Source organism: Callospermophilus lateralis, chromosome X, assembly GCF_048772815.1.
Source record: "Callospermophilus lateralis isolate mCalLat2 chromosome X, mCalLat2.hap1, whole genome shotgun sequence".
Classification (NCBI taxonomy): Eukaryota; Metazoa; Chordata; class Mammalia; order Rodentia; family Sciuridae; genus Callospermophilus; species Callospermophilus lateralis.
In genome coordinates this window covers 59,407,883-59,479,971 of record NC_135325.1, presented here as the reverse complement: position 1 = coordinate 59,479,971, position 72,089 = coordinate 59,407,883, and the positions used below count along the sequence as shown (strand labels likewise).

Genomic DNA, 72,089 nt, shown 5'->3' with positions numbered 1-72,089 from the left:
ATAAAAAATACATACAAATGAGTGAAAGTAAAAACAAAACATACCTAAAACCATGGTATGCAGTAAAAATAGTATTCAGGGGGAACTTGAACCAAGAAGAAAGTTACCAAATCAATGCCCTAACTTTGTACCTTGACGAAATAGAATATGAAGAAAAAAATTAATTTGAAGCTAGCAGAAAGAAGAAAATAAAAAATATTTTAAAAATATAATTAGCTGAGCGTAGTGGCCCAAGTATATAATCCCAGCGCCTCCGGAGGCTGAGGCAAAAGGATTATGAGTTCAAAGCCAGCCTCAGCAACAGCAAGGTGCTAAGCAATTCAGTGAGACCCTGCTTCCAAATAAAATACAAAAAAGGGCTGGGGATGGGGCTCAGTGGTTGAGTGCCCCTGAGTTCAATTCTTGGTTCCCACCAAAAAATTAAATACAGAATAGAAAACCAACAGAAGGAATGATCAAGGGAATCAAATGTTGGTTCATTGCAGCATTAGTCACAACATCCAAAATGTGGAAACAGTCTAAGTATCCACTGGCAGATAGATGAATTAAAAAAATGTGGTGTATGTATATGTTTGTGTATGTGTGCATATAGTGGAATATTATTCAACCGTAAAAATAGGAAATCCTATTATATGTAATAACATTGATGAACTTGAAAAAATAATGATATGTAAAATAAGCCAGACACAGAAAGACAAATACTACATGATCTCACATATATAAAATTTTAAAAAACAGAAATCATAGAAGTGGAGAATGGAGCAATAGTTATCAGACACCGATAACTATTGGTTAATGGATATGAAGAAACACTAGTCAAAGAGTACAAGCTTTCAGTTATAAAATAAACCAGTATGGAATCTAACATACAGCATGTTAAGTAATTTGATTGAAGTAATCATTAAACAATATATACCTATATTAAATTATTATAATACTAGCATGTCTATCCAGCAGCATATTAAAAGGATTATATAACATAAATAAATTGAATTTATCCCAGAAATGTAAAAATGGTTAATTATTCCTCTCCTTGGTCTATACCCAAAGGACTTAAAAACAGCATACTACAGGGACACAATCACAACACAATACAAAATAGCTAAACAGTAGAACCAACCTAGATGCCCTTCAGTAGATGAATGGATAAAAAATGTGGCATGTATACACAATGGACTATTACTCAGCAATAAAAGAGAATAAAATCATGGGATTTGCAGGTAAATGGATGACATTGGAGAAGATAGTGCTAAGTGAAGTTAGCCAATCCCAAAAAACAAATGCCGAATGTTTTCTCTGATATAAGGAGGCTGACTCATAGTGGGGTAGGGAGGGGGAGCATGGGAGGCATAGATGAATTCTAGATGGGGCAGAGGGGTGGGAGGGAAAGGAGGGGGCAGGGGATTAGCAAGGATGGTGGCATGTGATGGACATCATTATCCAAAGTACATGTATGAAGACATGAATTTGTATACAAACAGAGATATGAAAAATTGTGCTCTATATGTGTAATATGAATTGTAATGCATTCTGCAGTCATATATAAAAATCAATATAAATTTAAAAAATGGTTAAACATATGAAAATCCATTGGTGTAAACACCATATTAATAGAATGAAGCCACAAAACCACATGATAATCTCAATTGATGCAGAAAAATATTTGACAAAGTCCAGCACCTTTTCATGATGAAAAAAAATCAGAAAACTATAAATAGAAGGGAATTTCCTCCACATCATAATGAATATTTATTTAAAATCCATAGAAAACATCATATACAGTGGTCAAAGACTGAAAGGTTTCCCCTCTGTGACAAGTCAGGGATACCAAAAAAATCAATTAAAAGTTATGAGTTAATAAGCAAGTTTGCCAAAGTTGCAATGTATAAGATCAATACACAGAAATCCATTGTGTTTCTTCACACCAACAATGAGTGATCTGCAGGAGAAATTAAGAAATCAATTCTATTTATAATACATCTAATAAATGTTTTTAAAAACTAGAAATGAATTCAACTAAGGATTACCTTAACTTAAACTCTTGAAGATTTAAACACAGAAAACTGCAAAACATTGCTGAAAGAAATTAAAACTAGGGAATGAAATTAACCAAATTATATTGTTCTACTGTTTGCTTGTATGAGTATATAGCAATGGATAATACTATTATAATTATAATACACCAATAAAAAGGATTTGGCTTGATCTAAATAAAGACCTAAATAAATGACATGATATTCCCTGCTCATGAACACTACCCAAAGAAATATACAAATTCTATATAATCCCTATCAAAATTCTAATGACCCTTTTTGGAGAAATGGAAAGGCCAGTCCTAAAATTCATATAAAATTGAAAGGAGACCTAAATAGCTAAAAAAAGAATGTTTTTTAACTTTAAAACAAGAACAAAGTTAGAGGACTATCACTTCTAGATTTCAAAACTTACTAAAAAACCATGGTAATCAAAAGAGTATGGTACTGTCATATAGCCCAATGAAATAGAACCGAGAACCCAGAAATATCTACAGCCAACTGATTTTCAAAAAGATGCGAAGACCATTCAATATGTAAGAGGAGTTTTCTTAACAAATTGCACTGAAACAAAAGGATATCCATATCCAAAAGAACAAAGGTAGAACCTGTGACACACCAGATACAATTATTAATTCAGATGAGATTTAAGACATAAATAGCTAAAATCATAGAGGTCTTAGAAGAAAGCATATGGGTTATTTTTCATTAACTTGGTTTCAGGAATGGATTTTTAGATATGACATCAGAAGCATGAGAAACAAAAGAAAAAATAATTTTGGGACACCACAGAAATTTAAATTTGGGACACCACATCAAAGGACATTCTCAAGAAAGTGAAAAACCACTGATACAATGGAAGAAAACACTTGCAAGTCATATATGTGATAAGAGTTTAATATCTAAAATTCTAAAGAACTCTTATAACAGGAAAAGAACTAATAGCACAATTTCTAAAATTGAAAAGTAACTTGAATAGACATTTCTTCAAAGAAGATAAAAAATAGCCAACAAATACATGAAAAGATGCTCAACAACATTAAATAGGGAAATGCAAATCAAAACCACAATGAGTTACTGCTTTATACCCACTGAGAGGGCTATATTTAAAAAAAAAATAATAAATATTTGAGGGGATATAGATAATCTGGAACCCTTGTATGCTGTTATTGGGAATGCAAAGTAGTTCTGCTGCTGTGGAAAACAGTAAATCATAGAATTACCACATGACCCAGCAATTCTATCCCTACATATGTAACCAAAATAATTGAAAAGAGATATTACACAGGTAATGAAAACGGATAATGCACACACATTTTATAGTACTTCTAGTCATAATAACCAAAAGGTAAAAACACTTTTAACTTTCTTTTTCCAGAAGGGCCCATACTTAACTCTCTGTCAGCAACAACCTTGAGAAAGGGGCAGATAATAATTCTTTCTCTAAAATCTAATATCCCTTTGGGGAGTAGTAATGTTACCATGAAATTCCTCTCAACCTGAGGGAAAGGGAAAACAAATCCAATGCCCTATCAAACAGCTCATTAACACTTAGAAAACCAATAGGTTTCTTTCAGAGCCTTGGCTGCCTCACCTATAGAAAGTTTACTCATTAACTTCCTATTTCAACATGTTGCGATTCTGCTCTCTGACCTAAAAATTTCTGTTTTTTATACACACTTTTCATAGTCCCTTCTCTCCAATTTCTCCTTTTCAATGCCAAAGAAACAGGTTCTAGAATTCAATAGGACACCTCTGATTTATAAGTCAAAAACTATTTAACTTCTCTGACTTTATAACTCAGTAGCCCAAAGGACCATAAATAGATGAACAGTTAATCAAACTGTGGCATATACATACAATTTAAATTAATTTTGCCATAAAAGAGAAGGAAGTTCAAACAAAAGTTATATTATGGATGAACTTTGAAAACATTATGCTAAGTGAAAGAAGTTAGACAGAAAAGGTCACATACTGTATGTTTCCAATTATATGAAATATGGAGAATAGATAAATCCATAAAGGCAAAAATAAGGCTGGTTTTTGCCAAAAACAGAGGGTTGAGGGAAGATGGAGAAACTGTATAATGAGTAAGAAGTTTTACTTTGGAATAATGGAAATGTTTGAGAACCAAATAAGGATGGTAGTTATCCAACAGTGTGAATATACTAAATGTTACATAATTGCTCACTTTCAAATGGTTAATTTTGTGTTGAATGAATTTCCACATAAGAAATTATTTCAAAAAAGAGAGACAAAATAATATTTAGATTATTATAAAATTGATGTTTCAAAAGAGATGGAGTATCCAATCCATAGTTCTGAGACAATGGCTATTTAAAAAATACAATAAAACTTGATCATTACTTCTCATCTTACACAAAATGAAACTCTAGCCAGAGCAATTAAAGAGAAGAAAGAAATTAAAAGGATAACAATAGGAAAAGAACTCAAACAATCAATGACATGGTCCTATATTTAGAAGATCCAAAAATTCCACCAGAAAACTTCTAAAACTAATAAATTAATTCAGCAAAGTAGCAGGATATAAAACAACACCCATAAATCAAATGCATTCCTATACATAAGTGATTAATCTACTGAAAGAGAAATTAGGAAAACTACCCCATTCACAATAACCCGCCCCCCCAAAAAAAACAAATAAAATACTTGGGAATCAATCTAACAAAGGAGGTGAAAGACCTCTAAAATGAAAACTACAGAACACTAAAGAAAGAAATTGAAGAAGACCTTAGAAGATAGAAAGATCTTCCATGTTCTTGGATAGGTAGAATTAACATTGTCAAAATGGCCAAAGTACCAAAACTATTTTACAGATTTAATGCAATTCCTGTTAAAATCCCAATGACATTCTTCATAGAAGTAGAAAAAGCAATTATAAAATTTATTTGGAAAAATAAGAGAACTAGAATACCCAAAACCATCCTTAGCAACAAGAGTAAAACAGGAAGCATCACAATATCAGATCTGAAATTACACTACAGAGCCATAGTAACAAAAATGGCATGATATTGGCACAAAAACAGACATGTAGACCAATGGTACAGAATAGAAGACAGAGAGACAAACCTACATAAATATAGTTTTCTCATACTAGAAAAAGGCACCAAAAACATCCACTGGAGAAAAGATAGCCTATTCAACAAATGGTGCTGGAAACAGTGGAAATCAATATGTAACAAAATGAAATTAAACCCCTATCTCTCACCATGCACGAAACTCAACTCAAAGTGGATCAAAGACTTAGACACTAGAACAGAGACCCTACACCTAATAGAACAAAAAGTAGCCCCAAATCTTCACCATGTTGGCTTAGGACCGGTCTTCCTTAACAAGACTCTTAAAGTGCAAGAAATAAAATCATGAATTAATAAATGAGATGGATTCAAACTATAAAGCTTCTTCTCAGCAAAGGAAACAATAATGTAAAGAGAGAGCCTACAGAATGGGAGAAAATCTTTTTTTAAAAACTACTTTTATTTCATTTTTTTTACGTTATTTTTTTTTAAAGAGAGAGAGAATTTTTTTCTACCTTTCCTATCCTCTACTATCCCCCCTTCCCTCCCCTCCCCTCCCATCTGAGAGAGAATTTTTTAATATTTATTTTTTTAGTTTTCGGCAGACACAACATCTTTGTATGTGGTGCTGAGGATCGAACCCGGGCCACACACATGCCAGGCGAGTGCGCTACCGCTTGAGCCACATCCCCAGCCCGGGAGAAAATCTTTATCACAGGCACCTCAGAGCATTAATCTCCAGATTATAAGAACTAAAATAATAATAATACCAAAAAAAGAATAAATGGGTTAGGGAATTGAACAGACACTTCCAGAATCAACAAATATATAAAAAAATTAACATCTAGCAATTAGAGAAATGCAAATCAAAACTACTCTAAGATTTCATCTCATTCCTCTCAGAATGATAATTATCAAGAATACAAGCAATAATAAATGTTGGCAAGGATGTGGGGGAAAAGGTACACTCATACATCACTGGTGGGACTGTAAATTGTTACAACAATTATAGAAAGTAGTATGGAGATCCCTCAGAAAACTTGGAATAGAACCACCATTTGACCCAGCTATCCTACTCCCCAATTCATACCCAAAGGACTTAAAAATCAGCATACTACAGGAAAACAGCAACATCATATTGATAGCAACTCAACTCACAATAGCTAATCTATGGAACCAACCTAGGTGCCCTTCAACAGATGAATGGATAAAGAAACTGTGGTATGTATATATACACAAGGGAGGTTAATCAGCCTTAAAGAAGAATGAAATTATGGCATTTGCTGGTAAATGGATGGAGGTAGAGAATATCATGCTAAGTGAAATAAGCCAGTCCTAAAGAACTAAATGTTGAATGTCTTCTCTGATATTCAGATGATAATTCACAATGGGAGTGGTGCTGGAGAAGAATACAGTTACTTTGGATTAAGTAGTGAAGAGAGGGGAGGGGTGTGGGGATAGGAAGGATAGTAGAATGAATCGGACATTATTACCCTATGTACATATATAACTACATGACTGGTATGATTCTACATCATGTACAACCAGAAGAATGAGAAATTATTCTCCATTTATGCATGATGTGTCAAAGTGCATTCTACTGTTTGCATAACTAATTAGAACAAATAAAAAAAACCGAAAAATTAAAAAATGTCTATATTGATATCAGATAAAATACACTGAAGAGCAAAGGAAATTATTAGAGACAAAGAACACTTCATAGTGATAAAAATATAAGTCCTCCAGGAAAAATAATGAGCCTATACACACACACACACACACACACACATACACACACACACACGCACACACACCAGAGAACCACAGGATACATAAAGCGAAAGCTAATAGAGGTGAACAAAAAATAGGAAAATCTACTATTATAGTTAACTTTAACATATCCTCTGACTATTTGCACTACAAGGCAGAAAATTAGAAAACATCAAGATCTGAAAAATATAATCAACTAACAGGATAGAACTGGTATTAAAGAACACACCATCTAACAATGGTAGAAAACACAGGCTTTTCAACAGTACATGGAATATTCACCAAGAAAACCCACATCTCAAATCATGAAACAAGCCTTACCAAACCTAAGATATTGTAACAGTACTGTTCTTGGATCATAATGGTTTCAAATGAGAAATCAATAATAGAAAGACAACTGGAAAATCTCTTAATACTTACAAATTAAACAACACAATATAAATAATCAATGGGCCTAAATGGAAGTCTGAAATGCAATAAAATCTTTCATATCTGACTGTATCAATGTCAATAACTTGACTGTCATATCATGCTATAGTTTCGTAAAATGTTATCATTGGGAGAAATTTTGTAAAGGGTACACTCTGCATTATTCCTTACAGTGATGTATGAATCTACAATTTGAAATCGCAAATTTTAGTGAAAAGAATTCAAGACAGAGAGAATATATTTAATAGTAAAGGAAGAAAATCACAATATATTGTTAAATAAAATATCAGGTTAGAAAACAATATGTATAAGGTAATTCCATTTTGCTCATTATGTGCATGTATATATGTAAAGAAAGAAGAATAAAAGACTCTGCATAAATGTTAAGAGTGTGTTCATTCAGCATTGTAGGATCATGGATGCTTTTATTAATTTTATTTTATTTTTCTGAGTGATATTTTATAATTTCATATAACTGAAATGAAGTCATGTTAAAAAAATGAACAATTTAAATTTATTTATACTAAAGCATTAATGGCTTCTCAGATCTACTTTGACTAGTTGAAATCTTAGCATAAGAATAAAATCACTAGTTATGACAATAAGACTTGAGTTTGTGTTGAGACAAATGTCTACCTTTTGAATATTAAACATGGTAATTATGAAGCATATCATGCACAGAACAAAATAAAGCAATACTGTGGACTAGATTTTGAAAAATTATAATTCCCTGCTATTTTAGCAGCATCTTCTAGGTAGAAGTGGCACAATAATTAAAAAAAAAAAGAGGAAAACATGAGACTTTTTTAGTATCACTTTATTGCTTATAGTGAAATGTTTAAAATGTCAATATTTAAAATTAATAGTTCAAAGTATATTTTATTTATGTAGGATACATTTAAATTCTAACAATGTATAGAAAATAAAATCTAAGATAACTACTATAAAACAGAAATAGTCTCTCAGTTACATGTACAGTTAATATAACTAAATAGGCAGCTGTACTTTTAGCTTTATATTACTTAAATTTTCTTGTAAATTAAAAAAAAAACTCTTCATGATTGCCTTTAATTCTTTTTTATTTGCTTTTAGGAATTTAAAGTCCCAAAGCGATCAATAGTTATAGAAGAACATAAAAGATAAGATTACATTTTAAAGGAATGGGCACAGTATATGTTCTAGAAACATTAACTGCAATGAACATTTAAATAATATTACAGGGATAAAATACAGTATTAATTTTTCTAAGGAAAATAAATTGCATACATTGAAGTTAATGACTGCATTCATTGGTATACCAAAATAAGTTTTCTAATAAAAAGTAAAAATTATACTTGAACAGTGTGGTTAATCAATTAAAATTATTGGGGAAATCTTTTTCACCTCTATGTGTATAAAGCAAGTATTAAAAGCAATGTTCTAGTAAATATTTCTTGATGAAAGAGACAAAAAAGAAAAGAATAGAAGCACTAGATGTCTGGACAGCAGAAGAAATAAAAGAGAGGAAAAGTTAGCCCTCTAAATAAGAGAAGTCAAGAAAGACTCATTTCATTTATTCCCTAATTTTCCTTAGGGCTAACCCTGTTGGACTGACAACTTTAGACACATTTGGCCTACAACCATTACTCCAGGAAGACATATTCAGAGTGGAAGAGATATTTCTAGCCCCTTTTCTTTTCTATTTAATACCATCCTACTGTCTCTCCTAAGGACCTAAATGGAACAGGACTAAGGCACTCTTCAAAGTCCTAAAGGAGGCAATAGTTATGCAAAGTGGATTTATTATTTACATAGAATGTTATCAGCATTTCCTGCTTAAAACAGGAAGGAAGAGAAGGACAGACAGTTAAGAACCCAAAATGAGTAAAAGGAGAAGGCCTTTTTATATCAGAAACAAGAGGACAGACTTTTACAGCTACCATTTTGACTACTATTCATCACTGCAGCCGGTTAGTTTGTTTAAGTTATTTTGTACTGGAGATTGAGTTGTTATCAGATGCAAGAATGTGTTTCACTTAGAGATAAAAGTGGGCATTAGTACCACTTGAGAGGAGAGAGGATGCCCATAAGATCTTGGTGCAAAAGAGCAAGTTCACCATTACTTAAGGACATTCCCTAGCCAACACCAAACTGGCAACAAATAATAATCTCTGAATTTTAAAATGCATTCCTATTTTCAAAGTGCTTTCACAAATCTCTGTTGATTAACAGTGAGAAATAGAAAAATAATAGTTCAGGCGTTATGTTAAGAGATGTAGCAAAAGTAATCAGTTTAGGTACACGCACACCAGATTACACCTTCACTCCTTGTCTTCTTAAATGTTCTTTATTTTCCTTTTTCCTAGTTCTTTTATTTCTATGAGAAAAACGTTCAACCAACAAGTAACCACTTGTTTGCCCCTGAAAACACACACACACACACACACACACACACGCACACGCACACACTTTGGCCCATGTTTTTTCCTGTGTGGATGGGAAATAAATTGTAAATTGTTAGGTACAACTTTGTGTAACCAAACAAAATCAATCTGCAAACTAATGAAATAGATTTAGGATTGAACCACAGATGTATGTCCCAAATAAGAAATGATGAAACTAAACAAGCTGAGCCCCTTATTCCATAACCATACCTATTTTACTTTCAGGGATCCAACCTAGACTCATTAGTCACTTACAATCCTTTGTGATCTATAAAATCCAGAGGAAAAAAACTTCATTTATTTTTGTTTTAATCCAGTTGAAAGCTTCAATCAGCCAATACAGGTACTACCAACTGCTCAGTGGTAAGAGGCCTCTAGACAGGAATGCACATTAGGAAATAATCAACCAAGAAAAGCATTTCTGATCATCTGTAAGCAAAAAATGAAAAGTCACCAAAAAGTATAGAGTGGAAAGGCTATGAAAATATCATCTAAAAAAATCAAATTCCTGTTTTGAGTTCAAATTTGTACCCAATATTGCCTGAGGGCTCACTTGTATAAATCACCAATTCAGCAGAGCTAAGATGTGGGAAAGTTCTTAATGCTCTAAACCAAAAGTCATTCTTTGGAATGGTGTCTAATTCCAGGCTTGTAACTTTAAGAGCCATAATGTGACTAAAAGAAAGCTACATCTATTGTGAATATAATTTGTATCAGGAATCATTACATTTAAAGCGTATAATGACCCCCTAAGGTAGTGAAGTTATTGGCCCCATTTTAAGGACCAGGAATCTAAGGAGCCAAGAGGCTGAATATCTTGTCCAAGATCTCAACTAGTAAATGGTGAAACAAAGATTTAGCCTAAATCTACCTCCAGATCTTTAGCTGTTAACAATCCATTAGTTGATACAACGTCTCAGAATACAGTTTCTCTTGCTACCCCCTCCAGGAGAGCAGATGCTAAAAAGTGTAAAGAAAAAGGGTCTTTGAAAACATGTTATATTTGCTTCAAAATTTGTGTGCAATGATTGTTTTGTTTGTAGTTTTTGAAAGTTAGAATGTTTCACCAAGAAAGGTGAAGCTAGGTTAAGGCCTAGGCCACAAAAATCAAATATTTAAATCAATATCCCTTCTTGACTAGAGAGTTAACTGGTCTCTGCTAAGATAAGGAAGTAGGCCAAAGATAATTTCTAAGCACATCCGGGGGTTTGGGGGACTTCCCCTGCTACTAGGAAATGACAACGAGGTTGTTTTTACAGCTATTTACAATCCACAGCACTTTCACATGCATTAGCTCCATGCTAATTCCCAGTGAAGCAACAGGGTGGATACCATTATTCCCGTAGTCTTATTAATTACAAATGGAAAGCCTGAAGCTCAGAAAATTTAAGTGACGTGCTCTGTCCCAAGCCATACCAAAAATGATGGAGCTATGATAGGTCTTAGGACTTCAATTTCAAATAAAATGAATGTATTCATGTCACTCTCAGAGAGTTTCAGTGGCTAAGGTAGTTATACAAGTAATGGTTCAATTGAAGTCTTAGGACTTCAATTTCAAATAAAATGAATGTATTCATTTCACTCTCAGAGTTTCAGTGGCTAAGGTAGTTATACAAGTAATGCTTCAACAGCCCCTAAGCCTCATTTTTAAACCACTCCCACACAGGCACACTCACACAGAAAAAAACAAACACACACACACTTGCCATTGTGGCAAACTCTTTTTTCTGATATAAAAGTAGGCCTTTGTTGGAGACTATAACAAAAGAAGAAGGGGATAAGTAGAGGAGAGAGTGAAGGGTAAGAGAGGGTAATGGGAAAAGTATAATCAAAGTATGTTGTATACATGTACAAATATGCTGCAATGAAATAACTTTTTGTATAACTAATACTGTACTAATAAAAAGCCTTTTTTAAAAGTTCATCTTTGCAACTAGATCCTCAATGGCAATAATCCCCTGCCCTGAGAGTATAATACTCTACAAGATCCCAAATTAGTTATCCAGATTTCTCTCTCAAAATAAATTTTATTTATAAGAAATCATGTTGGGCTGGAGTTGTAGCTCATGGTAGAGCACTTGCCTAGCACTTGTGAAGCACTGGGTTTCATCCTCAGCACCATATAAAAATAAATAAATAAAAGTATTTTTAAAATCATGTTGAAAAAAAGAATTATTATAGTATTTTTGGTGAAAGAAGGCACTAGGTAGGAGAATAAAAAATAGACAATGAAATAGTTGTATGTTCAAGATATATTATACTTTATAAGGCTTTTTCTTGGCTCTTATTTTATTTGATTTTTTAAATTCTGTGAATCAGGCAGGCAGAAGGCAGAACTAATATTATATTATCATTTTTCTAATAAGAACACTAAGACTCTGAAGTCTTCAGGAAGTCATCTTGAAAATCTTCTCCAGATTGTTTCTTCATGTGTAATATGAGAGGGTTGGACTAGATTGATTTATGCAGCAAATAAAATTAACACTACAGCTGATTTGTATCATAAATTTGCTCACATGTACAATAAGAACATATGGACACTTTCTATGGCTCCCTCCACTCTATGGGGTAGAATCTGAATGACTCTAGAACTCATCTGGAGTCACAAAGCAAGCTGAAACTGGATCCAGGCTCTATGACTCCTAAACCTATTTGGTGAATGGGAGTTGTAAAGTTCTCTTATATTGTCAGCATCCCTTCACATGCCCACCTGCCCAGGAGGTTAAAGTCATCATTACTCCAAACCCTTTATTGTATAATCCAAAGTGTGCTTTTCACATTTAATTGTCCCCATCTACAGTGGATAAGCTTTCCTATGAGAAGTCAGTCTTTAGGCCATAAACTATATTTGAAAGCATTCCAAGCTAACACTTCACTAGAAATTTATTGTGCAAAAATTTCTCAAAACATTCACTGACAGTTTGTGCTTTATTACTGATTCTCTTTTGGAACAAAAGCAGAGATGAGAGCAAATTCCTACATTTGGATGCTATTAGCAGGTTTCCTGACCACACACACCCAACAGACTCCCTCTCACCTCAGCTGCCAAAATGACCAGCCCACTTCCCTACCCACACCCATCTCCAGTTGAACTCAGGGGCAAACACTAAATAGGGGGAAGTAAGGCTGGAGTTTATTATAATCAATGCACTTTCTGTTATTTTTATAACTTTTTCTATGTACTTTTATGTATATTTATTTTTGGTCCTGTTAGGGAAGAAAGGTAAGAGCTATACAAATCCATTCAAAAGACGTCCCTCATTCACGCTAACCAGATGCTCTTCTCCCCCAGGCCCCCAAACACTTCAAAGCCCACACATAGAGTCACACACACTCAGTGTGCCTCAATGATGCTAACAGATACACACTGACATAGAAATAAATACATATGGGGTGGAAATAAATCTGTTTACTCTTGATTGGAAGTCCAGAAACCTGAGTTATTTTCCAAACTTTGGTACTTAATTATATGACCTTATACTAGTGATACCCTCTACCCCAAATTAGTGTTTTTTAATGAAGAAGGTAGACACAATAGCTTTATTTTATTTGTTTATTTATTTTTATATGGTGCTGAGGATTGAACTCAGTGTTTCATGTGTACTAGGAAAGTGCTATGCTACTGAGTTACAACCCCAGCCCCAGGTATTAGTTTTAACATCCATTCTAAAGCTATTATGTTCAATGCAATAGTCATATCCACATGTGGCTATGCTACTGAGCACCTATTATAAAAGGCAGAAATTTTTATTTTATTATTTACCTTTAAGTTTCAATAACCACACATGGCTAGTGATACTACCATATGGTATAGCACAAAACATGTATGGAACATTGACTTAGATGATCTGTATCATCTCTTCTAGGTGGTCTGTGCTATTGTGTTCTACAGGATTCATCAAACTCACCCACTCCAAGTCTCAGAGTGTTCCTGCCTAACTAGAAATGATGATCCGGAATTGCTTTATACACATGGGGTAGGCCCTGGGACAGGAAGAAAAAAAAAATGGTGAGGGTCAAATTTCTACAGCCAGACTAATTATTTTATTGTCCTCAGTTTTCTATAAGCTGGTACCAAAAGATGAATTATGGCTGTCCCAGTCTCTGTGAGTGAGTATATTTGTATGTGTATGTGTATAACTACACTATGAGTATAGTAACACTCTTTATCCATCATCCTAAAGTAAATTAGTATTAACTTGAGGAACAATTTCAGTGCTGGAGAAAAAAGCTGACTTTTGATTTTGTGGTAAAATCAATACATCTTGAAATGGCCTCTTTTTCTCTGGACTAATTTCTCATCTGTAATATGAGACAGTTGGACTAGAAATATTTATTCAACAAACCAAACAAAGCAATGAGTTAACAGCTGAGGACACAATGAGAAATCAGACATGTCATGCCCTCAAGAATTAAATTTACTATAAAGTCTAAACAAGATGATCTTTCAAGACCCCTCTCAGCTTTGAGTCAAAGTAAACTATGGATCCTTTGGCTCATAGTTACTATGTAAATACTATATGGCTAAAAATTCCTTAAGTTTCTACCTAAGTCCTACATTATTAAGGCAGATTCCCCATCCAGCTACCTATTATCCCCTTTCTTCCTCTTTGGTCTTCTCCACTCCAATAAGTAATTAAGAACTGAAAGATTCTAGGAAAATGAAAAGACAACATGAGATGGCAGCAGAGAAGTATCTGTCTGTGCACTTCACCATTTCCTGAAATGATAGAAAATATGAGTATAGGTTTATGATGAAAATGGGGAGAGATAAAAATAAAGGGAGATAATAAACCTATGACCTATTATAGCAAATGTGGTATAATTGATGCAGCTGTACAAGGCAAAGACTCATTTTAAGATGGGTAGAATATAGCCTTTAAAATCATTCAAGGACAAAGAACCAACCAGTTAAGGAAGGATAAAAGTAGAGGAGCACATAGAAGTGACAGAGAGCAACCCCCTCTCTGCCACATATATAGTGGTGCCATCTTGAATCTCAAGGATCTACCTGCTTTCTCTTTCCTTCAGTACATCAACTATGAATTGCCCTTCCACCATAATTCAAAACAACTGTAACATTTCAATTGGAGGGGAAGTAATAATTACCCTCTGCCTCTTTTATAAACTTTCCTACAGATCTCTGGGGATCCAAACCCAGTTGAAGAAATATTAGTTAGAATGCCAGTTTGGTTAATAAAACTCCCATGACAGGTAAAGTTTAGTCTTGAATCCAAATGTTATCTCCACCTTTAATGTGGGTAGACGGTCTTTTTCCCCAACCTTCATCACTACTACAATAATCAAGGATTCTATGAAAGGACATATAGATTTCAGGGGCCTTGGAGTCCAGGCTCTAGGCTGGCTATAAAGTAAGGTTGGTACCTAAAGAGGTAAAACTTGAGTAAATGATGTTTTCCCAAAGCAGGTAGTAGTCCAGAAGGCCGGACTTATATTTTACAAGTCCATGAAGCCATGTTTATAAAATGCTAAAACGAGAGGAAACTTTTTAGTTTGAGTCCATCCCATTTATTGATTCTTGGTTTTAATTCTTGTACTATAGGAATCTTATTAATTAATTTGGGGCCTAATCCCACATGATGAATATTAGGGCCTACTTTTTCTTCTAATAGATGCAGAGTCTCTGGTTTAATTCCTAGGTCCTTGATTCACTTTGAGTTGAGTTTTGTGCATGGTGAGAGATAGGGGTTTAATTTCATTTTGTTGCATATGAATTTCCAGTTTTCCCAGCACCATTTGTTGAAGAGGCTATCTTTTTGTCCAATGCATGTTTTGGCACCTTGTCTAATATAATTGTAATTTTGTGGGTTAGTCTCGGTGTCCTCTATTCTGTACCATTGGTCTACCAGTCTGTTTTGGTTCCAATACCATGCTGTTTTTGTTACTATTGCTCTGTAGTATAGTTTAAGTTCTGGTATAGTGATGCCACCTGCTTTACTCTTCCTGCTAAGGATTGGTTTAGCTATTCTGGGTCTCTTATTTTTCCAGATGAATTTCATGATTGCTTTTTCTATTTCTATGAGGAATGCCATTGGGATTTTGATCAGAATTGCATTGCCTGTATAGTGCCTTTGGTGGAGATTCCTTGGAAAACTGGGAATGGAAGTACCATGTGACCCAGTTATTCCTCTCCTCAGTCTCTACCCAAAGGACTTAAAAACAGCATATTACAGGGACACAGCCACATCAATGTTTATAGCAGCACAATTCACAATAGCTAAACTGTGGAACCAACCTAGATGCCCTTAAGTGGATGAATGGATTAAAAAATGTGATATATATATATATATGCAATGGAATATTACTCAGCAATAAAAGCAAATAAAACCATGGCATTTGCAGGTAAATGGATGGGAGTTAGAGAAGATAAAGCTAAGTGAAGTCAGACAATCCCAAAAAAACAAATGCTGAATGTTTTCTCTGATATAATGTGTCTGACTCATAGTGGGGTAGGGAGGAGGAGTATGGGAGGAATAGACAAACTCTAGATAGGGCAGAGGGGTGGGAAGGGAAAGAAAGGGGCAGGAGGTTAGCAAAGATGGTGGAATGTGATGGATATCATTATCCAGAGTACATGTATGAAGACATGAATTGGTGTGAACATACTTTATATACAAACAGAGATATGAAAAATTGTGCTCCATATGTGTAATAAGAATTGTAATGTATTCTGCTGTCATGTAGTTAAAAATTAAAATCAATTTAAAACTAACTAAATAAATATAGCTTAAATGCTAAAATGAACATATTTAAGCTCACCCCCATATAGAACCTTCTTCTTCTTTTTTAATCTGATAATATTTTGTGATTTTTTTGGTCATACATGGCTGTAGTTTGGATTTCTTTTTTTAACTCTTTTTTAAAAATTATTTATTTTTTCTAATTTGTTATACATGATGGCAGAATGCAATCCATTTCATATTACACATATAGAGCACAATTTTTCAATTGTACACAAAGTATTTTCACACTATTCATGTCTTACATACATGTACTTAGGGTAATGATGTCTAACTCATTCCGCCATCATTCCTACCCCCTTGCCCCCTTCCTTCCCCTCCCTCCCTTTTGCCCTATCTAATGTTCCTCTATTCCTCCCATGCCCCCCCCCCACATTGCCATTATGAGTCAGCACCCTCATATCAAAGAAAACATTCAACCTTTGGGGTTTTTGCAATTGGCTTGCTTCACTTAGCATTATATTCTTCGACTTCAACCATTTACCTCAAATGTCATGATTTTATTCTCTTTTAATAGGGAGTAGTGTTCCATTGTGTATATATACCAAAATTTCCCTATCCATTCATCTATCGAAGGGCATCTGGGAATTGTGCTGCTATAAACATTGATATGGCTGTGTCCCTGTAGTATGCTGTTGTTAAGTCCTTTGGGTATAAACTGAGGACTTGGATAGCTGGGTCAAATGGTGGTTCCATTCCAAGTTTAGAACCTTCTTAATGTAACTCAACATAATTCATGTAACAAACTTAAATCATAATCTTACCCATTCAGTTTGCAACATCAAGGTTCCACCCTGAACTCCAATCAAGATACTAGGTTGATACATCTCCACTCTCCAAACGCCAGAATTAGCATCCCACAGCTCCAATATCTCAGAGCTCAACCAAAGACCAAGAGCACTTATCTGGTCCCTAAATTCCTAACACAGAACCACTGACAGCAAGCCCAGTAATTTCAAACCATCTCAGTGGGATGGGAGAAACTACTTTTAATCCAATGGAGGCAATTTATTATTGTGAAGATTTTAGGAAACAGCTCAAACTAAGGTACTCAATTTTTCCAAAACATAAGACAGAAAGGGAATGGTTTTTCTGAATTTGGATAGAGCTCCAAGTGCCAAGTGTCATAAAGAAGGGAGTGGAGAGAGAGCAAGAGTGCACGCAACTGAGGAGATAAAATTTATCTTGCTTAAGATCAAGTTTCACTTAATGCCAGTTATATTAGCATATACTGATAGGATTATCTTACCCCGCCTACAAGTAGTCTAATCACCCTCCAGACATAAAAATGAGAGAGAATTGAACTAAGCAGAACACACTTACTTCTCCCTGCAGCTTCCCATCTCAGAGCAGCTGCATGATTTCCTGAGCATTTTATTGCTGGAGCTAGGGATAAAAGCTCATTTATATATACAAACAGCAATTCTCCAGTTTCTATTTTTCCTCCTTGTCTGTTCATTCTCCTCCCCCAATTTGCATCAGAGAAGCCAAACTCTGGCATACTTTAAACAGTTTGAAGACTAATCTGAAAGAGGAAGAAGACTCTGTATATATTGGCTAGCAGATGTGCCCTGCCCCGCCCTCTCCCCTCTTGAAAATAGCAGCGATCCATCTTTGCAAAGAAGCTTGCCTAGAGAGCAAGCACATATAAAAATCTCCAAGGTATCCTGATTTGCTCGGCAGCTCACCAATGAAGGTTAGCTCTCCAAGGGACTCATAGATACATTTACTGAAGACCTGGAGCCTGTTTCTGAGAGCTAATGCAAAAGGATCCTAAACTGTGAACCTTGAAGACAGCAGGTAAGATTTGATATTTAAACACTAGTTTCAAAAGAGTATGTAGTAAAATTCAGCTGATGACAGATTTTAGCAAATTCCCTAGAGTTTTGGGATAACCAGTTTTCCCTGCCTGCTTTAAATTAAACTGTTAATATGAATTCTTTCTACTTAATTTCTTGGTCAGATATTTGATAATGTAATTAGTCTGTCAATGATTATGGCTCACGGCTTCTGCTAGGGGTTCAATGTGATAAAATATGAAGCAGGCACTCCCCAAGCCTCTAGCACCTTTGTGATCAAGCCACATATGTAAAACTTATCTTTAAATCCTATTTAAAGGGCTCAGGGAAGTGTCTCTAATGTTGAGGCAGTTTCCTTCACTGTAGAAAGATAATACATAGTGATTGCTGAAGGTAAACCAAACAGTGAAGAGTAACCTGGCATTTTCATAAGGTATTTTCACACTCGTTATCTCACTTGGACCTCTCAACATCCTATAATTAAAATAGGGTTCATGTTGCTCTTGCTCTATCAGTTTGAAAAATGAGGAAAGAAACTGAAGGAGGTTAAGAAATTTTCTTGAAACATACTACACAACTAGAAACAGGCAAGGGCTGACTAGAAATTGCAAAAAGAAATTTCTCTCAACTGAAAACAAATATAAGAAAATGATATGACATATTTCGTAACTTAAAAGTATCTGACATAGACCAGGTTAATACAGAACCAAAAATTTATGCATTTTATAAAATTTGTGGAAAGGAGCATTTTTTTCCCTTAGCAGCAAATAAGTTATTTTCAAGGGTGAACAAATGAATGAACTTGTGGGATCTACTTCTTTGAATTTAGTGGGGTTCTGACATCTAGTTTTCTGAAATTGCTTTGAAATCTAGAGAGAGGCCACACACAAACATTTAGCAAATGATTATTTAAAAGGAAAATGTAACTAAACATAGATTTCTTTGTATATTATTTTCAATATAATTATATTTTTTAGAATGTAGTATAGAATATAATGAATGCCATTGTATTTTAAACATAGTAGTTAAATTTGTTTCCAGACAATTTTAAGCTTACCATATCTATTGCAACAAGTTTTTAAAAAATATTTTTTTAGTTATACATGGGCCCAATATCTTTATTTTGTTTATTTATTTTTATGTGGTGCTGAGGATCAAACCCAGGGTCTCACACGTGTGAGGTGAGCGCTCTACCACTGAGCCACAACCCCAGCCCTATTGCAACAAGTTTTAATCATTCAAAAATATTTTTCTGTCATTGTTTTATTATTAATAACCCAATTAAAACTAAAAGCTACCTATGTCTATACAGTAAATAACCACAAATGTTATATTTAATTCCATCTCTTTAACAAAAAAAAAGTGCTCCTCAGCTTCCCTAAATATAGACTAGGACAGCCAAACACTTCCTGCAAATAAAGTAAGTCAGCCTGGGAACCAGTGAGCCCATACAAAATGGTAGGTTAAGGAAAGTTTGCAGATTGAGCCAAGGCTGAAACTCACATATCAATGTCTTCCCAATCCAGAATCATCAATTTTTACTTTTCCCTACCTTCTCCCTTTTGTCTTTAATCAAAATTTCAAGGCATTTATGAGCTATTTATCTGGGATAAAAGCAAGATTCTTCCATGCTTCAGAAAATCGTAAATTTGCAGTTGCAGTGTTATTAACCAATGAGGGATTCTAAAGGGAAAGCACTGATTCTTAAGGTACATAGTCGACCTTGTAGGTTTGATACCAAGAAGAGTAACTATCCAATCTAGCCATTAGCATAACTCTGTGTGAACTTCTATTTTGATCCATTTTGATATTTCTCAAGTTCTTATTGAACATCATTTTTCTCAAGTTTGATGTAGTCCAGTTAAACAAGTGTTGATGAAGCTCAATACAATTAATGGCATAAAGTAAATTATAAGACATGGTTCCTGCCCTTGGGGAACTTAAAGTGTTGGTAGGACCTATAAAAGATAAAAACAGAAAAGAGTAAACCAATGTCATTTTAATGGCAAAGGAGTTCAGAGAAGAAGATAGTTTGCATAGAGAAGGCTTCAGAGAGGAAACAAAAATAAGATAGTCCTAAAAGAATATCTAGGATTTGGAACCATGGTGTGAAAATCTTCTGTGTACATTGTATGTGGCCAAAATAGGTTGTTCGAATTCAATGCTGATCACAGAAATGATGTCAGAAATAAACTGTGCCAAGATGAGTTTAACAGAGAAAGACATGGTAGAAGGACCTGTAATTCCAGAAACATGGAAAGCTGAAACAGGAGGATCACAAATTTAAGGACAGCCCAGAGAACTTAGTAAGATATTGTCTCACAGATCTACAAGAATATAATAAGGGCTAGGGAAGTAGCTCAGTGATGGAGCAACTTTTATTTGAATACCCAGGACCAGGATAGAGCATAGACCAAAGAACCTGATCTGGACTGAGTAAAGAGATTTGGGTTAGAGAATAACAGAAAATAAATTTGAATAGAAATTTATGGGTGAATTATTAGATACTGAATCTCCAGCACTTTCTAATGGGAAATTATCAGTAAACTTTGAATATATAAAGACTTATTAGAAAAACATTGTGAGTAAATGAATGCAGCAGAATTACATCAGTTTCACTATATTTGGTGAAAACTAGAAAATAAACTTAGAAGTTAATGAGGCTCTAGGTTATATTGGTGACAGTGGCAATGGAATGAGAGGGACTCAAGAGGCATTTAAAAGGTAAAATAAATGAAACTTGATGAGTGAGTACATGCAATCATCATAGGAAAGGAATACATCAGATATTGCATTCAGATATGTCTGAAGTTTTAAGCCTGTGAAATCTGGGCAATGGTATCACTGCTATTCACAGAAATAGGTAACTTGGGGATAGAAACAGGAATGCAGGACATGATGAGTTCTGGGTTTGATCTATTGAGTTTGAGGCGATGAAAAGAATTCAAGGAGAAATATCTGATGGGTGATGAGAAAAATAAAGGCCCTAAATATGAGAGATGGATAAAAGATGGAGGCAAAGTTAAATCTGGAGAATGTGGTAGCCAAGACTATAAAATAAATCAAAATTTGTTTAGAGAAAACATATCAAAGAGATGACCATGGACATAAATGGACAGTGTCTACCTCTTCAGAAAAGAGAAAGTGGACCTATAGAAATAAGAACTACAGAAATATAATTCTTATTTTTCTCCAAAAATGCCAAGAGTCTTGAGGGAAGGTCAGGTTATTTATTTATTTTTTTAAATTTCCCCCACCCAACAATAACTATCATGGTGCCTCATACACACCATAGTCCCCAAATAAATGTCGAGTTATTCTAACATAACAATACTGGGAATTTTTGCTTCAAGGTATCTCATAACTTAACAGTGGCTATTCTAAACTATCTTGTTACACAGGTCTCAGTGGGAAGGATTCTGGGCCTGGAGAACTGGGATTTCATCCTCACTTTGATATTTAATCAGCTGTGTGCTAACAAGTTACTTAACATCTCTATTTTTTAATTTCTTCATGCATCAAATGGGTATTTTCCAAATCTATTAAAGTGATAAATATGAAAGCAACTGAAAATTCACACCATTCAAAGGGTTTTGTTTAAATTCCATCCATTCCAGGACGATAAAAACACACAACATAACCAATTGCATGTCGACGGAGTAGAGCCAGTTACTTTCTACACCTTATATGACACTTCTTGGTCAGGGGCTTCACTCTTTGTCTTAGCAGTCTCCTCCTACTCCTGGTCCTATTAATAGGATCCAGCCTTCTGGTTGCCATTAGCCCTGCAAAAATTCTGCACATTTCAATGTGAAGAAAATATTCTAGTATTTAAGAAGTATTTCTGTAAACACATTATCTTTTTTTCATTAGCTATTATTTCCATGAAGCCCATTGATTCTTAAGATTAAAAGCTAAGGATAAAAATAATGTTGTACAACATGTTATGAATGCAATGTTAATATTTGACTATTCTGTCTTTAAGCCATTTGTACAGCCAGAGATTTGGTTGTAATACAAATCATGTTCCAAGAATATATAGGTATATATACTGCATGTGTCTCTCCATAAAATTCAAAGACTTAAAACCACTTTTATACCTTACTTCAGTATTGTTTGCATTTCTGTCTAACATGGACATCTGTGTGATATGATTTCAAGGCCAGTGAGGAAAGCTTTCTCAGGCATGAGCAAATTCCTGAGGAATATTTCTACTAATCAACATCACAAAAGAAATGGATTCATAAGTCAGAATGCCAATTTGTTGTTTTGCAGTGAGGAAATACAACTGCCAAGAAGTCTGATAGACTAATAACAAGTAGTAGCATATGCTCATTTCTACAAAAAAAAAAAAAAAAGCAATAAAGGAAGTCGTTTAGTCCAATTAGATAAATACAGACATCTTAAGTCCATTAATGCATGTTACAATCTTGGTGCTAAAACACCCTCAAATGACAAATATTTTAGCCCTTCATTAAAGATTCTTCATAGATTAGTAGAAAAGGCCATTGTTTAAATGTAAATCGCATTCCACAAAACTCTTCTATCCTGCTTATTCATTCTATCCCATCTCACTCCATCCCGTCATGATTTCTCCCTTCCTTGAGCTCCACCAGTTCTTCTTCTGGATTGGGAGGGATGTAAGTATATATAGGAGAAAAGAGAAGGAAAAATCTTTAAGATCATTGAGATTTTTTAAATTAAATTATTTATTTATTCTAATTTGTTATACATGATGGCAGAATGCAATTCATTTCATATTACACATATAGAGCACAATTTTTCAAGTCATTGATTTACACAAAGTATTTTCACACCATTCATGTCATACATACATGTACTTAGGGTAATGATGTCTAACTCATTCCACCATCATTCCTACCCCCTTGCCCCCTCCTTTCCCCTCCCTCCCCTTTGCCCTATCTAATGTTCCTCTATTCCTCCCATGCTCGCCACCCCCTTGCCATTATGAGTCAGCATCCTCATATCAAAGAAAACATTCAGCCTTTGGGTTTTTGCAATTGGCTTACTTCACTTAGCATTATATTCTCGACTTCATCTTTTTACCTGCAAATGTCATGATTTTATTATCTTTTAATGTAGAGTAATGTTCCATTGTGTATATACCAAAGTTTCCCTATCCATTCATCTACTGAAGGGATCTAAGTTGGTTCCATAATTTAGCTATTGTGAATTGTGTTGCTATAAACATTGATATGGCTGTGTCCCTGTAGTATGCTGTTTTTAAGTCCTTTGGGTATAAACTGAGGAGAGGGATAGCTGGGTCAAATGACAGTTCTATTCCAAGTTTTCCAAGGAATCTCCATACTGCTTTCTAGATTTTTAAAGAAGTTAAGGAAAGCACTCATAGAAATAAGGGGAAAAGGACAAAACAGAAGAGTAAACATGGGCCATTGGATATTTAAATACATAGCTGGTTTTCCTGGAAATAAACAAGGAAACTTTATTTTATTTTAGTGCTTATGAAATTAATAAATCACACTCATTTGAGCCCCTTCTCAAATTTAACTGATGGAAAAGTAAAAAGATTTGAGATCTGTGCTTAAGAGTCCCCTGGCACATTCTGATTTTCTCTTCTTTTTCCTCAATCTCCTTTTCCTAAAAAGGAAAGAAAAATCCAGTTTCAAATCACATGAGATATCTAAAATATAGAACTATTATTCTCATCTACTGGATTAATAACCTTACTTTTACATAGGTTTGTCTTTGTGTCATCATGAATTCAACAGGCTAAGCGGAATTGAGCTAACAATAACAACATGAAATATCTCTGACATATTTATTCCAAAGTTCCTAAGAAGTCTCCAGACATTAAAAGCTTTTCATTCCAGATTGGATAACTTTTATGCTTAATCTGAGTTTGAGTTCTTATTTAAGACAAAAGGCCCTCAATACAAAGCTATTTCCTGGAAAACAATTATCTTGCTTCCATGTTCCCAGCATCTAAATGCCAAGAAGTTAGGCGCAGGCCTCATATTCATCTGTAAACAATGGTTTTAGAACTTCAGAGATTCCAAGTTTCTGATAATTAATTAGAGACTTAAGTATACAGGTATCCTTGAAAGAAGGCAGACCCTCTGGTTAGACCTTACAAAATGTTCAAAAGTATGCAGGTTTTCTGAAACATATTTCTATCTCACCTATCTTTCTACCCTGCACTTACACTCATTAAAATCTCTACTGTCTTTTTATGACGAGCTTTTCCCTTCAGTCCCAGTCTTATACATCAATTTAATCTTATTACTGTTTATGACACAATACTAAGAGGACACACTGTACCATTAGCTCTGAAGGCCACAACCAGGGTCCTTTGGGGTTTGACAGTGTTGAATGTTTAGATCCCAACCATCTGACAACAGAGTTGCTTGATTTGATGAGAATGATATTCTTGCCTTAAGGAAAATAAGCTACTGCAGAAAAAACATCTGACAGCTGTCAGTAATGTGGCATCAGTACCCCTGTAGTTTTTAATACTAGTGAGAATGCTGCTAAGCATTTCTCTGGAAACAATAAGTAAGAAAGCTATTTGTTGTAATGATAGAACTACAAATGATAACAGCAGAATCTTTCTGCCTCCTGTCCCAATATCTTTTATTACCATAGAGAAAAGGCACTGGGATTAGTACAAGCCTGATTGTGTATAGATATAAGTCAACATGGAGGATGGGTAGCTTTGCACTAACCAGGAAACAATCACTTAATAAATATTTATTGTGTATTTTTCTATGTGCAAAACACTGTGATAGGTTAGACTTTGAGGTTACAATGCTTAAGAAAAAAATGACTGAATTTTTTTTATTTCCAAGGAGAGTTCACAATCTACCCACAGAAACAAGATCCCAACATGTTAAAAATAATATGAGGTAGTAGAATACTGATTATTGGTACAAATAATAAACATAACACAAGTTCAAAGGGAGAGGGGCATATGGGATGAGATAGACAAAGTGGTGTCAGGTAGTAAGATCTGAACTGAGCTTAGTATGATTTTGGAAAAAATAATAAAAGTTTACATTTGTATAGAGCTTTACAGTATACAAAACACTCAGATTTGTTGACTGTTCTGTTCCTTTATACAACCACCCAACAAACATTAGCAAGCAACTAGTGTATCAAAAGATTAATACAACATACTTAATTAATTAATTAATACAACTTCCCTGATCTCAGACTTGTAGGATGAACAATGCAACTTTTTTTTTTTTCATTTGACAGTAATCGGCTATATGGAGAAGAAGAAAGAGGGAATCGGGGACTTGAGTAAATAAGACTGGAGCTCCACTGAGCTGCACCCTCATGAAATCTAAGTTTCCTAAGTCGTGCCACTGCTCAGCAGAAGTGGAGGAAGTATCTGCCTTAGGGGGCTGAACCCTGAGTCCCAGTCTCTTCCACTTCCTCTTCTGCTTTAATGCTACCCTTGTCACCCCACCCCTGTTGGCAGTCCTCCAACACACATAGACCATCCAGTACATGCTAGTATTTTTTAGAAAGGTAAAGGAAGTCTTGGGGAATTTTTCAAATTAGTAGAATCAGAAAATCATAGTCAGATACTGATTTAATCTTTCAACCTCTTCTGTTAGTTCACTTCAAAGAAACCCCACATCATTAGTCCCACCTAGGCTCCATGGTCAAACACATCCTGTGTCTGGATTCTCATCAGTCTCTGACCTAGGCCAGTTTTGAACTCTCCTCCAGTCCCACTGGTTTACTTATTCCTTCTTTTTTTAAGCTTTTTACCTTCCCTTCCTGCCTAAATGTGTGCATTAAGTCTGTCCTATCACCTTTCCTTTCTTCTTCTATAATTTGAAAAGTGTCCACCCATGAGTCCTGGTCCTCTGCACCCTTTTTGAAATTTCAGGTTTCTTTTTAATAGACTCTACCCTCCTAGAAGTGTCCACATTTCACTTCCACTTTACACAATTATTTAGATTCCTGTATGAGATAGCACTTATGTTTGTACACCAAAGTATGCTCCTCCATCTACACCCTAGACATCAACCCTGGAGAAATAAGTACTCTATTACACAAAATCACTTAAAACCATACAGATGCTTTTGTGAAGTTGCCCAATTAGGAAAAGAGGACAAAAAAGGATAATGCACATTCACTGCCATTAATGGGTTCACTATCTGCCTAAATGATAGACATGTAAAGCCTAAAAGAGCAATTATAGCACTGTAATAAGTTAGCATGTTAACATTCATAGGAAATGACAACTTCAACCTGAATCTTGAAATTTCTCAGGTTCACTTATTTGGCTATGCAAGGGTGAAAGGGATACACACAGTTTAAGCATCTTCAAATAGCATTATGAGATAGGATCCTGAACATTGTTTGTAAAAGGAAGAGGTTCAGAAGGTATTACAAAATGAGAATGAACAGAATTTAATGAAGGATAAGATAAGGGTGGGGTGGAGTCAAAGATAGGCCTATGATTGTTTTGAAACTATTAATTACACACACCCAAAAAAAACCAGAAAAATCAGTTTGAGAAGTAAATTTGGTACTGAAGGATGTTGAAATTAAGAAAAAAGTCAAGCAATTCAAGTAGAGCAAATTGGCAGGCAAAAATGAGATACTCGAGTTCAGGTGAATATTTGTGGCTAAGATAAAGAATAGAGGGCTGGGGATGTGGCTCAAGAGGTAGCGCGCTCACCTGGCATGCGCAGGGAGCTGGGTTCGATCCTCAGCACCACATAAAAATAAAATAAAGATATTGTGTTCACTGAAAACTAAAAAATAAATATTATAAAATTCTCTCTCTCTCAAAAAAAAAAGAATAGAGTTACCCACATGCAAGTTGATAAATACTTCAAGAAAGACAGAAACAAAGAACTGAGAAAAATATTGGCATTTCACAGATCGGTGATGTACTAATGACCTCAATTGACTATCTAAAATTACATCATTGATGAAGGGAGATTAAAAGGAAGAGTGAAGATAGGGGTAGCAGTGAGGTAGCAGAACTAGTCTGATCGTCATGCTTTCTCACTAGTTATGTACTCCTTTTTGTTTCTATTAGTGCATTATAGTTAAACATAAAATTGGGGCTCATTTTGACATAATCATCCATGAATGAAATGTGATTTTTCTCCACCTCAGTTCCCAGAACTTCCTCTAGTTATGTATTCTTTTTTTTTAAATATTTTTTTAGTTGTTGACAAACCTTTATTTTTTTTATTTATATGTGGTGTTGAGACTTGAACCCAGTGCCTCACACATGCTAGGCAAATGCGCTACCCCTGAGCCACAGCCCCAGTCCTAGTTATGTATTCTTGAACAAGTCATCACCACCCTACTTTCATCCCCAGGTTTCAGTTTTTTCACATGTAAAAATTCATTGGAACAGGATCTCAAAGAATACATTCTACTGACATGATCCAATAATATAATTTTTTTAAAAAAAATGAAGTAGAATCTCACCAGCCATACATTGTATTCCTGCTGTATATGCAAAGTACTTTGCTAACCACTCTAGAGGGAAAATGGGGAAGTAAAATAGTTGAAGGAGAATATGTGAAGATATAATCCTGCTTTCAAGGAACTTGCAATCTAGTTGAACCTACTGACCTCACTTTAAAATGAGCCACAGTAAATTCTATTTCATCTGTGACTCTCATGTAAAATTTTTGTTGGATGAGGAACAAAGTTGTGTTTATTAATTTTTGCTTTGGTAGAATGTTCTGGTTAAAGAATCCTTGTTACTTTTTCAAGAGTTACACTAAAGAAAAATAATAAAGTAACATAACTAATGAATTTTAAACCTAGTGTACCTCAATAAAGCAAACTTTAAATGAGTTAGTCTGATTCAACACATTTTTGGGCACCAATGTAATAATACTTGCTAGGTTATGCAGAAACTATACATATTGTTAGATCTGCATCTATAATTTAGTAGTAAAAATTAGGCAGATATACAAATTACTAAAAGAAAAAAGTAAAAAGAAGAAAAAAGAGACAAAAGTAAGTAGAAACAGAAAGCTGAAATCTGTGACTGAACCATGCAACCTTTCTGAGCAACCATTCTCCAAGGTCTGAACATCCCCCAAATACCATTTTTCCTCCTTTCTATCTGTTCCTTCCACATCTGATCTTTCTAACAAATGTTTCCTCATTATGCCCTCTGGAATTCCTTGTCCATTTTAAATAAGTTCTCCAAATCCTAAAACACCACAAAGAATTGTCCCACTACTCCTTGCCTTAAGTAAAACTTGATCCTTGCCATTAAAAATAAGTTGCTCATTTTTCTACCCCCCACTCCATGTACTATGAAAGCAAGAGAGTGTATTTGCTATCTCCTGACACCCTTGTGCCACATCTAAACCAGGACTCATCTACCATAATGCTAAAAGCTATTCATCTGTCACCCTCTAATCATCCTTACTGATATCATTGTCTGTTGATCTCCCAGTTAAATTTTTTTCCTAATTTACTGAATGTTTTAGAATTTGACTCTTTCAGTCCTCCTTTCACAACAGACAACATCGTCTCCTACTTCATCAAGAAAATTGTTTCTCAGGAATGGACAATCTCTATTTTGGGAGCTGCAGTTCTTTTTTTCCTTGTGTCTGTATTCTTTTCTCACTCTGCATCCTCCAGGAATTCCCCACTCCCTAACAGATGAACTCAGATTCTTTTTATTTATTTATTTTTTTATTTATGTGGTACTAGAAATTGAACCTAGATGCACTTTACCAATGAGCCACATCACTAGCTCTTTCTAGTCTTTATTGTGAGTCAAGGCCTTGCCAAGTTGCTGAGGCTAGCCTTGAATGTGCAATACTCCTACCTTAGACTGCTCAGGACTTGGGGTTATAGGTATGCACCACATGTTCAGCATAAACTCAAAATCTTTAGAATGGCATGTAACACCTTTGATGGCCTAGTTTCTGCATTTCTTCCCAACCTAATTTGTCACTTTAAACCTCATAATTCAATCACACACACACACACACACACACACACACACACACACATGCATACAACCTTCATCTTACATTTCACCCATATTAAATTATTAGATGCTCCCTAAATATGCCAGGCTATTTCACACCTTCACAACTTGCACATTCTATTTTCTCCCCTACCCCCAGCCCCACTAGAATGCTCCTCTACAGTCAGGTGCAGTAATGCTTGCCTGTAATCCCAGAGACTTGGGAGGCAGATGCAGGAGAATCACAAGTTCAAAGCCAGCCTCAGCAACTTAGCAAGGCCCTAAGCAACTTTGGGAGACCCTGTCTCAAAATTAAAAATAAAAAGCCTGGAGATGTGGCTCAGTGGTTTAGCATTCCTGGGTTCAATCCTCAGTACCAAAAAGAAAAAAGAATATTCCAAATGTACATAAAGCCTTAATTTAGATTTTCATTGTTTTAGAATAATCACTGCCTTAATGTTCAAACATCTATTTAAGTTGTGCTGATAAAGGATAAATGTACGTTTGTTTATGCCTTTTTTGTAAATACAGATGCTGTGATCTATGGCTTCTGTTTGTAACAATGTTTGTTAATATAGCCAATAGAGTTATTTACAAAAAATGGAGCATGTAATTGTTCTTCATATACAAGAACTGCTCCCTTCTTAGTTACCTGGATTGTCCTAAGATCATTTGTAAAAATTGAAATTTGGTTATTAAAAAGCAACTAGAATTCTCCAGAAAAAAAATGAATGTTCCTCTCCATCTGCCCTCTTCTATCCTTTATGAAGCTTTTTATAACATCCATAAACTATTTACTATTTCTATTCTCTGTGTCTTTATGTACTTATAGCGCAGCTGCTATAATGATACAGTGCATTAATTTGTTAACATAACTGTGTCTCCCTCTAGTATAATGTAAACACTTTAAGGGTAGGGCCTATGACTTATTTTCCAAATGTCTAACACAAAACTGGCACATATTAAGTGGCTAATAACAACCCTTTTAATACAATTATTATATTACGGTAACTAAAAGAACAGGAACCTTTTTATGGAGGAATTGAGGTAAGTGATTGTCTGAAAGATGATTAGAATTACATCTGATTGTGATGAGGAAAGAGGGTATTTCACAGTTGGCAATATGACCTGAGCAAAGGAAAAAAAAAAAAAAATGAGAAACAGAGCTGGTCATAAGGTCATATTTATCTAATGGACACATAGTAAACAACAGGAAAGTGACTCTATATAGTTAGAATGGAATACTAGTATAGTCTTGAGTAGTTCTTTGAGTTTAATCAATTGGTCACTGGAGACTTTTGAGAGGAAAGTGATATGAATTGAATTGCATTTTAAGAAGAATAATTCAGTATAAGTCATAAGGACAGAAAAAAAACTGAAAAGAAAGTTGCAATTTCTAATATACTATAAACAGTATTTCCATATTATAACAAAAAAGAAAAGAAAAATGGGTCAATTCTTGGTGTGCAGTCTTCTGCACAACTGCTCAACCACCACAATTTGCACCAGCGTATGAATTTGTGTTATGTGTCAGTGTTTCATGAAAGGCTTTTTGGAATCTGAAACCTAACCGACCATGTGGTGTAGTGAAAATAGCACTGGACTGAGTCAGGCATCCAGGCTCTGTCACTAATTTGGTGTGTTACTTTCAGCAATCATTTTATCCTTCTGGGTCATGAAGGGAGTAGGGTTGGATTAGATGTTCTCGAAATATTCTTCCAGCTCAAATATTGTTTAAAAAATTAAGTCGTCCAATTCTAAACACTGATTATTATAGCCATTACTGGTAACTTCTTCTTACTAAGTAACTCTGTTTAAGAATTATTTTCAGTATCCTAACACCTCCTTCCTTTCATTAACTTGTGCACAGTGATTTGGTTGAACTTACAGTTGCGTGGGAACATAGCTTTCATCCCTTTTCATATGACTCACTCTGTAATCATGCTGGATCTGAAATCCTCATGAAATTCTGAACACCAGACACTGATACTTTATTCTTTGTCCTGCTATTTCTTGTTCTAAATAGGAGTTTCCAGGTAGCACTGGTATAATTTTTCTACCAGAATACACCTTAGGGAAGCAAATTTGATATTATGCTAATAGATTCAAAGCAACAAGAAGGGCCATGAGAAATAATTCAGAAAAGTCTAATGGGATGAGATTTATACCTTTTTATGTAGGGAGCCAGAAGCTTCTGAGAAGGGATAAAGCATGATCTATATGGTGTTAATCATGACTACCTCTCTGTTCCTGACTCATGAATAAGTTGAAGCTTGCTTTTCAAACTTACACCCATTATTCATATTCACTCTCCCTCTCTCCTCTGTCTGTCTCTCTCTCTTACCTTGCAACAAAACATAACATTTCTTGACTGGTATTTAACAAACTACATAAATACACTTGGTGTTCACGTTAGTTACATTCCCTATTTCATTTAATTCTTAAAAAGATATTCAGAATTCTAACCCCCACCCATTAGTTGGTAACATCCATGTAATTTTCTATGTCTGGATTTTCTCAAGTATATTAATAACACAGTGGTAGAACAAGCCCAACCCTGTGACAATGTCACTGCCAGACAAACATGAATCAGGTGTCATCCTCAAGCATGAGTCCTATCACCAATTCAATGCCAGTTAGAAATACCTATTGAGGGCTTACCATGTCCCAAGCCCTGACTTAAGCTTACTGACAACATGAAGATGGATGAGTCATGCTCTCTGTCCTAAATAGCTTCAGTTAAGAAGAGCTAAGCCAAATAAATAAATAGACATAATAGAAACTTAGGAAACATTTTTTTAAATTAATGCATGTAATACTAGGCAAACAGTAATAAATTGTATAGTTATAATATATTTTCCTATTTTGTTGTAAAGGATAGAATTTAAAGGCTTAAATCAACCCGATGATCTCTTCTCTTTAGAAATTCAGTTTAATTTCTTCTTATTGCTTCTTAGTATTTAATATGAACTGATTTTTCAACTCTTTTTATAAATATTTTTCTAGACATAAAGTTAAATTTAGAGGCTCAGTTTAGCTGAATTAGTTAAACTAATTATTTGAGGGTATTTTAGATAAGGCCCAACAGATATTTACTTTTATTCTGTTTATGATTTGACCACAAGCCTTTAATCATGTAATCAAAATCATTCAATTCAATCCAGTTTAATTCACAACTTTTCATGTGCCATTTACTTTACATAGTCAAATCTTCTTCTAATTCAATCTATTCACTGAGAACAGATACCCGGCTGCCTATACCTGAGAGGAATGTATCTGCATTACTGTTTTCTACAGTATTAAAGGAAATAAGGTACAGTTTTCTCCTTCATATTCAAGGGTACTCAATATAGAGCAAATGGATGATATTCTGTTTACCCCTTGGGTCCGTCTTTAATGGCACCATGTACCATTTTTCAAGAGTTCCTTTCAACACTGTAAAAACTTGCCTACATTCTCAGTTTCTTCAGTAATTTGGCCTGCTTCATTAACTTCATCTTATAGATGAGAAAACTGAGTATTAGACATGTTAAGTAACTTGCCTAAGGTCAACCACCTAAGTATAGATTCTACAATAACTCAAACTCAGACCCATCCTGGCTCAAAAGCTGTTTTGTTTTTGCCATTATATCCATATTATCCTTGCCTCAGCAGAAAATTAAACTGAGTTTTACTCCTTCCTTAAAGGAGAAGTAGTTTGTATAACTAAAATAAGTTATTTTTTTTTTTGTTTACCAACCAGGGAACTTGTTATACATAAGAGATGGTATAGAATAAAGCTCAAATCCTATTTGCCCACTGACAGATGAATGGATCAAGAAAAGGTGGTTTGTTCACAAAATGAAATATAATTCAGCCTTTAAAAAGAAGGAAATTCAGATACTGACCAAATTATATTGTTAAATCGTGTTGCATGTACATATATGTAATAGCAAATTCTATTGGTATGTAAAACTGCAATATACCTATAAAAATATGGAGGAAAAAAAGGAAATTCTGTAAGGTGCAAAAACATAAATGAGTACTAAGGACAGCATGCTAAGCAAAATAAGCTAGTCACAGAAAGACAAATAATGCATTATTCCATTTACATGAAGTATCTAAACTAGTCAAATTCATAAAATCAAAGAGTAGAATGTAGTTGCCAAATGCTGGGAGGGTGGGAAAAAAAGAGCTATAAATCAACAGTCATAAAGTTTCAATTAAGCAAGATAAATAAATTCTAGGATTCACGTTTAAGCAAGTAAATATTTATTTTGATGTTATTTATCTGATTTAAAAGACATTTTTTGTTTTAAGTAATATATTGGGAGGTATTCAAATATGCCTGACAAGGCATAACAACCTAACTTGAAGATATATCACTAAAGACTCTCATCAGCAGAGACAGGGTTGTAGTTTGTTTCCTTTCAAGTATTTGAATTCTAAAATGATCTCAATAGATGATCTTAATTCTGGAGTTTGGTTCCCAGAAAACTGTGATAAATTTTCCAAAAATACAAAAGAGGAACAGCTGTCTTAAACTAAATTTGGGTACTTTAATATTACCAGTTTCAAGGTGTAAAACAAATTTCAAATCTTTTTTTACTTGTGTTAAAAAAGGACTAGTTTGTCTAGGTTATTCAGGGTCCAAAAACAAAAACTGTTCATGTTAAGGATAAGATATATTTTCTCAGAAATCAAGTCCTTTTAGAAACCCTGAAGAATAGATTTGGGAAATTTTTATGAAAACCTGAATGAATAGATTATTAATCCTAGAATCCTGAAGCCATATGATCAGACAGGATGGGCACCTCATAGAAGAGATGATAAAAATGAACTGACAAAGATGGCTTCAGGATTTTCTATTTTAGAAAACCTGAAGTATGTGGTCCTACTGTCAGAACCAGAAATATAATTTGCAAAAGGGATAAGGCCAGGGAGAAGGATTTGTGAGCTCTGGCAAGTGGAGCAACTTTAAATCATAAAACTAGCACTTAGTTTACAAACCAATGGCAAATCTAGAACTATTGTCCTGCCTTTAGAGGGCCTGACCAAAATGGTGTCTTGAGGGGCTAGGACTGTAGCTCAGCGGTAGAGTGCTTGTCTAGCACGTGTGAGGCCCTGGGTTTGATCCTCAGCACTACATAAGAATAAAATGAAGATTTAAAAAAATGGTATCTTGAATATAGTTGATATAGTTAAAGAGGAATTGAGTCTTTCCCACAGATGTTTTTCTGAGAGAAACTCAGGGAACAACGAGCAGTCCTAAACAATCTTGTGTTCCTCTTTTTGAAGCTATAGAACACTTATCCTACTTCCCTCAAGAAAAAGGAATACCTTAATCTTTATAGATTTGCAAGTGGTAAACTAAAATGGACTCAACAGATCATATAATCTAACCCTATTGTATTACAGATAAGTGAAGAGAGAACAGAGAGGAAGTGATTTGCCCAAGATCACTTTATTAATCATCCACCAGAAACTAAGGCATGATTCATGTTTTCTGCCTATCAGTCCTACAAATTTTCCACCAATCCTATTGTCTTTATCCATGCAAGGATTCTCTTTAATTTTGATAAGACATCAAGTAAATGATACAGAAAGTAGATTAATTTGAATCAACCCAATATTTAAAGGCACTATACTATGTACAGCAGTAAACACAAAAGGGATAAGAACTGTTTATTGTCCTTTGTTCTAGTGAGACCAGGATGAGAATAATGCATAACCTCAACTGAATGACCACAGAGATGACTACAACAAAGCAAATAAATGAAAAGTATCAAGAAAGACACAAACAAGTCAGGCACAATGGCACATACCTGCAATCCCAGCAGCTCTGGAGGCTGAGGCAGGAGGATCATGAGTTCAAAGCCAGCCTCAGCAAAAGTGAGGCACTTAGCAACTAAATGAGACCCTGTCTATAAATAAAAATACAAAAAAAAAAAATAGGGCTGGGGATGTGGATTAGTGGTTGAGTGCCCCTGAGTTCAATCCTTGGTACTGCCCCCCTCAAAAAAAAATAAAGAAAGGCACAAACAAAATACTATAAGACTTCAAAGGAAAGAAACATAAAATTGGATTGAGAAGATCAAGAATGGCTTTTTGTTTGACTACAAACAAAGAAGAGGCACTATTACCATTTCATTTAGTAGAAGATATCAACCTGAGGACTACTTGGGCACACTTGTGAATCACCCCTTCTTTCTGAACCACATTTAGCACAGTAATTTGTAACAAATTCTTGTTCATATGTAATTCTGTTGCAGCAGCAAGAGTTATGATGGATATGATGAGTTCGGACCTTATATCCTTATATCTCCAGCATCTCTTATTTAAACAATGGTTTAGAAGGGCTGAGGGAGAGAGAGTATCCTTTTCTGTACAAAAATATGGATTCCATAAATATTTATTGACCTGAAATAAATTGGACTCAACATGAGTCAAATAAATGATTTTAGTAACTCCTGGATTAAACCATTGAAATCAAAACTATATATCCATACTTTTATTTCATCACTTCCACCCACCCAACCACCCAGATATGAATGATAGTATCCAATAGTGGCAGTAGCTCCTGTCAGAACCAACAGTCCTCGGTAGGGGTGAAAATATTGAGCACTTACTATGTACATAGCTAAAAATTCCTAAAGGAACCACAAAAGATCCCTCATAATCCCAAACTTGAAGAAACACTACACTGTTGCCCAGAAAATGTGGTATTTATTCATTTGTGCATATAGAGATTGGGCTAAACTATAATTACACAATTACCATGGAAAAGGATAGTTAGAGCATTTGGCTGGTAGTATAGTTCACATAGAAATTCATAAACTTTCTTTCCTATTCTTGCATGGATAAAGACAATAGGATTGGTGGAAAATTTGTAGGAAAAGTACAAGCTTGTCTAAACAAACAAACCAATAAAAAACTACAACAGAGGTGAAGATAATATTCTTCACTGATTAGATGAGTGAAATCATATAATTTTACAATCAGAAAGGATTTTTATATATTCAATATTTGGTCAGTATATCTTCATTAATATATAGAGACTTGGAAAAATTAAATAAACTATAAAGTTCACTGCCTGATTAACCAAATATAAAAGCCAACTCTAAATAATTCTCCACCTGCAACCCACACTTTCCCCAGACTATCATAGGTTGCCTATGTGAACTTCTTACCTGAAGAGCAGACAATTTGAAAAGGGAAAAGATATTGGAGAAGTTCTGAAAAAATGTTTGAGTAGAAGGTGGATTCAAATGCAGTATTGTAGCTGTGGATCCAGGTTTCTATTTTTTGAAACTAGACTATGATTTATATTTTTTGAATTTCCTTCATTTTCCTTTTGGTTTTCATTTTTCCCCAGTTGACTTCCTTTGGAAAATCCAAACCTGCTTCTACTTGCTAAGAATAAACTGGAGGAAGATGTTTATTTTGATGGCATTGGGACCACACATAAAGGGAAAATGGCTAGCCTCTAAAGACCTTACAGGCAGGAATGAAGTTTTCATAGAACCAAAAGAAAAATTTTTGAAAGAAAGCCATTCAGGCTGCTTCATTTTCAATAAAACCATTCTCTGTTCATTACTTGTAAATCTGTTACACTTTGTTATATTGTCAGATAGAATTTAATTGAACAGATATATACTCATTAAAAATTGTGTATATGCCATATGTAGTGATCCATGACCATAATCTCAGATTCTCAGGGGGATCACAAGTTTCAGGGCAGCCTCAGCAACTTAGTGAGATCCTGTATCAAAATAAAACAAAAAAAGGTTGTTGTGTAAGTCAGTGGTAGAGCATTTTCCTAGCAAGTACAAAGCACTGAGTTAAATTCCAAGTTCCAAAGGAAAAAAAAAAAGAAGTTAACTATACATGGTTGCAAAACAGCTTATCTCTGAATGTATATATGCCAAATTATAGATAAAACAATAAATACTATCATGATATTATAGGGAGAAGAATCCAAGGACCATCCTTCCTTCAAAGAAAACTATACTTAAGCCATCCCAGACTGACAAACTTGATATTTCCAATTTTCTAATTTCTATGTCTAAAAACTAGATCCTTTGAAAAGAATTTGCAAATCATTTCCCATTTGAACCTGATAATGAAATGTCTGTAAGAGAAAAATAAGGGAAACATCATGGTTTCATAGAAAAAATGGAATATTATCTAATACTGTGTTCAACTTTATGTAGAGAAGTCATATGCTCATGGCAGCAAACATCTGTGACCACAGACTGTATTCTAAGTTCCTCCACTGGGAGTGTAAAAATGAATGGAGGGAAAAGAAGGTCATGGAATCCAATGACAAGCCCTAAATCTGTCAGTAAAGCTTTGATGTTCCACCATACATTATGGATCTGTACTTAACGCTGCTAAGTTCCCGTGACCTTCTAGACTACTTCTATGGTCATTAACTTTCTTTTCAATCTTATTATTTCAGCTTGGGCATACTTTGACATTCCAAAGAAGAACTGACCATCATAAGAAGGAATATTTGTGAAGAGTACTGCAGTTCCAGAAAGAGGTATGGTTTCCATTTTCAAAAGTAACCTTGCTTTTTAAACTTGCAATTATCTTATAAAAATAACTTCCTTCATTATCTATACAATATATCAATTCCATTTATGTCTCTTACTTGCCTTCATTTATCAACAAATGACTTATTTGCTTTGTGCTAAGATGACTCTTATTATACCATAGGGTGACCTCTCTACACTTCCAAGCTATTACTCCTCCCTTTCCCAACTATGAAGTGTTTTAAGGCAAGGATGGATTCTTACACATTTTAGATTTCCAAAAGAATTTACTGTATTCATCTAGTAGAGTCAAATCATTGGGAGATCATATAAATTTTATAAAAGTTGATTAAATGCTACTTTGGAGAAGCAAAGCCATCATCTGTGAAACGATTGACTTAGATTACATGATGTCAACTCCTACAGAATTCACCACTTGTTTGAAAGTTTTACCATCTTTTTAGCTTAATATAAATTATTGAGTTGATATATTTATAAATTAACAATTGAATATAATACTGAAATTTATAGAAAAGCTTATTTTGGTGTATAAAGGATGATGAGCTTATTAGTGTAACTAGAGATAATTCAATTGTGTATTTTAATTGTTATTTATCAGCATTTTGGGGCATCTTTCATTAAAATGTCTGAGATTTTCAAATTTGCTTGTAATATGTAACAAATAAGCACATAATTAGTCAATGTCAAGGATATGTGTGTTTTTAACTCTCACAGCTAGTCTTATAATTAATTATCTTCCTTAATGCTTTATGAAGCAATTTTACTTACACACAACTTTAGGCTCTGAGTCTGGAAAGGTGTTTAATTACATTGGAATGAGAAGATAATTCTAAGAGACTTCAAATGATAAATAATACATTAAAATGATAAACTTGTTCTATCGTTGACATATTCATTCAGCACTTAATGATACTTATGGACAAGATACATATGCACTAAGCCCTGTATAAGATGTCTACTTATCAGCCAGATAGTCTGGGAAGGAAGATAACACATCTACACAAATCTTTGATATACAAGTATATTTAAAGATCCCTAAAAGTTCAACAAGAATAGAAATTTCTATGGATGGAGGCTGAGGGAATGCATAATCAAGAAAGTTTAATTTGAAGTGAATGATGTATAGATTTTGTGCATGCATAGATGGAGAAAAGAACATTTCCAAAAGAAAAAAATACCATGAAAAAAGACAGCCAAATGGGAAAATTTGTAGCACACACCCCTAATATAGTAAAACAATTATTCATTTGAAGTATAACAGTTATAATTTGGAGAAGAGAGAAACTGAAAAATATGAATTGCAGCCAAGTGATAAGGAGCCTTAAATATCAGGCTAAGAAGTCTGGATTTTATTCCAAAGGCACTTGGGAATCACTGACTTTTTAAAATTAACATGTAATGATTCGTATAATAATGGGGTCCAATATGATACATCAACAAATATATACAGAACATACTGATTAAATCAAGGTAACTAGCATTAAAGATTTCAAAGGAAGAAAATGGCATAATTGGAAACTCCAATGTGTAGAAAATTATTTAGGAAAGATTTTGTAGCAAGACAGTTTGAAGATTGATGGTGGTAGGAAGGGATGTTGGCAATTATCTAATGTCTTTCAAGTGTGCCTCTTTCAAAGTCTATTGCAGAGGATAGAAGGCTGATTTCTAGGGGCTTCAGAGATCTTGATCAAGGGATATGAACTCTCAGTTATAAGATGAATCAGTTTCTGGAGATCTAACGTATAGCATGCTGAGTATGGTTACTAAGACTGTATTAAATACATGAAATTTTTAAAAAATATTTTTAGGTGTAGATGGACACAATATCTTTATTTTATTTACTTATTTTTATGTGGTGCTGAGGATCGAACCCAGAGCCTCACACGAGCAAGGCAAGCACTCTGCCACTGAGCCAGAGCCCCAGACCTAAATACAAGAAATTTTTAAAGAGAGTAGATCTTATATTTTCTCAATACACACACACACACACACACACACACACACACACACACACATACACGTTAAGTATATGAGGTGATGGATGTGTTAATTAACTTTGTGGTAATCATTTCACAATGTATGCGATATCAGGTCATCATGTTGTACACCACATTGCACCTGTATATCAAATATATGCAGTACTTATTTCTCAATTTTACTCAATAAAACGAAGGGGAAAGGCTATATCAAAAATCTCAACAGCACCATCTAGTGCCACATAGCATAATATTGCCCAGTTTGAGGAAATATTTAATAGGATTAGTCAAAGACTGGATTAACTCTGGGCAGTTTCCCTTCCTTTCACAACTGTTCCTGAGTTTGTAGAACCAATGTTAGAAGAGGTAGGTAACTGGATATCAAACTGAGAAATAATGCCGATATTGGGAATGGTAGTCTCATTTTTCTCTATGCGTCAGAACTAATCCTCTTCAATTTGTTAATCTTCTACCAATAGTTCTTGGTGACAAATAATAATAGAACAATTAGATAGAATGGCTAGATGCATTGGTAACACATCCTCAACAGCAAATATGTTGTTAGCCATATTAAGCCTGGGAAGTTTATTCCACCTGCAACCACTTACATAGCTATCTATTTCTGTATCCTTGATGTGGAAAAATGATTGGCTCTGTTGATCGCTGGCAGCTCTTGTGTGCTCAAGCAGTCCTCCTACCTTACAATCACCAAACCCTGTTTTACCAGGGAGCAAGATCTGTGTGAAAGGTCAATAAATCAGACCTCGATCAAATATTATCTGCCATATTACATAGTGGTGTGTCAATTTCATTTTCATAAAAAATAAGAGAATTTGCAGCAACACTAAAGAAATTACTACATCTTTGCAAGATTGTTAGAGCTTGTTAACTATCCTGATGAACTTAGACCAAGTAACAATTTCTTGCTGTTAGAGAATTGACTGTATATAGCAAAACATTAAGACTTTAAGTCTAGGAAGAAAAAAAAGGATGGAGAGCTACAGCAACTTCCTCACCCAACAATATATTCCCACTAGTTGTGTCACATATTTACTCAGAATCTTAAATTATGGTACAAATTTTATAAATGTATTTCACCTCTCTGGAACTTTTTTCACATTATCAAAATAACTAGGTGGTCTCTATGTTTTCTCCAGCCATGGTATTTTGTAGTTCTAAATAAAGTCATCCATGTACTAGATTAAGAATCTCTCCCACAGAAGTGAATTTCACTACTAACAAATTAGATTATTTCCCAAGTTATTAGCAGCACTCACCAGATGTTACCTAGGAAGCTCTCTTCTTGAGGGAATAAAGTATTTTCATTCAAGCTCATTCTTTTTTGTTTGAGCAATTCTTTTGTTTTTTATTGCTTCTTTTAAGTTATACATGACAATATAATGCATTTTGATATAATTATAAAAGCATGGAATATAATTTGCTTTAATTCAACCCTAAGAACCTCCCCTTCCCCACCCCTCCCTGCTCCCTTTCCTCTCCTGATCTTTTTTTTTTTTTAAATTGGTTGTTCAAAACATTACAAAGCTCTTGACATATCATATTTCATACATTAGATTCAAGTGGGTTATGAACTCCCATTTTTACCCCAAATACAGATTGCAGAATCACATCGGTTACACATCCACATTTTTACCTAATGCCCTATTAGTAACTGTTGTATTCTGCTACCTTTCCTATCCTCTACTATCCACCCTCCCCTCCCCTCCCCTCCCATCTTCTCTCTCTACCCCATCTACTGTAATTCATTTCTCTCCTGATCTTTCTGTCATTTACCCATAGTTATTTTTTAAATTAACTTCTTATGGATGTACACAATGGTGAGATTCATTGTGGTATTTTATTCTTTAACATAATTCAAAGAGTCCTTTTAATAAATAGATAATTGATAGATATTCATATATGTGAAATTAATATCTCAAATTTTTCTTTAATTACAAAATTTAATAAATTACTTGAAAGGAAACTTTATGGAATAGTACTAGAGTGATTGACTTAAAATAGGGAAGATATATTTTACCTAGATTTCAGGGTTAAGAGGAAGTCAATCAGGCAAACATGGATAGGAAATTAAGAAAAAGTTTCTTCAGTCAGGCATGGTGTAATAGCAGTGGCTCAGGAGGCTGAGGCAGGAGGATTGCAAGTTCAAAGCCAGCCTGGCAATTTAGCAAGGCCATAAGCAATTTAGTGAGGCCCTGCCTCAAAAAAAAAAAAAGGGCTGGAGATGTGGCCCAGTGGTTAAGCACCCCTGGCACCCCTGGGTTCAATCACTGGTACCAAAAGAAGAAGAAGAACTTTCTTCTAAATGCTTGTAAGACCTAAACCTTCCTCCTGGGGCCAGGAAACAGCCAAATTTCTCTCCATTGCCTCATAACACTTGCTTCCTATTGCAGTCAAAATGTATACATGTTGCTACTATGAAATAAAACAATAATACTTCCTATAATTTAAAGTTTAGTAAAAATTGACAATTTTTTTTAATATGTTGTAGGCACCAAGCAAACATTCCTAGAGAAACATGGATGGAGCTGGAAATCTGACAGTATCTTCTTCCAGTAATAACACGTGCCATGACACTATTGATGACTTCCGCAATCAAGTGTATTCCACCTTATACTCTATGATCTCTGTTGTGGGTTTCTTTGGCAATGGCTTTGTGCTCTATGTCCTCATAAAAACATATCATGAGAAATCAGCCTTCCAAGTATATATGATTAACTTAGCTGTAGCAGATCTCCTGTGTGTGTGCACATTGCCTCTCCGTGTGGTCTATTATGTTCACAAAGGCATTTGGCTCTTCGGAGACTTTTTGTGCCGCCTCAGCACCTATGCCCTGTATGTTAACCTCTACTGTAGCATCTTCTTTATGACAGCCATGAGCTTTTTCCGATGTGTTGCAATTGTTTTCCCAGTCCAAAACATTAATTTGGTTACACAGAAAAAGGCCAGGTTTGTGTGTGTTGGTATTTGGATTTTTGTTATTTTGACTAGTTCTCCATTTTTAATGGCCAAATCTTACAAAGATGAAAAAAACAATACAAAGTGTTTTGAGCCTCCTCAGGACAATCAGGCCAAAAATCATGTTTTGATCTTGCATTATGTGTCATTATTCATTGGCTTCATCATCCCTTTTGTTATTATAATTGTCTGCTACACAATGATCATTTTGACCTTACTAAAAAATTCTATGAAGAAAAATTTGTCAAGTCGTAAAAAGGCTATAGGAATGATCATAGTTGTGACAGCTGCCTTTTTAATCAGCTTCATGCCATATCATATTCAACGCACAATCCACCTTCATTTTTTACACAATGAAACTAAACCCTGTGATTCTGTCCTTCGAATGCAGAAGTCAGTGGTCGTAACCTTGTCTCTAGCTGCATCAAATTGTTGCTTTGACCCTCTTCTATATTTCTTTTCAGGGGGGAACTTTAGGAGAAGGCTCTCTACATTTAGAAAACATTCTTTGTCCAGCATGACTTATGTACCCAAGAAGAAGGCCTCCTTCCCAGAAAAAGGAGAAGAAATATGTAAAGAAGAATTTAAACCCATATCCAGTGTAAACCAATGAAGAGTTTCCCAAACATTTTCTAAAATCATCTACAATAAAAATAAAAATTTCCATTGACAATTTGCAAATATTTAACTATGTGTGCCTCCTAATCTACCTCATTTATGCATCACATTATCATATATTTTAAGTGTTAAGAATTCAACCCACAGCTAAAGGCTAAATTATAAACAGTTGTTTGACCATTCACCAAAAGGTAGGGAATATTTGTGCTTTTTGGAGTGTAAAATATGGATCTGAGATCAAGGTTTTCCTCCACAAATAAAAGCTTTACAAAGGATAAGGGCTACACTTTTAAGATACAAAATCACCAAATAATTCTCAATCATCCTAACATATCCCTTTGCTTGCATGCCATCAGATGAGAACTGGAGATGACCCAAGAGTTGCACAAAACGTACTGTTAGCCTCCTCCTTTGTAGTACTGAGTAGAGAAGCAAAGTAGAGCCACTTTTTCCAGAAGAGAATGTACACGTTCTAGAACGTGCTAGTGTTCAGCCAAATGACCCTAAAAGCTCTGTGCAATGTACATTTTGGAAACTGAGGAAAATATATCTGATCAAAGATCATCATGTCTCCAATATTCTTCTTCCCCTGTCTCAGGTCCATAAAGAGAATGATGGCCTTTTAGTTGCCTGTTGAGGTTCCTGTAACATTCTCTCCATACATGACATATAATCCTTCCTTAAGAAGCCAGACAACTAGCACTCCTGTATATGAACAGAAAGTAATTAAAAATTTATCTGAAGAAACAGAAAGGGGATCTACTTTTCTACATGATTATTACTAGGATCAAAATTAACTACAAGGAATCTCTGAAGAAAATTTTGAATGTCCATGTTACAAATTCTTTCAAGACATGCATATATTATGTATAAACATATAAATATATGTAGGTGAATTTGTTCTATGATATGTATTTATGGGTGAAAGCTAATTATAAACTTTATTATCATTTCATACTTTTTACTTTTTATTGGCATGTTGACAGGAATATCAAAGATTTATTTACAGTGATTTTTATATTAAACTGGAAGCTTTGTTCTTACAACCATGACAACAACTTGGTTATAGCTACAATATTCATGGGCAAGCTTTTGCTGTAGTGCAGTATGTTCTTTGACTTTGTGGGTTCAAAAGGTACATTACCTCAGAAGAAATAAATTATGATATTGAAGAAAAAAGGAAAACTATGAAAGGAGACATTGTATCTAAATCTGTCACATGTACATTACTTATATATATATCTTCTAATGTGGCAGTCCCTTGAAAAAAAATCACAAAACATAAATAGAAGGGGCCTCCAAGGCATAGTAATAACTGGTGCCCATGGATTTTTGTTTAATATATGTGAGACTTGGAAGTACTTACACTTTTGCTTTATACTGCTTTTCCCTTACTTGAAACAAAGATCCAGCATAATTGTCATAAAATTCAGTTCTTATTTCTCATTTACTAAGCCTTCTGTTATTTGGCAAGCAGCACAGTGTGTGAGAATAGCACTACATTGGAAGCCAGAAAACCTAGATGCTAACCTGGTTTCTACTATATGATACTTGTGTAACTTTAGGATATGACATGAACTTTCTCATTTGTAAAAACGGGAAATATTTGTTTGGCTTTCCATATAGGGCAATTGTAAACCTCAAATGAGATGTTATATTAAAGTTTTACTTTAAAAATATATAGTGAGGTGTCATTTTAAAGTATCCAGAGATGGTTTTCTTACTTCAATATATTGAATTTTATTTACTACATGGATTCTCAATTTTTAAAGAATTAGAACAAATTAAGGCCACAGTTAAATTCTTTATTTTATTTTATTTTAATTTGTTATACATGACAGCAAAATGCTTTACAATTCATATTACACACATAGACATAATTTTTCACATCTCTGATTGTATACACAGTAGAGTCACACCATTCGTATCTTCATACATGTACTTAGGATAATGATGTCCAACTAGCCACAGTTAATTTCTATTTCATGTAATTTAATTATTCCTACTTCCAAGCTTTTGTCTGTGTTCTCATTTTCACTCACAGTTCTACTCTTCCCATATAGAAACATACCATAAAACCTTCAATCAGCTGGGCATGGTGGCACAAGCCTGAAATCCCAGTGGCTCGAGAGGTGAGGTAGGAGAATTACAGTTCAAAGCCAGCCTCAGCAATTTAGTGAAGCCCTAAGCAACATAGTGAGACCCTGTCTCAAAATAAAAGTAAGAAGGCCTAGAGATGTGACACAGTTGTTAAGCTCCGCCCCCCCCCCCCCCCCCCCCCCCGCGCCAGGTTCAATTCCCAGGAAGAAGAAGAAGGAGAAGGAGAAGAAGAAGAGAAAAAAGAAATAAACTTCAGTCATCGGCAAACCCAAAATGAATTTGTTCTTCTTTTGTTTCTCATGCATTTGTTGGTTAGTACTTATTTTCCCAATTTTTTTCATATCTCAGTATTTTCTCCAAAATTGGAGCGATCCTTCTGGAATCATCAACTCCTTGAGGTTGGAAATTATATCTTTAAATGACAGTATCTAATATTTAATGAGCTCCAACTTTGTGCTATACACTGTTTTACATGCTTTACCTGTACCAATTCATTTAATGCTTATAACTGCATTATGAAGTACCATTATTATCCCTATTTTGATGAATTAGAAACTCATTAGTTGTCTGTTGAGGTTCCTGTAACATTCTCTCCCTACATGATCACAGAGAAGTTTAGTAAATTGCCCAATATCAGATAGTTAGGAAGCATCAGAACCAAGATTCAAACCCAGTCTGATGCCACAATACATGTTCTTAATTTGCTATACTATTCTGCTGGATTGTTTTCAGGTATAAAGTTTCAGAATGCAGGTCAGGTGTGGTGGCACATGACTATAATTCCAACAACTCAGGAGGCTGAGGCAGGAGTATCACAAGTTCAAGACCAGCCTCAGTAATTTAGTGAGGCCCTAAGCAACTTAGACTAAGTTGTCTGTAAATAAAACTTAGTGAGACTAAGCTGTCTCTAAAAAAATAAAATAAAATAAAAAGGGCTAAGGATGTGACTCAGTGGTTAAGTACCTCTGTTAAATCCCCAGTACCAAAAAACAAAAGTTTGAAAATACAGGATGAATAGGTTTTAGAGATCTGATAAACACTTAAAAACTGTTTTAAGACAGCAGATCTTGGGTTAAGAGTTCTTAACACACATATAAATATATGGAGAGAGAAAGGAGAGGAGAGGAGATGGAGAGAAGGGGGGGCAGCAGCAAGGGTTTATTTTTAATGATTTATTTGTTTATTTTTAAAACCAGGTTTAATTAAACTGCATACTTAAATTCTTAAGTTTGGTGAACACATGAATTATGGCCTAAAGCCTATGGTTTTAGTTGGAAGAACATCTAAAGAATATTATATAGTATTTTAGCATATCAACATTAGAAGGACCTTCGTGTTTGTAATTCCTAATGGCAATATAATACCCTGTGGCATTAACATGCCACAGTCTTCACACACATTCCTTTGGTTGCCAACAGTCCTCTCAAACCTCATCAGCTATCTATCTAAACTCTCTTTCATGATACACTTAAATTTTTACTTTGTTCAACCATTATGTCTTCTGTATCTTAAAAATTCATTTCTGATCTTAAAGAACATTCTATATTTTAGCCTCCAGAATAAACACAAGTGATTTTATGTGTTCAACTGATAACAAACTTTGGTTTTCTGGCTTATAGAATCTCCAAGTTTTTCATTCTAGTAACATGATTTTGCATTTGTGCTTTTTTTTAAAAAAATATTTTTATATGTATGGACCTTTATTTTATTCATTTATTTATATGTGGTGCTGAGGATCGGACCCAGTGTCTCACACATGCTAGGCAAGCGCTCTACCATTTAGCCACAGCCTAAGCCCTGCATTTGTGCTTTTAATTAGCCTTTTAAGGTAATTAAATCTTTCTCTTGGGATTTACCTTTAGTGACTAACTCCAATGGTGAAAAATTCAGAGGCTTGAAAAGTGAGATTAGATCTCAGAGCAATGTAAATTTGTGGGCCCTTTTTAGTAGGCACCATAGCACTGGAAGTAAGAACAGAAGCTCACTTATTCTATTCTGCTTTATGTGTACAACCTGGGTTAGACTGGCTTTGCCTGATACAAAAATAGCGAAGTGTTTCTGAGAGGTCAAATCCAAAACATTTTCTTTGATCCATTCCAGATCTCTGTTACTCTAGACGAATCAAAAGACATTTTCTAACTCCTCATTCATCTGTTCATTACTTCACTTTTCTCTGCACTATATATAATCACTTTATAAAATCCCTTCCATGATAACCCTATTAAATCACAATAATATATATCTATTTTAAATTACAAAAGCATAACCTGAAATTTATAAAACAGATTTACATGGAACATTTGCTCAAGTGACATTTAATTTTGTATCCATAAGGAACTTTCTCTTGAAAGCTAGTCACTTGAACTAGGAAATGTTTTGCATGTCAATAATTCTAGCTTAGAAAATAAGTTATCCTGATGGAAAAATGTCCTTTGGACACAGAATGTTGTATTCTTGATTATTCAAAGAGAAATGTAAGCTAAGGGCTTGTTATTGCCCAGTTTTATTGCACTATAGGTAAACAAAAATTACCATATTTGTGCCTGAATAACCACGATTACCTTGGTTTGGTGTTATTGTTTTTACTTTCACCTTCTTAACTTGAAAGATTAATTGTTTCTTGAATACCCAGATAGATATGAGAACTAAAGATTGAAAAATAATGTTTTACACCCCATAACAAACCAAATTCATCTTTCTACAACTTTGGCAAATAATAATTCAAATTAATGTATAATTTTGATCCCCATTTTTAAAAACAACTTCAAACAACTGACAAAGAAAGCCAATAAAATTTATCCCCTTTAAGTGGTCTATGTAGTTTTCATTTTTATTGGATAAAGGTTATAATAGCTCAGCATAAGATCTGGCTCTTTTTTTATGCACAGAAGGAATTTTTATTCCTAAATTAGCATCATGACTATTCTTCACATATCTCAAAATTTTCACTTAAATCTAACTACTAAACCTAATGCATTTAAATCTAATTATAAGACTTTTCCAAAGCAAATCCTGCATTCTTGTGGGGCTTGATTCTGATTCTGTTGTGCAATATTTGGTACTGAACATAACTGGTACTTTGAATTAATCCTTTTTCCTGTTCTAGAAGGTGAAATCTGTACTCTAATATTGTCAGAATATTGAAATAAACTTAAAACTTCTTGATTCAAGGGAATTAGAAGATGGTGTATTAACAGAAAAAAATGAGCCTTTCTCCAAGCTGAAATAATTAGGAATCCTTATATGAGTGTTCATATCATTAAAAAATCTCAGGACTCAGGGAGCACCTTGAGATAGTTTTAAAGAAGCAGCTTGAGATGTTATTGCGACGGTTTTTATCTACGGACACATATGGGAATGCCCAGATGGATGACAAAAAATTCTGGGGTTAATTTTTTAGAGTTCTTTCCCTGATCAACAGCATTATTTATTTATCAATCAACCTTAGGATATCCATTTGGTTTGCTTCCTTTCAAAACAATATTGACAGCCAAAAGAAGTAATCCTCTTGGTTGTTCCATTTTTTTATTATAAATTATTCAACTGGATTTCTAGTACAAATTCTCTGCTGATTTTGGACAACATGAGCCAGTTTTTCTGAGACCTGCCCTCTATACCCTCTCCTCTCAGCCCTAATCCAGCCCTGAACAAAATAAGTTGAAAAAAAAAAGTTTCTAGGTCTAAAATTTTGAGGCCACAACTCTGAAACACAGAATAAATAAAATCTCAAGGTCTTGTTAATCAAGCTATTACAAATATGGTTATGGTACTTTCAATATAGAGACCTATTACAATTATCTTGACTATGCCTACAAATAACTTGTGAATGTTTCACTAATTAAAAATCTTGCATTCTGGAAATTGAAAAGGGTCACACAGCTCAAATTCCCATACTTTGAGTTTCCTGTGAACGTTTTATTAATCCTCTTTTAAAATAACAAAGAATTCAAAAAGAGTAAAAGACCACAAAAAGGAAACAAAGAACAAGTGCAATGAATAGATAAGAATTATAAATATAGTTAGCTATTAATCCAATTATATCAATAATTGCCTTAAATGTGAACAGTCCAAATATATGAATGAAAAGACAGAGACTGTGAGAGTAGATTTTAAAAAAGACCAACTATATGTTATCTACAAGAAACCCACTTTAAATGTAAAGACTGAGATAGATTAAAATTAAGTGGATGGAGGAAGATATACTCTGATAACACTAATAAAAATAAACCTAGATACATATATGAATTTCTAAAAAGGAGGCTTCAGAGCAAGGGAAATTTTGAGTGATAAAGAGGGTCACTACATAAAAATAAAAGGGTCAATTCTTCTCAAAGACATAAAAATCCTTAGTGTGTATGTGCCTCACAGCTTAGCATCAAAGTGCATGTGGCAAAAATAGAACTGCAATGAGAAATAGATGAATCCACTATTATAGTTGAGTACTCCCAACATCTCTGTATAATTGACAGATCCAGCAATTACAAAACCAGCAATGGCATACTTGAACCAAACAGCACCATCAATCAACTGGATCTAATTGACATCTATAGAATACTTCATTCAACAATAGCAGAATGCACATTCTGCTCAAGCTAAATGAAAATTAACTAAGAAAAACCACATTCCAGGCAACAAAAACACACTTAACCGAAATTTCAAAATAAAAATCATACAAAGTATGCTCTCAGACCACAAACAAATTAAACTAGAAACCAATAATAGAAAGATTACTTTGAAAACTCCTACACTCTTGGAAATTAAACAACACACTTCTAAATAACACATGGATCAAAGACAAAATCTCAACAGAAACTTTTAAATGTTGTTAAATAGATGAAAATACAAATTACCAAATTTTCAATATGCAATGAGACCAGTGCTTGTAGAGAAATTTACAGCATTGAAAGTATATATTAGAAAAGAACAACAATCTAAAATCAATAATCTAAACTTCAACTTTAGGACACAAAAATAGAGGGGCAATTTAAATTCAAAGTAAGCCAAAGAAAAGAGATAAAAATTGGAGCAGAAGTAACTGAATCTGAAAAACAGGAAATCAATAGGAAAAAACAACATCCCCAAAAGCTGGTTCTTAAAAGAAATAAAGTTGATAATCCTCTAACCAGATAAAAAGAGAGAAACCACAAATTACTAACATCAAAAATGAAAGAGGAGCCACTACTATTGGTTTGCACAGACATTAAAGGGATAATAATGGACTATTGTAAACATTTCATGCCTCAAACCTTAAAAATCTAGATGAAATAGACCAAGACCTTGAAAGATACAATCTTACTACAACTCAAGAATAGATAACCTAAATATAACTACATCTATTAATGAAATTGAATCAATAAATAATAACCTTCCAAACAGAAAGAACCTAGCCCAGACTGGTTCACTAGGGAATTCTATCAAACACTGAAGGAAAAAAAATGATATCAATACTTTACAGTCTCTTTTACAAAATAGAAGAGAGAATATCCTTGACTCACTCCATAAAACCATTACGATCACAAGGCCTAAACTAAAGGCATTGTAAGAAAGGAAAAATACAGGTTAATATCTCTTATGAATGTTCGATGCAATTCCTCAATAAAATATTGATCCTACAGTGTATTAAAAAAATGATGCACAAGAACAAAATGAGATTTATTATGTGTATACAAGCCTGGTTCAACATTCAAAAATCAATTACGAACCAGGCACAGAGACATGTACCTATAGTAGCTATTTGGAGGCTGAAGCAGGAGGATCACTTGAACCCAAGAGTTCAAGACCAGCCTGGAACACATTGTGAGACCCTATCTCATAAAAACATCAATTAATGAAATCCATCACATCAACAGTCTAAAGAAGAAAAATCAGAATCACATAATATTATTAATGAAAGTATCTGGAAAAATCTAACATTAATATATAATACATATTAATGATTTAAAAATAAAACTTTCAGCAAACTAAAAATAGAGGGGAACTTCCTCATCTTGATTAGAAAACAACAACAACAAGTCTGACAACATACTATACCCTAAGATTTGGAAGAAGGTGAGATATATCCTCACTACAACCTTATTTAACATTGTACTGGAAGTCCTAGTTAATACAATTATTCTAGAAAGGAAGATAAACCCATAATTTTTTTTTAATTATAAATACTTTGTTTCAACTAGAAGGTACAATCTCAGGGGTTTCATAGTTTAAAAAGCTACAATCACATCATGTTGAAACTACATTAAAAAAACAGGGCTGTAAATGAAACTGCTTTTGACCTCACCCATTTCTGCACAGACTTTGTGGAATCTGCACAAGGAAATATCTTCTCCTTTGCTCTAATTAATTGTTATTGTACGTAAGTTGCTTTCTATTCCAGCATATCCAGAGTGGTGAAATAACAAGGCCAGCCACGTAGCCAAAGGTCTCTCCAAGCGTACAAGAGATGGGCCATACCTGCCATGGTCTTTCCCAATCCAGTGGAATAGGAAATGCTTTAAGCCATGCTCCTACAAAACTAGAAATTGTAGTGATCTGGAGACTATTCTCCCAAATAGATGTAATTCCATTTCTACTGAAAACTCTTAGTCATGCTTTGAGCTTTGATCCTAACAAACATAAACAAGGTATGGTAGTAAAAGTAGACAAAAGAACTGCAAATAAAAATGTTTCCAACACAAACTATTAGTGGTGCTCCATATAGAACAAAAATCACATGAAAGGAAAAGCAAGACATAAGAAAGTAGATACAACATTTCAAAATTCTGGTTACCTTAGGTGATAATGAATTTCTTTTAGAAATACATTTGGTTTCCCTACCAAATATAATACTACATTGACAGCAGTCACAAAAACAGAATAGATGCACTACCACATCAAGTGCGTTTCCAATATTGATAAGTTCTCCAAGAATACTGATGGAATGAAGATGCTTAGGATAATTGAAAATATGCATAAAAGATGGGTATACAGTAGTCTCTTGATATCTGTATCTTTCATGATGTTTTCTTTGGTGGCTATCTAACTCTCCTGCCCACGGAAGGGAAGGGGAGGCACTGCCTCCCACTGTCAGGTGCGACGGGCTGCCATGACCCTCTTAAACCGATTATTTTTGAGGTACTGTTTGTGACTACATTTCCTGGATGGACATAATACAACAAACAAGGATGAAACTAGTTTCAATTTTAGCTAAGAATACAGTTCACAGATTAAAGCTGTTGGTATTCAAATCAAAGAACTCTCTTAATTTATAATGGCATAATTGTCTATCTAATCATGTCTATCATTGTCTGTCTAATCCAAGGTCTGGGATTATCTAATCCCAAAACATAAAAAATGTTCTGGAATTAACAAGTATGTAGAGACAGGTTGTAAGATAAAAAGTTAATGTACAAAGTCAATTACTTTCCTATAATTCAGCAAAAAAAAAAAATGGAATTTAAAATTAAAACCACAACACTATTAATATTAGCAGTTAAAAAATACATATAAATATAACAAAATATGTACACAATTTATATGCAGAAACTCTAAAACTGATGAAAGAAATCAAGAACTAAATAAATGGACGTATGTTACATATATATGCATAAGAAAACTGAATATAGGCAAGATATAAGTTCTTCTCATTGTATTTCCAGTCAAAATCCCAAAATGGTATTTTTTTTCCAAAATGATATTTTTTAGGTAGCAACAAATTGTTTCTAAAGTACATATGAGAGGGCAAAAGACTCAGAAAAGCAATCATAATATTGAAGGAAAAAAAGTATTATAAGTGAAACTATCAAAGTTCTACACTTACCTAAAAGCTACAGTAATCAAGATAGTGTGATATTGGCAATTAATAGACAAATATTTCAATAAAACAGAGTAGGGAATTAATCTATAAATTTCATCTAACAGATATTCTGTGTACCTACGGTGTGATATGGATGCATGGGCATCTTTATACACTAATTGACAATATTTAACCATTAAAAACTCTACTGGCTTCTTCTACAAAAGAGGAAAGAAATTCTAACTAAACTGCCATACATATAACATATTTTTGTTCTTATGAAACACAGAAGTTAAAGACAGATTAAATGAAAATTATCCCTAAGCCTGTTATCCAGAGATAATCATTACTAACATTGACATTTTATTATCTATATTTCCAAGTGTTTTTCTATTCATATGCCTACATAAAATATATAATCTTTTCAAAATGAGCCCATACTATACATGTGGAACGTTTTTTAGGTAATGAGGTTTGAAACCAGGCGCATTCTACCACTGAGTTACAACATCAGCACTTTTTACTTTGTTTTTTATTTTCAGACAGGGTCTCACTAAGTTGCTAAGGTTGGCCTTGAACTTGTTATCCTCCTGCCATGGTCTCCCAAAATCTCTGTGATTACAGGCATGCACCACTGTACCTGGTTATACTGGGACATTGTAACTTAATTTTTTTACACTAAATAATTTGAATCTCATGCTGTGTCAATAATATGCTTCTATATCACTTCTCATAGATGTGCCATAATTTATGTAATTGATTCCCTATAATTGGACACTTAGAGTGTTTCCTATTGTTTGGTACTGCAAATAATGCTATAATGAGCACTGTTACACATTTCCTTTGTGCATAAAACAGAGGATTTCGTTAGAACAAGTCTTAAACATGAAATTGTCAGGTCAAAATGTTTACCTTTGTTAGTGTTTGGTGCATTTCCTAGCAACAATATTTTGCTCACTTAAAATAATCCTTTCCCTTTTAAATAGATTTCCTATACTTCATCTTAACTTATTATCTTTGAAATAATCATGTTAAGCACTGCACACTATTTTTTATTGATGTTTAAAAAAATAAATGACAGCGGAAAGCATTACAATTTTTATTACACACATATACCACAATTTTTCATATCTTTGTATATAAAGTATTTTGACACTCAATTCGTGTCTTCATACACGTACTTTGGAAAATGATGTCTATCACATTCCACCATCCTTGCTAATCTCCCGCCCCCTCCTTTTCCCTCCCACCCCTCTGCCCTATCTAGAGTTCATCTATTCCTCCCATGCTCCCCCTCCCTACCCCATTATGATTCAGCCTCCTTATGGCATTTGTTTTTTGGGATTGGCTAACTTCACTTAGCATTATTTTCTCCGGCGCCATCCATTTACCTGCAAATGCCATGATTTTATTCCCTTTTATTGCTGAGTAAAATTCCATGATGTATATATGCCACATTTTTTTTTATTCATTCATCCACTTGAAGGGCATCTAGGTTGGCTCCACAGTTTAGCTATTGAAGCACTGCATACTTTTAAACAAAATGATATTTTTACCAGAAAGATTTCTTCCTCTTTATTTGATAAAGTAATTTAATTCATATGTTTGATGACTAGAACAATTTTAGTATCCAACTTGAGCTTCCTTTGTTCTTTTTAACTTTTCTCATTTTGCCAGATGATGTAATATTCTCTCCCTCTAACAGTAGTTTTCTGTGTGTCTTTCCCTTTGCTTCTTCCCTATTTGTTACTAAGGCCTTAGTTAAGCTACTTATATTTCTGTGTCTTTAAGGAAGGCACACTTAAGTATCTGCCATCTACTATATCAGCTCTGCTAGGTCCAAGTTTCACTAACCTCTTTCCAAGCTTCCTAGGGCTAAAAATAGCTTTACTGGTAACTTATTAGTCATTAGGATGTTAGATTACTCTTTGCCCTAGGAGTAGGAAAATAGGCCATGGCAGCAGGGCAGAAACACTATAAATTAGGAGCACTGTTGTAACATGAAAAGTAATTGTTATAGTGAAGAAAATAGGATCAAAAATTTGTGTTGGCTCTTTCTTTGTCCCTGATCCCATCCTTGCCTACATTTTGAAAGCTCACCTAATGTGACTGTTCCCTTTCCCCTTCTATTCACTCTTCTCCTTTGTTACAAACATATACTCAGGGGCTGGGGATATAGCTCAGTTGGTAGAGCGCTTGCCTTACATGCACAGCCCTAGGTTTGATCCCCAGCACCACACACACACACACAAAAAAAAAAAAAACCCATAAACATATATTCATTTTAGTAATAATTATTTTTGCATGTCCACCATATTCCAAACACTTTTTCATAGTGAACACTTTGTGTTTGATAGTTTTCAGGATCATACCTGAAGAATACTGGTTAGAAAACTCTAACTTAGTCTATTTTGTGCATAAAATGAGGAATGGTACATTTTCTCTTTGGGACAAAACTATTTATATGGCAGTTGAGATAGCACATTATACCAAAAATGTAAACTAGCCGTAACTGTAAGAAATACAAAAAGTAAATTAATAAGTTCATTTTTATGCATCTATCATTTATAACTAACTTCAGAGCAGTTTCCAGAATTAAAAATACTAGCCATTTGAAGGTAACAGAGGTGAGCTGTAACTTCAAAACATCATACTGCAGCCAGGCACAGTGGCACACATCTGTAACACCAGTAATTCCAGAGGCTGAGGAAGGATCACAAGTTCAAGGTTAACCTCAGCAACTTATAGAGATCTTCTCTTAAATAAAACATTAAAAAGGCTGGGGATGTAGCTCAGTGGCAAATCATCCCTGGGTTCAATTCTCAGCCTAAATTAATAAATAAATACCATAAGCATGTACAATTTTTATTTATTAATTAAAATAATCAATAAATCAACTAACTAATAAAATAAAGACAGTCCTTTCTACCATGAGCAAAGTTGTAAAATGAGTAGAGCAATACTGCACTTGTAATAGAAGTTATGTCAGGCTCCTGAAAACCCACATTGTGTAGTTTTTATTCAGATAATTTAACAGAAGTGCTCTGAGTTGGCCTTTCCCCAGAACCCAGATTTTCCTAGCTCCTTCCTGCAAACCCTTATCAAAACAGATTTGTTCTACTCCATTCAGGCTGAGTTTACTGTTTTCTAATGCAACAACTAAAAAATAATGGACAAAGGAAAACGAGAGAGAGAGAGGTGGGTGGTGGGGGGGTAGAGAAGGGATGAAGGGAAGAAAGAAATAGAAAATTCTCCCAGTATGGTTAGGCTACATTTCATTCCTCATTTCTTTCTTACACATATACACCTCATTTTGTCCTCATTAAAACATGTGTACCTTTTTTTTTGCAACTATACAGAAAAAACAGTTTTTTAAAATTTATGATTACTGGTTTATTATAAAAAATATAATTCAGGAACAGCCAAATGGAAGATATGTATGGGATAAGATATGGGGGAAGGGGCACAGAGCCTCCATGCATTCCCTGGGCATGCCATTCTCTTCCAGCACATGCAGGTAGAACAATTCTTTTTTGTTCACAGATTTTTCTTTTTGTTCTTTTTAGATATATGTGACAGTAGAGTGTATTTTGACATATTATTACATACATGGAGTATAACTTATTCTAATTAGGATTCTATTTTTGTGGTTGTACATGATGTGGAGTTTCACTGGTCATGTATTCATACATGAACAGGAAAATTGTGTACATTTTACCAGTGATCTCCCATAGAAAAAATGCCTTAAATGACTCTCTGTAGATCAAATTAACAATAACAACAATAGAATTAGAGGTAATAGTTTTATGGTTTATCAATAGGGCTTAAACATTTTTTAGGTTTTAAAAAATTTATTCATTTCCTAATTTTTCCTTTCTTTCCCACAAGCTTTCATTAAACCAATTGTCAAATGTCAGGTTAACAGAAAAGCAGCTTAGTGACAGACTGAATTGGAAGACCAGCACAAATCTTAGCCTCTTAGGCTAGTTAGATATTGCTTTGGTAGATACACTTTGTTGTGCCCATTTGATGGATGAGGAAACTGAGACCTGGAAAGTTTAAGCAGTTTGTCCATAGTTTCTTGACCACATTCTCCACACTGGATGAATTCTGGCTCTGCCAAGCCCTCTAGGGAAGGTGAGGTCTTCCACAGCCATTAGACCTTGACCTGGTAGACCAGACACCAGAAACCAACATCAAGAAGCTGGCTCAGAGACAGCAAGAGTTAGGCTGTGAATCAGCAGAGCTGATTCTATCATACATCTGGGCCTGCACCAGATCGACATAGAAAGGCACACCAAACATTGAACATGACATTTTAGAGTCATGTTCCGTTAACCACCTAAAGAAAAGCCACAGTTCTTTTTTTTTTTTTTTTGAAACTTTTTTTTTAAATAGGTGTGAACATACTTTATATACAGAGATACGAAAAATTGCGCTCTATATGTGTAATTAAGGATTGTAATGCATTCCACTGTTGTCGTGTATGAAAGAAGAAAGAAAGAAAGAAAGAAAGAAAGAAAGAAAGAAAGAAAGAAAGAAAGAAAGAAAGAAAGAAAGAAAGAAAAGAAAATAGAGCTTAAACTTTTCATGGTTCCATCACAAACAGGTGGTAAGTATGTGAGGTGATGCATATGTTAGTTTGGCTTAACCATTCCACAATGTGTGTGTGTGTGTGTGTGTGTGTGTGTGTATCTAAAAACATGTTTTATACCATGTACATATATAATTGTATATAACATATACAATTTTATTTGTTAATTAAAATTATAGTAAAAATAACAATTCTAAGCCAATAAGAAAAGAATTAATAAAGACAATTGTGAGGTAGAGCAAGGTGTCAGAAGAGTAACATCCTCCGGTGGTTCTTTCCCCAGAGAGACAACAATTTGAACAGTTATTCAGGATGCAAACTATTTTCACAAAAGCCAAGGAATCCAAGTAAGAGACCACAGTACCTGCTTTTTTAGCAATATAAGAAGACAGATACACTGAAGAAGGCAGAAAGAAAAGAGTTGCCAGCATCACCCCTCCCCCCAGTTCCAAGTAGCACAGCCCAGAGAGAGAGACCTCCTGATGGGGGAACAGGTAGGGGATTAACTTCAGGCCTTAGACTTGAGACCCAGACCAGGCCTGCCACAGGTGAAATCCAATGCCAGGCCAAACCCCAATTACCCACCCCCAGACAAGCACCCATGAACTGAGCTGTTGGAATTGTATTAACCAACCAAGCAGCTAACTGCCTCCACCATCACTTCTCCAACCTCAGGTGCAAAAGGGGGAATCAAGACTCTCCCCCTGAGGAACAGGGCACAGAGGCTTCCATAGGACTTGCCTTAAAGGTCTACCTGGGCTTATTGTACTAAGGCTTAGCACCAGGCAGAAACATAAGGCCTCTATTCTCATACCAGAGTTTTCACTGAGTCCATAGGACTGACCAGACATCAAAGACTGTGTAACCGTGGGACAGGGTCAAGTTTTGGTGTGCACCATTGTCGGGCGTGGAGTGGGCCTGGAGAACCACCATGTGTTCAGACTGCCAAGGTCCCTGTGGCTATGAGACTCTGGTGTGACCCAGGCTATTGTCAGCCTTAGTGGCCAAGAAAATCCCTTCATCTACACTACTCCAACCTCAGATAGTATAGTGTGGAGCAAGACTCCATTTGTTGGGGACAGGACAGGGTAGTAAGCTCAGGACTTTGCCCTAGAACATACTGCTGGACTAGCAAATCCTAATTAAGTAGAAGCTAATAGTCCCCATACCAAGACTTGCCAGCTGATGGAACCTCTGAAAGAGCTCCAATACCAGGGGAAGATACACAGCACCAGTCTATCAGACCTCTATTCCAGCCAGTACACTTGTGACTGATTGCAGGCGTCTTAGGCCATGAGTCTACTTGAACAGTTAAGAGCCAATAGCAGTGTGGGTCTTGATCCTACCTGAGTCCTATGCTAATTTTGATGGGCTTTGGGCACAGAGTGTGACATAGCTTGTCAGTGCTGGTGGCCACAGGCATGACATAGGAAACTGGTACACATTCCCTCATGGTGATTTTTCCAAGAGGAATCTAGCAATGTATGACCACAGAATAGTGACTGTGCATGAAGTGTCTGTGCCTACCCCAGACCCAGGGAAAGTTTTGAGAGGATAGGCTACACTTTTTAGGTATTCCTCTATTCTATGCTGCACAACTCACCAACAGCAGATTTGGGGAAACCTGGGATTAGATTGCCCTCAAATTCTGAAAGGGTAGCAACACAAACACCAGATTTACAGAAAATCTAAAATTAAGACTCCACCTATGGCTGAAATAATGGAATTACAGAGCATGCTTAGAATTTCTGGAAAGACTGAAAACAAACAAAGCCAGATTATGAAGACTGGAATAAACACCTAATTCTTCACTACCTAGAAGACACCACACACTGAACACCAAGAGCTTTCAGGAAAATGGGACCTCACCTAATGGACAAAATATCAGAAACTGATCTGGTAGTAACAAGCATGGATAAACACTCCAATAAGAATTTTAAAGAGCTACTTTAAGGAACACAATGATCTTCAAAAAATAAAGAGAAAAGATATAATACTCAGACAGAAATACTTAATGGAGAGATGGAAGGAATTTTTTTTTTAAAATGAAATCCTTGAACTGAAAAATATATTGAGTGAAATTTTAAAAGTGATAGAGACATTATAGCAGAATATATCAAACAAAAGATATAATTAGCTCAGAGACAGGCTTCTGGAAAACACACAGAGAAGAAGAAAGAATCTCTTCATATGAGAAGTTTGAGACAGCCTTAGATACTGAAGCAGGAAAGCAGGAAAATCTCATATTACTGCATCTCTAGGAATTAGAAAGACAAGAACAAATAAAACCCTAAATTAATAGAAGGAAAGAAATTATAAAAATCAAAGCAGAAATAAAAAAAAAACAGATAAAAAGCACAAAAGATCAACAAAATAAAAAAAACTGGTTCTTGGGTTGTGGTTGTGGCTCAGCGGAAGAGCACTTGCCTAGCATGTGTAAGGCACTGGGCTCCATCCTCAGCACCAAATAAAAATAAATAAATAAAATAAAGGTATTGTGTCCAACTACAACTAAAGAAACTTTTGGGGAAAAAAAAAAGAATACTGTTTAAAAAAAAAAAGAACTGGTTCTTCAAACAAAATAGTTAAAATTGAGAAACACTTAGCTAGACCAACTTAGGGGAAAAAAAAGACTCAAAAAAATCAAAGATGAAAATTGAGATATTACAAGTGGCATCACAGAAATACAAAGGATCATTAAAGATTATTATGAATAACAATATGGAAATACATTTGATAACCTAGAAGAAATGGAAAAATTCTGTAAATTCTAAAAATTCTGCCAACACTTTACCAAGATTGAATCATAAGCTGCTTCTCTGGGAAAATACCAAATGGCAGATGATGCTGGTGCAGCAGGAGGTCCCAGAGGTCCTGGAGATCCCAGAATGGGCCATCTCTTGGCTACTTATACAGAGGCTTCAACAGTGGTTGCTGAGGCGGCAGTTGTGGCAGTGGTTGGAGTTGGAGCCTGGCCATGGCAGCAGGGCTCCTGGAGGCAAGGCCGAAGACAAGAAGTGCATCCTGGTCATGAAGCTGGGACACCTGGTCGAGGACATGAAAATCAAGCTCCTGGAGGATATCTATGTGTTCTCTTTGCCCATCAATGAGTCTGAGATCATTGACTTTTTCCCTGGGGGCATCACTCAAGGAGGAAGTTTTTGAAGATCATGCCTGTACAAAAGCAGACTGTACTGGCCAGTAGATCAAATTCAAGGCATTTGTGGTTATCAAGGACTACAATAGTCATGTTGGCCTAAGGGTTAAGTGTTCCAAGGAGGTAGCTACTGCTGTCAGAGGGGCCACCATCCTGGTCAAGTTCTCCATTGTTCCTGTGTGGGGAATATACTGGGGGAACAATATTGGCAAGCCCCACACTGTCCCTTGCAAGGTGACAAAACATTGTGGTTCTGTGCTGGGGCCATTCATCCTTGCCCCCAGAGGTACTGACATTGTCTCAGCCCCTGTGCCCAAGGAGCTGTTGCTGCTGGCTGGTATTGATGACTGCTACACTTCTGCCAAGGGCTGCACTGCCACCCTGAGCAGTTTTGCCAAGGCCACCTTTGATGCCATCACCAAGACATACAGCTATTTGACCCCTGATCTCTGGAAAGAAACTGTTCACCAAGTCTTCCTATCAGGAATTCACTGATCATCTTGTGAAAACCCACACCAAAGTCTCTGTACAGATGACCCAGGCTCCGTCCAGCTGTAGCTAAAACATAAGGTTTTTATTAAAAAAAAAATATTAAAGCACATTAAACCTATTTTAAAACAAAGATTGGATCATGAAGAAAAAAATCTGATTGTACCAAAAAACAAGTAAAAGATTAAATCACTTATAAAAACTGTCCCACTGAAGAAAATCCCCACACCAGGGATGGGGTTGTGGCTCAGCGGTTAGAACACTCACCTAGCACATGGGAGGCCCTGGGGTCAATCCTCAGCACCACATTAAAAAATTAAAAAATAAAATAAATGTATTTTTTTAAAAAGGAAATCCCCACACCAGATTGCCTTACGTGCTAAATTCTACAAAAAAAAAAAAGAAAAAAATTAAAGAACTGATATCAAATATTCTTAAACTATTCCCCCAAATTGAAGAGAATTCATCCAAACATATTCCACCAAGCTAGCACTGCCCTGATAACCAAACCAGACAAGGACACAACACAAAAAGATAACTACTGTCTAACAACTTGGATAAATATACATGCCAAAATCCTCAACAAAATATTACCAAATGGAATCCAACAGCACATTAAAAATATTATTTGCCATGATGAAGTAAGATTCATCACAGGGAAACAAAGATGGTTCAACATATACAAATCAGTAAATGTGATCAATGCATCAAAAGAATGAAAGACAAAAACTGTCTGATTTTCTCAATGATGCTGAAGAGGCATTTAATAAAATTCAGTATCTCTTCATGATTAAAATGCTAAATGAATCAGGAATAGAAAGAAAGTATCTCAAAATAAAAAGCCCATATTTAATAAATCAGCATCTAATGTTATGCTGAATGGGGAAAAGTTGAAAGCTTTCTAAGTCTGGACAAGAAAGACACACACTTTCACCATTTTTCAATATTGTACAGGAAAGCCTAGCCAGAGCAACCAGGCTAGGCATACAAATTGGAAAAGAGGAAGTCAAGTTGTCACTATTTGTAGAAGACATCATGTTACATATAGAAAACCCAAGAGACTTCACCCCCAACTCTTAGAACTAATAAATGGATGCAGCAAAGTTACAGAATACAAAATAAATATATCAAAACCAGAAACGTTAGTAACATTGCTATATGCGAATAGCAAATTTTCTGAAACAGAAATCAAAAAAGCAATTTCATTTATACTCACTTATGAAAAATAAAATACTAAGGAATACATTTTTTAAAAGAGGTGAAAGATCTCTACAATGAAACAAATTATTGATTAAACCATTGAAGAGGACACTAAAAATTACAAAGACATCTCATCTTCATAAGTTGAAAGAATAAAGTTGTTAAAATATCTATACAGCCCAAAGTGATCTACAGACTCAATGCAATCTCTATCAAAGTAACAATAGTATTCTTCACAAAACTGGAAAAACATCCTTAAATTTGTGTGGAAGCACACAAACCCCAAAATAGCCAAAGCCACCTTGAGCAAAAAGAATCAAATGGAGGAATTATAGTACTTGAATTCAAAACATACTACAAAGCTGTAATAATCAAAACAGTGTGGTATTGACATAAAAAGACATATTGACAAGTAGAACAGAGAAACTAGAAGTAAACCCACATATCTGCAGCCAACTGACTTTTGACAAAGATGCTAAGAACACATCATACATAAATGGAGTATAATTTCTCATTCTTCTAGAAGTACATGATGTAGAAACACACCAGTCATGTAGTCATATATGCACAGAAGGCAATAATGTCCATTCATTCTACTATCATTACTACCCCCAGACACATTCCCCTTCCTTCACTCCCCTCTGCCTAGTCCACAGTACCTCTATTCTTCCCTAGTACTCCCTTATTGTGAATTACCATCTGCATATCAGAGAATACATTTGGTCTTTGGTTCTTTGGGATTGCCTTATTTAGCTTAGCATGATATTCTCCAGCTCCATCTATTTACTGGCAAATGCCATAAATTCATTCTTTTTTATGGCTGAGTAATATTACAATGAATACCACATTTTTTTTTTATTCATTCATCTGTTAAAGGGCACCTAGGTTGGTTCCATAGTTTGGCTACTGTAAATTGAGCTGCTATAAACATTGATGTGGCTGTGTCATTGTAATATGCTGCTTTTAAGTTCTTTAGGTATAAACTGAGGAATGAGATAGCTGGGTCAAATGGTGGTTCTATTACAAGTTTTCTGAGGAATCTCCATACTGCTTTCCAGAGTGATTGTACCAATTTGCAGTCCCACCAGTGATGTATGAATGTACCTTATTCGCCACATCCTTGACAACATTTTTTGTTGCTTGTATTCTTTCTCTATTTTTTTTAAAGAGAGAGAGAGAAATTTTTTTTAATATTTATTTTTTAGTTTTCGGCGGACACAACATCTTTGTTTGTATGTGGTGCTGAGGATCGAACCTGGGCCGCACGCAGGCCAACCTTGCATCCTTTCCCTCCCTTTTAAGGAGAATTTTGTCAGATACAAAATTCTCAGTTGATAAGGTTTTTTTCTATCACATCATTTCTCCTCCAAACCTTCTTGCATTGTCTCAAATGTGAGCTTATGAGGGATACCACATCTAAACCATAACACAAAATAATCCAGGTTCTTATGGATACTTTTGACATACTTTTGTACTCCTTCACCTGTAATTTCTTACCCCAAGTTCACAGCTTTTTTTTTTTTTTTTGGCTTAATATATGAGCTATTCCACTTTTCTTCATCTGATCCCTAAGTTAGATGATATAGCCTCCTCAATCTCTCAATCTGCCCCCAGACAGTTCAGGACATTGCAAAAGGGTCCACTCTGCTCCATCCAGTTCAAGGAAGAGACTTGGGAATTGTACTACTGCTTTCTCCTGATTACACCATTTCATAGTTACTGTGCATTGAGGAAAAGGAAATCAGACTTTTGGAGGATTGGTTCATTGGCTTTGAGTGAAGATTAATTCTAGGAGAATCAAAATTTCACTGTGGTTCAGTCAGAGTGGCAGCTTACTGACGTCAGATGTACAATAGAATTTTAGCTCAAGTCCATCATACAGTGGGTTCAGTGGATCCCAAAACTCATCCTGTGGCTATTTTTTCCCATTCTGGGATGCATAATTGGAATAGACATACTGGTAGAATTTGCTCCCATTAGTTCTCTGACCTGTAGTGTGAGGACTACTATAATGGAAAAAATATAAATGGAAGCCACTAGAACTTCTTTTGCCTAGAAAAATAGTAAATAATAGGGCTGGGGTTGTGACTCAGCAGTAGAGTGCTCACCTAGCATGTGCGAGGCTCTGGGTTCAATCCTCAGCACTACATAAAATTAAAAAAAAAATAAAGATATTGTATCCAACTACAACAAAAAATATTTTTAAAATAGTAAATGATAAGCAATATTACATTTCTGGAGAGATTTAGAGATTAGTACAATTTTCATATGAAGGATGCATGGGACTGGGGTTGTGGCTCAGTGGTAGAGCATTTGCCTAGCATGTGCAAGGCCCTGGGCTAGATCCTCAGCACCATATAAAAAATAAATAAATGAATAAAGGTATTGTGTCCAACTACAACTAAAATATAAATATTAATAACAAAAAAGGATGCATGGATGGTGGCTTCTACCACAACCCCATTCATTTCACCTATTCAGCCTGTGCAAAAAACAGATGGACACTGAAGTACAGTGGAAAATTGTAAGCTTAACTTAGTGATGACTCCAATTGCAGCTGCTGTACCAGCTGTAGTTTCATTGCTTGAGCAAATTAACTCATCCCTTGGAATCCAGTATGTAGCTATTTATATGGCAAATGCTTTTATCTCTGGATCTTTTCAAAAAGACCATCTGGAAGCAGTTTATTTTCAGCTAACAAGTCCAGCAATATACCTTTACTTTCCAAACTCAGTGAAATATTAACCCTCCATTACTGTTATGATTTAGTCTGCAGGGCCCTTGTTGCTTCTATCTTTCACAAGATATCACACTGGATCACTACTATGACATTATGCTTATTGGACTCTGTAAGCAAGAAGTAGCAACTACTCCAGACTTACTGTTAATATATTTTCATGTCATAGAGGTGAAAATGAATCCAACTAAAATTCAGGGACCTTCAACCTCACTAAAATTTTCTAGGAATCCAGTGATGTGGATATATTGAGCTATCCCTTCTAAGGTGAGAGATAAAATTTTGCATCTGGACCTTCCTATGACAAAATAATGAGGCTTAGTGGGCCTCTTTGGATTGTGAAGGCAACATTTCCTCATTTGGGCTTGCTACTCCAGCCTATTAACCAAGTGTTCTCAAAACCTGCTAATTTTGAGCGCAGCCCAGAACAAGAAAAGACTCTACAACAGGCCCATGCTGCCATGGAAACTGCTCTGCTATAGGACTTATAATCTTGAAGCAAAATTTGCCCTGTCATCCTCTACAGATTACTATGCTTTTTCAGAGAAATAGTTTTTGACTTTCTACTTTGTTTTAGTAGGAACTGATTCTTAACCATGGGCCACAAGATTACCATATGACTAGAGCTGTCCACCATGAACTGAATGTTATCTGACCCAAGAAGCCCTAAGTTGCACATCATCAAATGGAAATGGTATCCATGGGATCAGGCTCAACGAAGCCCTAAATGTACAAGAAAGTTACATGAGAAAGTAACCAAATGCCCATGGTCCCCAATCCATTTACATTACTTTTTCCTCCTTCAGCCCACACCTATCACTTTATGGAGATATCCCTACAACCAGTTGACTTAAGAAGAGAAAATTCAGGCCTACCTACTTTCCAAATGGTTCTACATAATATGAAAGTGTCATTCATAGTGGAAGACTGCAGCACTATAGCCCATTCCTGGGACATATCTGAAGAAAAAATATAAAGTGCCTACTTGTTAATTTATCTTAGAAGGAGAAATAACCAAACATGATATTATATTCCAATATATGGGCTGCAGCCAATGGTTTGCTTAAATGATCACACAGTTGGAAGGAAAATGATTGGAAAATTAATGATAAAGAAGTCTGGGGAAGAGGTATGTAATGAATCTCTCAGAATGGCCCCTGGGTGAAAATTTGGAGACCTCGATTCCCACATAAATGTGACCTCATCAGAGGATTTTAATAATCAGCTCAATAGGATGTCCAATTCTATGAACATCAGTCAGTCTCCTTCCCTTGCTATCCCCATTATTAACCACCAGATTTATAAATAATGAGGCTATGGGGTCATGGATAGTTTATGTATATACTCAGAAACACAGACTTTTACTCATCAAAGGCAACTGCGCTGTAGCCACTGCCAGGTTTAGAGACCAATGCTGAGTCTCTATATGTCTCCACTTCAAAGAGTAAACAGTGTAGTGCAAGGTTAATTACATTGAGCCAATTCCATAATGGAAGGAGAAGCATTTGGTTCCCACTGGAATAGACACTTCTTTTGTGTGTGTATGTGTGTGTGTGTGTGTGTGTGTGTGTGTATTTGTATTCTATGCACATAATTTTTCAATTTTTCTGTCAAAACTACCATCCATGTATGTACAGAATGCCATATCCACCATTACTGTATTCCACACAGCATTACTCTTGATTAAGAAAGTCACTTCACAATAAATGAAGTATAGCAATGTGCTTGTATTCATGGAGTTTAATATTCGTACATGTTCCCCACTATTCTGAATTAGCTGGCTTGATAGAACAGTGGAATTGCCTGTTGTAAACTCAGTTACAGTATCAGCTAGGTACCAATACCTTAGAATGCTAAGGGGAGGTTCTCCAGGAAGCTGCATATGCTCTAAACCAGTAATCAGTAGATAATGTTTTTTCTCCCCTACCCAAGATTCATGGGTCCAGGAACCAAAGAATGGAAATGGGAGTGGTACCACACACAAATTCCCCTAGTGACCCACTAGCAAAAATTTTGCTTCCTGACTCTCTGATCTTCTTCTCTGCTGATTTAGATATCTTAGTTCCAAAGGAAAGAAAGCTACAACAAGAGACACAGTAATGATCCCATTGAGGTTAAAGTTAAGACTGCCATCCTAGATATTTTGGAATTCTCATGCCTCTGAATCAATAGACTAGGATGATTAATCCTGACTACTGAGGGAATATTGGACTACTACACCACAATAGAGGTAAGGAAGAGTATGTCTGGAATTTAGGAGCTCCCTCAGGGCTTCAGTGCTACCATGATCTGTGATTAAAGTCAATGGAGAACTACAAAAATCCAATTCTGACAACAAAATTAATAGCCTAGATATTTAAATTAGGAAAGTTTGGATCTTCAAACCAGGCTAGTTGTCATGACCAGCTGAGGTGCTTGCTTAGAGCAAAAGGAATATGGAATGCATAGTGGAAGAAAGCTATGATCATGTGACCAATTTTGAAAGGATGACTGAAATTATTATAATTATTTCTTCCCTATTTTATTATGACTATGTTTCTGTATGCATATACAATATCATTGTTTAATTATTTTTCTTATTTCTTCACCAAATAACAAAAGATTATTAATTTTACATTATAGTATTTAAGTATTGTTAACTACCCATCATATTTTTGAAGTTTTAACCATATTAAAAAAAGTAAACAGGCCTGGGACCATAGCTCAGTAGTAGAGCACTTGCCTCCCAAGTGTGAAGCACTGGATTCAATCCTCAGCACCACATAAAAATAAATACATAAAAGATATTGTGTCCATGTACAACTAAAAATAAATAAACATAAAAAAGAAGCATAAACATCACCCAAGAAGGATTACAATATTTTAAGTTGCATGCAAGATAGGTGTGTCAGGTTAGGTGGAAGTATGACTTTTGTAATGTCTTTATTTGGAGATTATGTTTTAAGGAGGCATATATCAATGAAAAATTGACAATGGGAGGACTGTGATAGTTAATTTTTTGTCAACTTGGCTGTAGTGCCCAGTTATTTGGTCAAACATCAGCCTACATGTTGCTCTGAATACTTTTTAAATAGAACTAAGATTTAAATCAGTAGATTTTAAATAAAACAGATTACTCTTCATAATGTGAGTGGATCTCATTTCACCACTTGAGTATTGTACCTTCCTGGGACATTTATATGGAGGGCTTATACACACCTAGCACATGGTTTTCAGAAACATGACAGAGGTAAGAACAGTTCTTCTTCCTTCTTCCTTCTTTTCTAGACCAACTCTATATATGATTGAAACCACTTTGATGTTAATAAAGATCAGATTCTGCAGGGCTGTTGTAAAATACTGCTCACATGGGTAATTCAAGTAATCAATTTCAAAATGGATTCTTACTGCAGATAGTCTGAAAATAAATAAAATAATTTTAGTATTCAGAATGTTTCCTTGTAATAGTATTGTACCTTTATCCTGGATTCCTAAGTTATAAGATGTATAACAGCAAAACTCAAAAGCTATTCAAATAATTTTTTGTTCTGGTCAACACAGTCACTGAGTGATGCACCTCATAAATAAAATGCTAATTTGCCAAAATGATTGGTAACCATAATTTCCAAAAGAAACAGCTAATGGAGTTCCAGCAAAAAGCCTGGTGAGAAATAGATTGCAGCTTTCTCTCCAGGTCCTCTGGGGCCCCTCTAGCCCCAAATGGGTAGGTGAGCTGGGGGACCCAGGGACAGGCCTTGCTTCTGCCCTGCAGATACCCTGAGCTCCTGCTGTGACCAACTGCTGGCTGGCCCAGGCTGTGAAGGACCAGTGAGCCTCTTCATCTGCCTGGATGATCTGATGGCAGTGGTGACCTGTGTCGGACACTGGACCCCATGGTCTGCTAGTTCTCCTGGCCCAGTCCTGTCTGTCCCAGCCAAAGCTGCTGCTGAGGATGCTGAGTACATATAGAATGCCTGTATATATAATAATGAAAAGCTGCTCTCAACTTTCCCCCAAGCTTTTAAAACATTTGCTACATCTGGACATTGTAATTGTTAAGAGGTTGCTGATGTATGATAGGATTAGAAAATAATGTCTTGTAAACGCCCATTTATTTTAAAGAATCAGAAATTTCTTCTGGAAAAGACTTTGAAATGGAGTTGTTAGAACACCTCTAGGAGCGACACTTGTTTGTTCAGTGGGACATGGAGAAGACTTTGACTGTAAGAGGAAGAAGGAGGTCCTGTTCCAGACTGGTTATATGTAAAACACAATTTTTGTATTATAACCATTGTTTTTTTTTTTGAGAGAGAGAGAGAGAGAGAAAGAAAATTTTAATATTTATTTTTTAGTTTTTGGCGGACACAACATCTTTGTTTGTATATGGTGCTGAGGATCGAACCCTGGCCGCACGCATGCCAGGCGAGTGCGCTAACACTTGAGCCACATCCCCAGCCCAATAACCATTGTTTTGTGTGTGCATTTTATTCCTTATTTCTGTATAGATATTCGACAATGCTAAGTACTTTTTTGGAAATGTCTAGACTTTCTAGATGTTTTAAAGTGCCTGATATATGTTAAAAGTACAAGTGGGAAACTATAACACTTTTTGTATATTTCTTTTTGTTAAAAATCTTAGGAAATGTTCTGAGGGTACAATAACAAAACCCCCTGTTGAGTAGGACACATTATATGCTGGTTCTCCAGAGCACCATGCCAGTGTGCTTACAATGAGGCAAGAGTAAACATTGTTTCTTAGTCTATGGGTTTTGTTTACATTTGCTGTGTACTTAGTGTATACAAAGGACAAATGAATTCTAATCTACATCTAGTCTTTCTAGATGTTAAAGAAGTTGCCAGTGTGTGACAAAAGTAGACATAATGAACAAATTTTGTATGTTTTGCATTAAAAATTCCTAGAAAGGATTGTCTTCTGAAAATTTGAGCATTATAGCCCACTAGGTTGGTGAAGGGCCAGAATGTTCATATTTTGAAGACATTTTCAAAATATAACAATTGTTATGTGTGTGCAGTTCACTCAAGACTGTCATATACATAGTAGACAAATTGAGTCCTTACCTGAAACATCTAGTCTTTCTAGATGTATAGAAATGCCTGATGTATGTTAAATGTACAGGTAGTAAAATGTCGATTTGTAAATATCTTTTTGCTAAAATTCATGGGAAATATTGTCCTCAGGGAATGTAACTGCTAAACTACCTCTGTGAGTATTATAGGACCATCTGTACTTGTTCAGTGATGTGGAGGAGGTAGGAGGGAAGCAATTGCAAAAGGTAATATGTTAGTGTGTTCATACTTGAACATTTTCAGACATCAGTTTTCTGTGTTTTGTGCATTTTGTTTTGCTATGTATATAATGTATATAATGGAAAAATGAGTCCCAATTTTGTAACACCTAGATGTTAAAGAGATTGATATTGTATGACCAAGTAGTTAGTAAAATTAGCACATTTTGTACTTTGTGTTGAAATTCATAGAAAAGCTTGTCCTCTGCAAATAACTTTTGGATATGAGTTTGTTCAACCATCTCTAAGCATTACATATACATGCACTTGTCCACTGGACTGAAAGTAGAGAAAAGGAAGTGACAAAAAAGGTTCAAGGACAAAATGGTCATATTAGAAGATACCTCAGATTATAACCATTGCTATGTGTGCAATTTTATTTTCCAGTGCTGTGTACCTAATGGACAGTTTCTATGTGGAATACCTATTTAGTCCTTCTATATTTTAGAAGTACTTTATATATTTAAAAGTACAGGTAATAGAATAAAACTTTTTATCTTTTTATAAATAGCTTTTAAAAACTGATGAGAAATACTGTGTTTGGAATTGTTAAACTACCTCTGAACAGAATACTATCCATACTTGTTCATTGGGTTGAACGAGTTGGGAGAAAAGAATATGCAAAAGGTGTTTTGTTAGGGTGTACAAGAAAATTTCAGCTTACCCATTTCCCTGTAATGTGTATTTCATTTAACTTTGCTATACTGTATGTATTGTGTATATAACAGACAAAGCAGTCCTAATTTTATAACATCTAGTCTGTAGATATTAAAGAGGTTGCCAATGTATGACAAAGGTAGAATTTGTAAACTAACGTTTTGTACACTTTGTGTAAAAATTCACAGAAAGGCAGTCTTCTGAAAAGAACTTTTGGAAGTGAAATTGTAACATCACATCTGAGTGACATATGTGCCTATATCATATGTAATATAGGAGACAGAAGTGGAAGAAATGAAGGATTCTAGGCCTGAATGATCTTACTTAGAAGACACTTTCAGAAATAACCATTATTACATGTGTGTGGTTTATTCAACACTACTATGTACATAGTGGACAAATTTAAGTTCTTATTTGAAATATCTAGTCTTCCTAGATGTTTAGAAGTAATCAAAGTATGTTAAAAAATAGAGGTAGTAAATAAAACATTTTATAGATAAAAAAGAAGCAGCTATTGTTAAGCTCTTATCGTGTGCCATTTTATTAATTTTTCATAGAAAACATGTGATATGATCATTATTTTCTAGATAAACAAAAGTGAGACTATTAATATTGCCAAAGGCAATAAATAGCAGAGACTGAATTTGAACCCAGGTCTCTCTGTCACCCACACAACTCTGCTTTCCAATAATGCCCTTGCCTTCAAAGTGGTTTACCGGCTATCCAAAAGCTTAATGATATGAAGGTGATAATCTTGAGAAATAATGAAAGTTAAAGTAGGAAAG

At 34.9% G+C, this 72,089-nt stretch overlaps 1 protein-coding gene and 2 pseudogenes across 1 annotated transcript; 2 read left to right on the top strand and 1 right to left on the bottom strand.

Moving 5' to 3' along the window:
• Positions 1 to 18,085: 18,085 nt before the first annotated feature.
• On the top strand, positions 18,086 to 43,309 carry Cysltr1 (cysteinyl leukotriene receptor 1). Its single transcript, XM_077106451.1, has 3 exons — positions 18,086 to 18,254; positions 37,648 to 37,731; positions 42,230 to 43,309. Exon 3 carries the CDS (start codon positions 42,257 to 42,259, stop codon positions 43,307 to 43,309), a length of 1,053 nt encoding a protein of 350 aa, XP_076962566.1. The 5' UTR covers positions 18,086 to 18,254; positions 37,648 to 37,731; positions 42,230 to 42,256.
• Positions 43,310 to 51,750: 8,441 nt separating this feature from the next.
• Positions 51,751 to 52,407, bottom strand: LOC143639276 (GPI ethanolamine phosphate transferase, stabilizing subunit pseudogene; annotated as a pseudogene).
• An 8,206-nt stretch (positions 52,408 to 60,613) lies between these two features.
• On the top strand, positions 60,614 to 61,498 carry LOC143638559 (small ribosomal subunit protein uS5 pseudogene; annotated as a pseudogene).
• Positions 61,499 to 72,089: the final 10,591 nt, after the last annotated feature.

Excerpts from the sequence above, each read along its gene's own strand:
- Cysltr1 (XM_077106451.1), top strand. The coding sequence starts at position 42,257 with ATGGATGGAGCTGGAAATCTGACAGTATCTTCTTCCAGTAATAACACG.